Source organism: Polyodon spathula, chromosome 9, assembly GCF_017654505.1.
Source record: "Polyodon spathula isolate WHYD16114869_AA chromosome 9, ASM1765450v1, whole genome shotgun sequence".
Lineage (NCBI taxonomy): Eukaryota > Metazoa > Chordata > Actinopteri > Acipenseriformes > Polyodontidae > Polyodon > Polyodon spathula.
This window is the reverse complement of record NC_054542.1, coordinates 28,672,278-28,735,152: the sequence shown is the minus strand read 5'-3', so window position 1 is coordinate 28,735,152 and position 62,875 is coordinate 28,672,278. Positions and strand designations below refer to the sequence as shown.

Below are 62,875 nucleotides of genomic sequence, written 5' to 3'. Positions count from 1 at the left end.
AAGTAATACAAAGGAGGTATTTCCAATTACAATAAACTACTTAAAAGTACCTCAAGTTTTCAAAATAATTACTGCACTTGACCTCTATAGCACAATAATATACTCACTGTAATTCTCATTCTAGACAACCACAAAAGTATTCCTAGAAAGAACGAAAGAGTGAAACATTTGAATTCTATCACATATCGACTGGCATGTTTTAAAAATGTCTGCAATGTTTTCCATTTCTGGGCCTGGTGCTCTCTGAAAAGCAGCATAACCTAAAGGGCTCCCAGCTGCTAAATGATTGTGGTGTATCATAAAAAAATAAAATAATAACAAACATCTAAATATTTACACAACTTGGCATGGGGTCTTAATTTTTGGTCTTGCAAGTATGATGGCCAAGGTATAGTCTCTAACAGGCAAGCTTGAAGCTGCTCTGTGTATTAGAACATGGGCAATAGATGCTAAAGGCTTTACACAGATTGATGCCATTTTATTCTTGCTTGGTTCTGCACTGACAACAAGATACGTATGGGGTTAATACAAAATCAACTTCCAGAAAATGTGTTGTTTTTGTTTTTTTTCAAGCATAAACTGAAGTTTATGTCGCATCCACATGCCAGATAAGCAAAATTAGACATAAAAACAGAAAATGCATACTGGTATCAAACAAGCCATGGCGAGATGTAAACACATAGTTACACTGGATACAAGTTGAGTTACAAAGTGGTGTACAGCCATACAAATTTAAAGAAAAGGCAAACTACACAAAAACAACCAAAAATACAAGAGATTTTATTTCCTTCTAAAAAATATACCTTATATACAAAGTGTCATTTAAGGCCTCAAATCACAATACGGCGTATTCATAAGGCTTTAGCATCTATGCATTTACTGACATGCTCATGTTTTATGAATAGGCACTATGAAAACACATTCATGCCAACAGACTGCAGAGGAGAACTTGACTATTTCCCCAGTGCTGGTTGAAGTAATGATCAAAAGAAAATCTTCCCAGTTTTCAATTACTGTAAAGCTATGATCAGAGTTTCCCCTGCTGCCTTACACCCTACAGTATATAATGGAACCTTTTCTGCAGAAGCAGCAATTTCACGCAACCAAAAGCAGACCTTGATTTGGGGGATTCGTTTTTAAAAAGCCAGATAAACTGTGTTTTCAGCGAGTCCTCTATAGTCACATTAAAAACCAGCCCTCTGCATACTTGCTTGTTCTTGAAAACCCAAGGTATCCCACACAGCAACAAAGCTTGTTTTTAACACCCTGACTATGCCATCCAATTAACCAGTACTCAACAGGGGTGTTAGACTACGTTTAATTTCATAAATGTTTGAACATGAGCAATAAAAACATTTATGCTTATAGCATAGTAGGAATGTATTTTAACAATGTAGAAGGACTTGCAATAAAGTGATGTTACTTTGTATAAATCACTACCACACTTGTGTAAGACTAGAGATGTACAACATGTAAGCGTATATGGAAGAGAGTTTAAATAAATATTGAATATGAAATCCATTACCAATGTATAAACATGCATATTGTCAACAACTATTAAACATTTAGGCACAATTCTAAATGTTAACACGTGATTACCTTTAATTTTTAGTTTCTAAAACAATAGACACCCCTAATGCTTAACCTGACTTGAAGTCTTTGGCTCTGTGGGCAAAACCCCTGATTTTTATATTTATACAATAAAAATACCCTACAGAAAATGCAACTAAAGCTCCACCGTGATTATAACTTAGAGGACTCGTATCAACTTTGATTTCAGTAAAATCGCAACATTTGTTTACCTAGAAGACTCTTTTATAGGGTGCCAATAAGCTAATAGCAGGGCTTCAGGAAAATTGCACATCTGGCACAGAGTGGGAGATGTATTTATCTTGATTGTCGTATGAAAGAACAGAGGATGATTTGCCTTTTTTCATAATTAACTATTCAAAGACAGCTGGTATAGCTCAATGCCAAACCAGGAAAACCTCACCATCCCCACCAAGGTGCACTTACTCACACCTTCAAACCCTGTATTACCTTACTGGAATGATACAGTGCGTGCGTGCGTGTGTGTGTGTGTCTATATATATATATATATATATATATATATATATATATATATATATATATATATATATATATAGGGTTTAACATTCAAAAGATGCTCTTTATATGTGTATATGTCTCTAGAGCAGCACAGAGCAGTAGTAATACAACAAGAGCAGCACTGCTCATATCTTCAGGTGTTTTAACCAGTCCAGGATTTTGTTCCAACTTGACCCTTAGAAGTAAATATATCTCTTAAAATGTTCCAACACAACACCCAAATAAATACCACTCAGTATCTAAAGCCTTAGATGCTGTAAGTGCTGCCTTTATTAGATCTGTAAAGAATAAAGAATATTAAGGCTTTACAGGAACAAATAACCTGGACTATTGGCCCCCTGAACACTAGACCTGGTTACCTCTAATTCTGCTTTTTTTTCTTTCTTTTTTTTTAACAAATTGAATTATTTATTTTTTGGATGGGGTGCAATTATGGTTTGTAGTACACAACAATACAGCATTTGTACACTATATTAAATCATAAAAGGAGAGGAAACAACACACTCTTAAAAATAATTGTGATACAAAGACAATATAATAACAAGAAAACACCGGGAATAAAATTCCATTTGGATTTAATTCATGAACTTGATACTGTTATGATTTTTTTGGGAAAAGCAAACAGGCCATCAGCACTAGTAAGTTTCAACTCTAGGTAGAGTAGATAGGATTTCCCAGTCCTGGCACGGGGGACCCCTGTGTCTGCTGGTCTTCATTCCAACTGAGTTCTCAATTCCTTAGCTTAATTAGACCTTTTTAATTGTTTTCAGCTTTTAAACAGTTGGAGATTTCAAATTGATTATACAATTTTATAAGTAACTTGAAATCGGCAACTTTTTAAGCTGAGAAAAATTAAAAAGGTCCAATTAAGCACATTATTAGTTCAAATAAGGGTTTGATTAAGTAAGTAAGAAGTCAGTTGGAATGAAAACCAGCAGACACAGGGGTCCCCCAGGGCCAGGATTGGGACACCAGACAGCAGGAGTGTCAAACTCAGTTCCTGTAGGGCCACTGCGTCTGCTGGCTTTAGTTCCACCCAAGCTCTCAATTACTTAAGTGGTCTAATTATGTGATTAATTGGACACATGTTTCATGGGTAGTGTGCCTTGAACCAAGTGCATCTATTAAACTATCAACTGTAAAAGACCTTGAAAAAACATTAAATCTGTCCTTTTGGACAAATAGTTAGAACAATTAAGCTAATTGACAGATTAAGTTGGAATGAAAACCAGAAGACCCTGCGGCCCTCGAGGACTGGAGTTTGACACCCCTGCCCTACAATAAGAGATCCTTGCTATGATCTACAGTGCCCTCTGCTGGACGATGCATGCACTTGCTGCAGTCAAGACCCTCTGTAATGCATTAATCAGTAGCATGAAGAATACAAAAAAAAAAAAAAAAATCCTAGTTTGATGTGACTCAGGTTTCCATAATACGCATCCATAAGATACATCTCTGAAAACAAGTAATTTAAGAAAACACATGTTTTACAGGTACAACTAAAAAATGTAAATAAAACATGTTAAACCTATTATAAGGAAAATATGACAATGCTAAGAGAAAAGCAAGAGAGTGTTTTTTTTATATATCTCCATAAGGCATGATTACATAACTGTTGCTTCAATTTCGGCTGTTACCCAAGTAGCAAGCCTAAAAGCGCACCAGATATTGACAGATACCCAACCAATCAGTATCAAAAGAAATCGTGTCAAATGTTTCCAAAGCCCCCCCCCTCTACCATTTCTGAAAATTAGAGCGTACAAGTATTCTGATAAACATCTGTACCTAACCTTATATATCAGGTGAAACAAAAAGGTCAAAACTTAATAATCCTGATACATGACAGGGGGGAAAAAAAGCAATACCCCAACATTAATATATTATCTTTAAATCAAAAAGAATTTCAGCATTGATACTGCCAGATGGATTAATTTGTGACACCAATTGTTAGTAGTGAATGAAAAAAATACATATTCTGAGAAAGAGCTGCCTTTTACTCTCCATATAGTATAGCTGATGTCACAGCACCAATACTTTTCAACACAAAGCAGTGTAAGGCTTTGCAATAAGAACTGGTGAAAAATTGTCCCTGAAACATAATATCATATCTATATAGAACTATATATGTATATATTATGTACTGTTCCAATTTAAAGTGCAACTTGTGCTTTTACATGAAATATATTTATATAAATAAATGTCTGTTACATAAAATATGTGCAGTTGAGTTTCACAAATCCAAACACACAAAGTTTTTCACAAAAATGTTGCCCATACACTAAAAATCAAAACAGTAATGATTGTGATGTAAAGGCAACAACATCTGACATTAATAAATTAGCACCACAAGTTGTGGTGGTAATCCAGCACGTATCATAACTCACAATTGTAGTAACTTCCCTCTATTTGAAATCAGTGCTTGAACACTACATGCAGCACTTAGTGGCTTTTGATATAATATATATTATATAAATACACATACACACAAACTCAGAGTACTGTACATGTTGCTGATCGTGACTTCTTTTGCAGGGTGCTTTGTGTTTTCTCAGTACTGTCCTGGACTGACTGTGTGGGCTCTGTAGTCTTTTCCCCAGCGTTGTTCTGGTTGAGGTCTTTGTTTTCCAGGTTTCCAGGTGAGACGTTTGGATTGTCTTTGGGCTTGTCTTCCTGAAGAGTGCTTACTGGTTTCACTTCACCCTTTTTTTCTGGCTTCTTGTCTTCTGGGATCGACCTTCTCTTGAACAGAGAAATCTACAATAAAGAGGAATACAAAGACAGCTGCATCAAAGTTTGGCAGACGTTAATTGACATTATTGACTGGTGGTTGATAACATCAGGTAGGTAAGAGCTTGAGTTGTAGGCTAACATTGAGAAAAGGTCAACCACGCAGGTAATGTTTGATAACCAGGGTTTTAGTTGGGACTATCTTGATTGGTAGGTGAAAATTTGAAGATTTCCTATTAGCATTATGCTCCATTACGCCTTTACGACCAATAACGTAATAATCACAGTACTTTTTAAATCGGTTTTGCTTACTCTTCCATTTGTTCCAAACAAGCCTTTCGATTTACTTTCCTCCTTTGCCTCCTCTTCTCTCACTTCTTGAGCTGGACAGGGGTCCTGAGCTTTGGGACTCTCTTGCTCTTCAGAAACAAAGAGTTAAAAATAGCTGTAAGCATTTCTGTAGGAGTTAAAAAAAAACATAAACAAATATAGAGAGCAATATCTTCCATCTTTTTAAATTTCATTTGAGATGGAATTCTGACAGCAGGGCCAGAACTTCACTTTTGGTACCGGGATGTCTTCAATATTAGACTCCTATCAATTTCAAGACCTTTTGATTATCAAACATCTTTGTATTGGTAAAGATGCTTCACTATAAAAGCCTTGCTTGCCTTTAGTCAGATAATTGATGACTTATCAGTGTAACAAAATGTTCTCATGGAATGACCCTGCAGTGCTTCAAGAAAGGTTGGTAAAAAGAGGAATGTAAGAACCAAACCATAAAAGTGTGATTAATACCTCAGTGGCTATCAGAGATAGCATTGGAAGGGTACTCCATCATCCATATACAGGCAATGAAACTGCCCTTTTGACTGAAGTCCTTTGTTGATGGTATCATTTTTGTAAATATCAAGAAATGACACACTAATACTGTCCTCATAACTGGTTTCTATCAGTATTATAATGTAAACTGTGCAATGTACATACATTCTGCTAAAGTTCCTTTACATTTGAAACAGGCATGTAACCCACCCCAGCAATGTGCTAGACTGGTTTACAGTATTAGCATTCTGCAGTCATATTTAGAAAAGCAAGTGGATGAATGCTCTAGTGTGCTCCATTAAAAGGCTTTCATAGGCTTTCTACCAGCACTAGAACTGACACCAGGGTCAGTGTTAAGTCTGGGCTATATTTACATTGCTGTATATATACACATTCTTTATACCAGCTACAGCCTACATAGCACCACAGCAATTAAATGCTTTACATTCCAGCCCCCAATGAAAGGGATATTTTTATTTGAAACTCTGAAGAGGGAAAAAAGATGGTACCATTTAGTGTTAGGGCAGGCAAACCCGGTCTATGTCCAAGATTTTGTTAGAACTATGTCCTATTTTTTGGCATTGTGTAAAACAGTTTTTTTTTTTTTTTTTTATGTAGGGAAGGAACAATCAATATATGCAGTATTATTGGTAATTTTGTGCATCTTGGGTTATTTCTTGTACTGACATGTCTTAGCTATAGTTGTGTTTCTGACAACTGTCTTAAACTAAAAACAATAAGCACCACTGATACCAAGGTTTTGTTCTTCTCTCTTCCTGTTTATCTCCTATTTGTTCTGGGTTTGTCCATAAAAGTGTCTGGGGAGTGTTTAAAAAAATAAATAAATACAAATAATTCCCGCTGAAATGATAAGTAATTTCCTTCCATTCTGTCTTCCCTCTATTTTAGGAGCGAGCAGCAAAAGAGTAGAAGAAAACTGTCATCATAATTTGTTTACATTACTAAATTAAATAAATCATGTCTGACCATTAGGACACAGTGGGAAACAGAGCCCATAGTTACTAGAGCCAAAATATAATAGTAGTGACAATATTTTATAGTAAAACTTTCACACTTTCTCAATCTAAACAGTTGCCAAGAACAGTATTGAAGCAAACAGTAAATCACACTGAACATGCTGTATGAACTGAAACCTGATTGAAAATTGCGCCCGATAGCAGAAGTTGTGACAATGAGGAGGATTCACGTGGCAAATAATAAAAAGGAAGAAAAAACATATATAAAAGGAACATGTGTTGAACATGGAAAGTGAAAATGACAACAACCACCAAAGAACCATGTGGATGGCTAGGCAAGATATAAGGCTCTTTATTCAATCATTGCATTTAGATGAAGTCACAAACCTTCGCTATATTGGTTTATATTGTCATCTTTAGAATGAATTAAAGTGTTGCCTGCAATGCTCTTTTAACAACTTTATTATATATGTTCAGTCATTAATTATCTGTACATGGTTGTTATGAAGACCACCAAATATCAAGGGCTGTCCTGTAAATCTGCTTATAGGTGGATAATTGACAAGGGCAAGGGAGTATTTACAATAACAGCTATTTCTTTCAAACACAGCAGTCTTCATGATGGAATATCAAGAGTAGCATTCAGATGAAAGTCTGTGGCTCAGTCTCCGGCATACTCCTACACTAGTTCTTTTACACTGTAATCAAAGTAAGTGGGAGGTTAACCATAATTTGCAGCAGTAGGCGGTGTCACTTATTACAGCAATTGCTGTTCCATTTCAAATATTTGTTTAATAAGTAATACTAACAATGGCATAAAAAATAATATTTACAGTAAAAGATCATGCATACCTTCCTGTACACCATCTGGTACTGATTCATCTTTAATGATTTCAGGTTCCTGTAAATAAAAGTGTCACAGACTGTTATCAGCTCATCATTATCCATATAATAACCTACACAGGGTAGAAGCCCATAGAAAAATATCCTGTACCCAGATTCTCATGAATGTAACAGAATTTCGGTAGGAACACTGTCCAACCACAGTATATTATAGCTGGGCTCAATATAATAATAAAGGTTGATATTCATTACACTGCTCTAGACAGGTGTTTGGCTGCTAGAACAGCAGCCTAAAACAGTTTAATGAAAGCTGAGATTAAGCTGAAATGAATGGAATACAACAGTAAACTATGTGGTTCTTTTCTGTAAACTAAATCTGGGCAAGTCCGATGCGCGCACAGTATGGTATTGCTATAGTATATTCTGCACGTAGAAAAAAGTGTACCTTTCCATGTTTCTCTCCAGAGATCACATCACTATTCTTTGCCTGTGGCTCTCCTTTTGTCATTTCCTGAACAGTTGTTTCTTCTTCATCCTCTTCTTCTTCTTCTTCCTCATCCTCATCCTCTTCATCATCATCATCATCATTCTCTTCTTCCTCGCTCTCCTCAGATTCATGCTGTAAATTCTGATACGGGGAACATAAACCCACTTATGAGGAAAGGTGTACAAATACGTATGATGAGCACAAGAAAGGCATGAGTTCTGCTCTTACATTATATACAGCACGTGTTGTAACTGAAGGTAAAATTCCTCAAGACCCCTAGTTCAGGATTTACAGCTTTACAGGTTGGCAGGAGGGAGGTGCAATTCAAGAGACAGATTTAATGACATGGAAAAGCCTGCAGGAGCTCGGAACAGAAAAACATGAAACGACACGCAGACCGTGTAAAAGACAGGATGTAGTTGCTGGGAATGCAAAACTAAAAGATCAAATACTGACAGCTAAAACAGTTATTTTAAGGAGGTTACAGGGATATAGGGGTCTATTCAACTGATATAACTGCTGGTGGATCGAAATATTACTGCTGTTTGGCTCATTAAAAGTCAATGTAAATATATTTTAAGTGTTTAAATAAGTAAAATGTCAGTGTTGCTCGTATTTCTCTCCTCCCCCCCACTCCCAACAGTGGCTATATTTAGATCCGCCACCATTTAAATAACTAAAGTGACCGAGTCATGTTATAGGTTGCAGCACATACAGACCTATAGAACTATTTTTCTATACACCAAACTTTGGTACAAAATTGTAAACACATGGGAGGTTCTAACCCTAGTGACAGTGGGTACATTTAAGACAGCAACTTTTCATACGGTACGGCACAGTACTTACCCTCATGACCAGCTTACTGCACAACCAGCAAAAGAAATAACTCAAGTACATGAAAATGCACAAAGGGATTAGACAACGTGAACTCAATACATGAGGAAAAACTGACACTGGGTGCGGGGCTGGATGATCATTTCAGAACAGATTTCTACCTCCACTGTACTTCCGTTGAAGATCATTTTTATTAAATAATTAACCCTTAACCTTACATATTTTTGTTTTGTTTTTCCAACATACTGTGCATTATATTTGTATCCCCTTTGGTCACAATTTTTTCATTTCATTTTGAAATGTTTATGTAAACTCTACAGGGTACGAGAAGATGCTCTAGACTTTGAAAAATGCATGACAAAAAATAGCATTAATAGGAAACACAACATCATCCAATTAAACACACAGTGACCAAATGGGATTCAGTGCACATACTGTACAAATTCCATATTTGGTAATAAAAAAAATTCTGGTCAATACAAAGCATGCTAAGCGCTTACTGTAAGTGACTCATTGCTGTAGAGAAGACTCCTATTGCACAATAGGTTCACCCATTCCAGGTTTTATTGCAAGCTTGATTAGCAACAGTGTATACGTAACAAGCTCACGTGTATCTTATTAAACTCATAGTAAAACCTGAAATGGATCAAACTGCTATGCAATGGGCATTGTATTTTCATCCTTGAGAGGAGTTTAAAAAAAAAAAAAAACACCAATTTTGATAAGATCATTTTTCAGTGATAAGGACCACTGTAAATTAACAACTGTGGAAAAGATTTCATAGTAACAGACAGCAGAGAACTCCTATCAAATGTTAAACATACCCTTTTAGTAGCAATGATCCAAACAAATAGATATCAGGATTATTTCTGTAACGGAAGCTTGTTGAATTAAAGCATGAAAACTAACAAGATTTAGGTATTGAGTGTTTTTTAGGATATTTCTCTATGAATCCCTGTGATAAGTCCTGATAAAAGCAATGTTTGTAGCTGTGGTTTCGAATGTACAGTATAGTTGTAAATCTCGAAAAACTACTCACTTCTAAATCTTTTGTAGTCATCTTTGTATTACTTTAGTATAAATACATGTTAATTTGGATTCATATGTTGTTTTTTTCTGACTTTATGTGAACGAAAAGACACACATTTGCCCATTTTCCCATTGGAAATAGTGATATTTTGAAATATCACTGTCCCGGTCACAAAAGCAAAGTTTGTGGGGAATAATAGCCATGTTCTATACTTTTGAGGCATAAGCAATTAGGAAATAACACTTACTACCCAGGAACAAAAAAAAAAAAAAAGAATTATTACACAGTGTAATGTATGGCAGTTATCTGTACACTAGTGTTTTGAATTACATAGGGCCATTAACTGTGTTGTTAGTAATGCACTTAGTACGACGTACAAACATAAGTAAATAAATACCTACAGGCATCCTTTAAATATCTATAGATTGTGATGTCCTAACTAAGTTTCATCACAGCTAGAATGGCATTTCCCTACTGTGCCCAAACTAGTAAAGTTTATTATAAACATCATTTTTACATGTACAGTAATCCGCTGCGTATCTGCCCTAGCCGTTTATCCACCGTGATCAACCTCTTCAGCAATGTTAGTTTATTATTGAAATCAGAAGATTAGTTCAGATACTGTAGATCCTACCAGTTTTCATATACTGTGTTATATGTGATCCTTGCTCTGCCATTACTGGTAGTGTCACGTGAGTTGTTCAGTGTGTCGATATGTAAATAAATCCTGTTCGCCAGCAGGGCGTATCAACTTCAGCCTCCGTCACTCAGCAGCGAATGCACGCATCCACATGGCAGGCAGCTACCCAAGCATTTATACCGTGTATCTTTCTAAACAAGGGATATAGGGGAGCGCCCTAATAAAAGCTGAATCTCAAAACAATAATTGTGTGAATATAGTAATTCTTACAGCTGTGTATAATGGTATTTAAAACAGGATTCAGTCATCTGACTTTTTACATATCTGCCTTACTCTGGTCCCACTGCAGTCAGATGTGCGACGGATTAATGTAGTGACATACCTGTAGAGTCAGATACAATGTCATTTTCAGGCAAACAAATGCACACTGTACACTATAGAGTGGATCAAGGACTGCCGTATTTGTTTGTCCAAAATAATCCTCTATTGTACAACTGCAGTATGTGAAACACACGCTGAATATATACAGTAGATGGCTCATTGGTTAAATGCATTCAAACACATCTTAAAAAGAAATAAATCAAACAAATATAATAAATTGATTGATTTTCACAGCTTTCTTTCCAAGACTCTCCTGTCAGTCCAAACACAAGGTTAACATAAACGTTGTCCACTCACACTGTAATGACTTGCGCAATGTCGTAATGTTGTGTTACTGGCATGTTATGTTGTATGGCAACTTGCAAAGTAAATTAATACTGTATAATACTTTAATCATTAAGACTAGCAAAATAACTGAATTTAATAGGTTCATAGCATATAAATAGTCCTGAGAGCAATTACATTACCAATATATATTGACTCCAGGACATTTAAATATATTCAGTGGTAATAGAAATTGTAGGGTGACATTAACAAGCATGACATTAAACAGGTTTAACTTGATGTGTTTTCTACAGCATATGCTCTTTCAATACTTACATAACAAATAAAATTTGAAATCAGTATTTAATCAGCTACAACCCCCTTTAAACAATTGGGTTGCCATTGGTTCGCCAATCAAAAAGAACTAAATAATTAAAGAACAGTTTTTTCATTTCTTGGAACCATGACTGTTAGCTGTAAGGCATTAACACTTCAACACCAGACATTAAATGTGGAGAACACCATTGGCAATGTTAACAGTCAACTTTAAAAGGCAGTCACTACTGGCCCACGTCACCAACTTGATTTGCCTTAAAACTTGAAGTGAACATCAGTTGTATAAGAAAGGTTTCATAGCGTCCTGTGAAGTGATTCACTATAAAGCAGCCCCCCCGGACGGTGTTGAGAAAGCTCAAGCTACAGTAGCACCATGCCCAGAACACACACACACACACACACATATATATATATATATGATTATATATATATATAATATATATATATTATATATATATAGTATATATATATACATGTACATGTACAATGTCAATAACTTCAATAACTTATAAAAGTTGCATTACTGGGAATACATAAGCACGTGGCATTTCCATGTTTTCTTTCTTTCTTTCTTTTTTTTTTTTTTTTTTGGCCAATGTTATTATCTAAGTGCACCAATGTACAAAAACATTCAGATTTACATTGATTTGTATTGATTTGGTTTTGGTGTGTATTGATTTTACATCATCGTGTGTCCTGTGGCTGAAAATATAAACAAATGGACTAAGCACAGATGTTGTGAGACATCATTGATGAGAAATGAACATGAAAATATTTTCCCAAAACGTTTTTTTTTTTTTTTTCCCCTTCAGCTAAAACAGTTGGGTCCTTAACACATAAAGTCTTTACTATAATAACTGAAACAAAAGCTTCATTAAAATGGAAAATATTATGCATTTTCAAAGTTCATGATAACGAAGCAATGTGTGAGCAGAACAAAATCATAGAAAAACAAGAATGAAGAGTATATAGGTAAAGCAAGATTTAAAAAAATGAATGAAACTATTTTTAGTATTGTTTTACATTGGAGAAATTCAAATACTTATTTGAAATAAAGAGCAAGTAGCAGGGTTCTGAAAAATACAGCATTACACATGCCCATGTGCTGCTACAACTGTTTAAATAACTGACATGTCATTTTTCTTTTCATTGTTAACATCCTGACAACTTTTTACACTTATAACTTTAAAGCGTGTTTCAAAGTTCTTTTCAAAATGCCTGCTCTAGTGTATTGATAGTGTAAGGATTTATGCCCACATTGTCAAACAGGTAACACAGAAATAATGATACATGAGATGTGCTACGGAACAGAAAAGTCAAAGCACTTATGGTTTTTATTTATTTATTTGTTTGTTTGTTTTCTAAATTGCTCTTCCTGCAGTGATTTAGAGGACAGATCTCAAACACCAATCCACTAGAGCGGACATTTTGAAAAGAGCTTTGAAACAGACTTCAAAGTTGTAAGTGTAAAAAGTTGTCAGGATGTTAACAATGAAAAGAAAAATGACAAGTACGTTATTTAAACAGTTGTAGCAACACATGAGGATGTGTAATGCTGTATTTTTTTAAACCCTGCTACTTAAGTCAATGATATTATTTTATATTATTTTATTTGAAAGCAAATTACTATTTTTTTTATTATAATAGCATGCCCTTTTCATAAAGCTTTAACTCATGAGTTATTTAAAGAATGTTTTTAAAAGTCGTTTTTAATGAAAACATCCATTTTAATGTCCATGAAGCGTTCAGCATGTCAGCAACAGTTTAGAACAGGTTTATGATAACAAATATCTTTAACAAGCTTTATGAACAGGGCCCTCGTAGCGCATCATTTCAACGTCAAATAATGAGGCAGCACATTGTTCCAGAACTGCTGGGATTTATGGATTCCATTCACTACATGACGCTTTCCATGAGGTTTTTGTTCGGTCTTCTTGGTTTCCGGTTTGCTCTTTTTAGTGTCTTTCTTGCTGGCTTTAGTAGTCTCCTTTGCTTTTTGGTTATTTTTGGATTGTGTGGTTTCCGCCACAGACTCCTCCTCTACCTCCTCCTCTTCTGCCTCACCTTCATTTTCTCCCTCCTCTTCCCCTTCACCCTCCTCCTCCTCTTCCTCATCCTCTCCCTCCTCCTCCTCCTCTCCACCCTCTTCCTCCTGTTCCTCCTCATCTTCCACATTCTCCCCCTTTCTTTCCACCTCCTCCTCCTCCTCCTCCTCCTCCTCTTCCCCTCCCCCTCCTCCTCCTCCTCCTCCTCCTCCTCCTCCTCTTCCCCTCCCTCCTCATCTCCTCCCTCCTCCTCTTCTTCTTTCCCCTCTTCCTCTTCCCCCTCTCCATCCTCTTCTTCATCCTCTTCTTCCCCCTCTCCATCCTCATCCTCTCCCTCCTCCTCTACCTCTCCCTCACTATCCTCAGCTCCCTCCTCTATCTCTTCTTCCTCCCCTTCTGGCTCTTCCTCTTCCTGTTGCTCCTCTTCATTTTCACTTTCTTCCTCCTCTCCTTCCACAGCCCCCTCTTCTCCCTCATTATCCTCCTCCTCTCCTTCTTCCTCATCTGCCTCATCATCTCTCTCCTCCTCATTTTGTGACTCCTGTTCACTGCCTTCCTCATCCTCCTCCTCCTCCTCCTCCACCTCACACTCTCCTTCAGCGCTACTATCTCCTGCCTCCTCCTCCTCTCCAGCAGCCTCACTCTCCTCTCCTTCTGTCCCGCTCTCCTCTAGGTGACTTTCCTCCTCTGCCTCCTCCAGGCTTCCTTCAGCATCTCTTTCCTTCTCTCCGTTTTCTTCCTCTGACTCCTCCAGTTGTTGCTGGTATTCATTTCCTTCTTCTCCCACCTCCTGGTCTTCTGCTTCATCGCTTTGGTCTTCTTCTTCTGCCGCTTTTTCATTTTCCAAATCTTCCTCTTCTTGGCTCGCATGCTCCACGTCTGTGCCTTCTGTTCTGCTTTTGTTTACAACTTCCTCATTCTCACTCTCACCTTCAATATTATTCTCCTCCTCCTCTTCTGCTGCTGCTTGACTCTCTTCAACTTCAGAAGCTTCTCCAACAGCAGTGTCCTTTCCTGGTCCCCTATCACAGTCTTGATACACAAAGCCTGTTTGTCTCTCTCTATCACTGTGACTTCTCTGTTCTGAGGTTCTGGCCTTAGAAACTATTTGAATTTTAACAGCTGACTTTTTTTCTGAGGGAGAATCACTTGACTCACTTGTTGAAGAGATGGTGAACGCCATTTGCTTTGTGAACCTCTCTGTTTTGCTCAGTCTTCTACCTTTAGATGTTTCTTCCACCTTATTTTTGTCTTCGCCATTTGACTCCTTGCCTTTGACAAAAGTCACATGTGGTATACTTGCCTTTTCAGATTCTTCAGCTTTGTCTGTCTTTTTTTTTACTTGCACTCTCTTTGTGTCACTTAGTGTTTTTGTGCTAGGTGTTACAGAAGGCGCTTCAGTTTTAAGATCTGTCTGTATAGGCTCATGTTTTTTCAATGGCTTTTTGCCACTTAAGGTTTTTTTGCTTAGCGGTGCAGAAGGCACTTTAGTTTTAAGATCTACCTGTTTTTGTTTTTGTTTTGCCAATGGCTTCTCGTAGCTTAAACTTTTTGAATTTGCCAGTATAGCTAGGGCTTCCATTTTAAGGTAAGGGCGGTCAGTAACATTCCCATTGCTTCCATTCAGCACTTTGCTTTTTACTAACATAGGTTTGCTATATTTAGGACTGGCTTTACTGGTTTCTTGCTTGGGTACATCTTTAATTTTTTCTGCATCAGTTTTCAGTGGACGCTTTATTACAGTCTTTAGATTTTCTTCACCACCCACACTGTTTTTCAGATCACCGTCTTTAGCACTCTTTTTGGCAGTTCTGTCAGCTCCCAGCGATTTGGGGCTGGGACCAGCAACCATAAGTGGTTTTGGGAGCTGGAGCTGCAGTGGAATGTTGGCCGTTTTTCTTTCAGTGGAAACCTGCTCACTAGAAGTATCAAAGACTTTGTGAATTTTCTTACCATGACTTTTCACAACTTTACTTTTCTTCTACAGTACACCGCCATGAGAAGCAGAGAATAGAAAGAAGAGGGACAGAATTAGAAAAGGAATGGAAATGAAAAATCTGGGAAGGCAGCAAGTAGAAGTTACTGGGGAAACAAAAACAATGAATGGTGGAAAATATCTAATATCAAGGTTATACGCATGGGGTTTTGGCAACTGTTATAGTAAGGATGATGTGAAGAGAATGGTGTCTCCTGTAACTTCACAGCAACTAACCGATACAATACAATACAATACAACACAAACCTGCATTTTCTTCAAAAAAAACCCTCATGTAGGCACAGTCAAAAAAGTCTAACTTCAATGAACAAGTGCTTTGAATGTTAATGCAACACCATTGCTGAACATATACTATAGCACTATGAATATCTATGAAATGGAATGAGCATGATTCTTCCTGTGGCAGGCAGGATGTTAGTGTGTGGAGAAAGAGGACCCTGAATATCCTCAGCCTCACTTCCAAGTGATGTGGCTTTCCACGGGCCATGGGAAAGGGATAGATCGAATCCCTATCTTTAGTGTTATAAGGCAGAGCAGCAAACTATTTAGTTTTTCATGAATATAAACCCATTTGAACCATCAAAGTATCAATATTGTCTTTTCTTAGAAGATTTAAATCATAACCATCATTAATCCCCATCCACAGAAATATGGTATAATCACATAGTTAACAGACAGCTTGTGTAGCATTTGTACATTAATGCTGTCTAGTAATCACGTATTGGTATGTAGTACACAGTATGCTATTTTACTGTGTTACTACAACAGACACAAAACAATCTGGATAACCATCTTTTTTTTTTTTTTTAAAGACTCAATCCACAATCACCTAGTTAAAAACAAAGCGTTTCAAAACATACATAACATAATTACCCTGTATATCTAACATTTCCAAGACGGGACTAGATGCCTTTGTTTCCTATGCCCTACAGTATTCTGCAGCACTTAGTTAAAAGCAGAGAAAATGCCACTGCACACGCTTACCTTCTGCTTCTGAACCGGCGATAATGTTAATGACTTGTCACTGGGGTTCAGCTGCATTACGTGGGTCTGGAAAACAGGGTAATACAACTCAGTGAATTAGATCGAACTCCGTCTTCATACAAGATACTTATTCAAGATAAACCCCCAAACCAGGGTTTCACAAAGTGAGTATAATTTCAAGCTGCTGTTCAGTACAGGGTTTGGTTTTTTTTTTTTGGACACAGAAAGTAGGCGTAGCTTTTAGGACAAAAGAAACAGTAGTATACCTTATTAGATACAAAAAACAAGTATTAAATAACATTTTGTAACTAGTCAAAGATAATAACAATAAAAAGGAAATGCACAAGAGCCAACAATCAGTTAAAATATTACAATTATTTTCCTGGGAAAATCACATGACAACACAAAACTACAAATTAAAAAGGCACCAACAGTATACTAGCATGAATAATACTTCCACAGTAGAAAATCAAAAGTGTAATGGTCAATTTAAACTTGGAAATAAATGCAATAGAAAATAAAGGATTGATCTGGCAAATGGTTCTGGCAAAGTAACATCCCGCGAATGTTAGTTAGAAAGCTTATAAATGCACTTGCACTATTTTCGACCTCCACATATGTATGTGCTAATTTACTCTAACAGGGTGATAAATGGATTAGGACCAAATAGCAGTCCATTTTCTCAGTATCAATTTTCCTTCCATTAAACCACATCATTCCTTACAGACCTTGTAAAACTTGTAACTATGATTTATTGTATAGTACAGGAATGTGAATTGGATATAGCAAAACTAAAGGATATCAAATTACATTTAAGGTTTAATTGGTGGGGGAAAAAATCTACAGTGCCTGGGCATTATTAGGAACAACACCCAACATACACAGTACCCAACAAACACTAGACCATCTCAGAACAGATCGACAGAAACACAAAGCAATACAAGATAACTGTAGTCAAACAAAATAAGAGGCAGGAGAAAGGCATATATAAACTGGCCTTGTAATACAGTACTGTATATTGAGCTGGACAGAGAAAGCAAATTCATATTTTTAGCTATCTGCTTAAAAAAAAGGGGCGGGGGGGGGCAGCCTCTAACAAGGGTGTCTACAGCAAAACTGTTTTATTTTTTTTTAAATCTGGCTTGCCTATAGTCTCTCTGTCTGCAAAAAGCAATTTAATAATTTATCTGGGTTTTACAGCTTTATCAATTATCAAAAACAGATGCACTGGAAGAAGACAACTGCTTTGCCCAAGGAAGAATCAATTCCAGTAGTCTTAGGTTTGTCAATGTAATACCGAAAATAGTTTGATTTTGAATACACATGACATACAGACCCAAAATGACTTTACTAGTTATAGTTATTGCATAATTCACATTTGAGAACTTTTCAGCAGTTTATTTTTATATAAAAGGTACTGCAAAAATCTTCTGCAAAGAATGGCATTTTGCTGGTAAAAAATAAAAATGACAAGTTATATTTTTTTCATAGGATGTAAAAACTGTCCAGTAATTTTGACCAACAACATTCTTTCATAAATGTACATAAGGGTGTATATTGAACTTAAACACATAACCCAAATAAGCTGCCACACAATCGTTTTCCCCTTTGTCTACTGTTACTACAGTACCTGACAAACTGAATTGCTTTACGTCAGCCACAACTTTAAAGAACTCAATCAAAATGTAAACTTTTGAATCCAACAAACTTTAATGCACTTGTTTTACAAGAGTAAATCCCAAATAATTCTTGGGAACAAGTCTCCAAATTTGATAGCATCTATTAATTTCCCAAATACCATAACTGCAGTACAGGTAATACAGCCTCTTGACAAACAAGATCAACACCTCATATAAACATTCTAGCTGCTCTTGATAAATCTGTCCCTGACAGAATTACATTTTTTCTGCTAGTCATTTTAATTGTAAAACCCATGAGAAAAGTTTGTTATGGTTTCAGAAACTACATTTCAGTCTATAAGGACTCAGGTCAACTTTCATCTGGGAAAATTATTTTAGGAACATATAGGTTAACGAAATAAACAATGTGAATGTGGAGATTTTATATTTTTATTTTGATGCCTTATTGATGATGTGTTAAATTGGATAAAAAGAAAAATAGTATCTCCACATTATTTATGATTATATTCTGTTAAAATGCTTTTTGCAAAATGCTTTGGCTCCACCAAAGTCTGTCCCTAAAGCCTATATTCAATTTGAAGAACTTTAAAACTGCTTCTTGCATATTTGCTAACAATAACATGTTTGGATATAGAGTTTTCAATTTAATTTTTATACAACTTTATTACCCTATTGTGAAACTCAACCTAGGCAGTAAAAGCACCCAACAGTTCCTGCTGAAGAAAATTATAGCTGAGTATGTATACCAAACATCAAAAGAAACTTATCACTATTATAACACATTTTTGAAAAAAAATAGGTATATAAATCATGGACATTGACAAAATGTTTTTGGTTTCTTTTTAATCACTCAATCATTCATCCTTGACCATGACACGCTTGAGTGACTATGACTGAAGCATGTGCACTTAATCACCTAATTAGTGAGACAGTTGATTGGACACTGGATAAGGAGTCATTTCAGCTGTTGAGTTGCAAGCTTAAATAAAAGCAATAAAGCAAATCACAGAAAAAAAAAAACAATATGCCACGTCTATCAAGAGATCGGCATGTTGGAGGTTGGACTAGGGCAGTGTACTGTGGCTCACTGTCTTGGGTGCTCACAGCCAAAAATTTCAAACCTGGCAAGACGGTATAACCAGACACACTCTGTTGTTGACAAGCAACGAACTGGGAGACCAAGAGTCAAAACATCTGCCCAAGATCGACAGATCATTTTGCAGCATGTTCGTGATGTCAATTGTTCAGCACAACAAAAAGTCACTGCACCTGCTCTAAAACAGAGTTTGTCATTTTTCAATCACATCTAGTGTATTTTATCCAAGTAAAAGTGATAAGTTTCTTTGGATGCTCAACTATAAGTGATAAGTTTATTTTGATGCTCAGTATATATTGTGGCAGGGCAAAGCCCTGTCGGTAAGAAAGTGTTGGTGTTGTGTGTTTTGTTAGTGGTTGGCAGTGGTGGAGTTAATTCCTATCCCTGCCAAATACATGTGAGAATGTGGCTGTTCCCAAATGAAATAATCTGTGTCAATTGGGAACAGCTACAGAATATAAATAGAGCTTGAAACTCCATTGGGGGAGACTACCAGGGAGCTGTAAACAAAGAAAAAAGGTACTGTATGATCTGTAGTTTTATTTAAAGAGTAAAACTGTGAGTGTAAAAGTGTTTTGGCAACCGGTGAATGGCTTAGCAGTCTGGGTTCTAGTTTAGAGATTGTGGGAGTTAGATTTTTGTTTTGGTTTTTATTATTTCTGTAAATAATGAAAGCGCTTGAAACTGCAAGTTCTTGGTCTGTCTGCTAATTAAAAGGGACAAATGAAAGGGACAAATGGAGGGACCAAGACCAGCTCCTTTATAGATTTATATATATATATATATATATATATATATATATATATATATATATATATTATACGTAATAATTATATATACATTAGTATGTGTGTTGTGTGTGGGTGCACACACATATATATATACATACACACGTTGGCTACTACAAATAAAAAATAAAAATGTAGCTCTTAAGTAGCATTATCATGGGTACCTACCAAGGACAAAAATATTCCCCCAAAATGTATTAAATTAGCATAGCTGAGAATTTGTGTCAGTGGTCTCCTGTATATTGCTGCTAGCTACAGATAGCACCAGGCTTGAGCGACCACCTATACAGTTGAAGAAAATTCTAATTCACAAAGCAAGATTTGTTTTAGAAGAAGGGAACATGAAAAAGAAAATGGTTTCAACATTTACTGGATCATTTTTGTATGATTAACCTGAAGTAGTGGATTTTAACTACCATAAGGATCCGAATGGCCGAAGCTACGGTTCTGTAGGAAAACTTCTATATATTATATGTACGTTTTATAATAAATATATATGAAGTCAAATATTTAGCAAATACATGGATATTACACAGAACTTATTTATTTCCTTTGTGTCAGGTTATGTCTGGGTTTTTGTTTTGTTTCCCTTGCTTTTTTATTAGATTTTATTTGGTGGCCAGATGAGGCAGGCACTTTGTGGAAACCCAGTTTAAGAAAGATGCACAATATCAGCAGTCATGCAGGGCCAAATTGGAACTCAGACAGAAATGTTTAAATATATTTGACTATTAATTAGGTCAATTGCATTTGAAAGGAGAATACTACTGGAAACCCAAATTACCCAAAAGGTACTCCCAAAATAGCTTGAGAAAAAGGGGAGACTTCCTTTCATTTTTCCATGGAAACCCTGACTATGCTGGGTTTTTAATTCAAGCACAACTACTGCCACGTTTTGTAAGGAACACACTAAATCAAGATTAATAAAGACTTATAACTCACAAAACAGATTTAGAAAGAACACACACAAAACATTGTTTCTGGATACTATGGAAATATCTGCATCATGTGTAGTACAATTGTGTCATTGTTATGAAATCATTAGATGGGAACTGACCCAGGATTTGTGAATAATTGGAAACAGACTACTACTATATGGGTTTTGGATGTTCATTTAAGATGCTGTGTGTTATATTGTACAGATATATTTTTCTGCAACTTTTCCAACAGAAGAGGAAAACTATGAAACATCTTGAGTTATCCTGGTGCAATACTGGAAACGGTCAAAAATCACAGTTTTCCTATCAAAAGCAGTTTTCCTTTAAACTCATAAGATATTTAAAAATGTAACACAGGTATCAAATTAAATAATTCCTTAAATAGTATTGGTATCTATTTTCTTACCTCTGCTGGTCATTTACAAAACATTTTACAACTTTACAACATTTTTAACTTATTTTTGCTTATTCTGAAAAATTGAGTTTCCAGCTCCCTCCCAATTTCTATATTTAGCAAGTAGTGCACATGAAATACAAACAAAGCTCCTGAGCTAATTTACTAGTCAAGGGAGCGTGTCAGATAGAGTTCATTTTGATGTTCAAAAACTATAGTCCCCTGACAAAACCTTATCCCCTCAGCAGGTGTTGACATACAATGCCAGTCTTACCATATTTAATAAATCAGTGGTGTTTCCGAGTTCTTTTTCATTGTCGCCGTCAGAATCCTCGTCCACAGATGTTCTTTCATTGGATCCATTTCCCTTGCCGCTTTTGTCTACAGAATCAAGGAGAAAGGAATGAAATGTCTTCCCCCTAACTAACCCTTTACATGATCCCCAAACCAATAACACAGCAATGTACTGCATAATATTTGTGTAGAATATTAGTAAATAAAAAGAGCTAAATTATTTGTAGCTTGATTGACATTTGTATACTGTATATGCATCATTCACATGCATTTCCAAATTCCACACAATATGCTTTGTCATTCTCATTGAGCAAAATAGCGTATATAGCTTGTTCCACCTCAATAACGCATAAGCATGCAAAGCATTCTGGTGCAGCTTCAAGTTTATTATCATTTAATTGCGTTTATATAAATCAGACTCCACGGGATTCTCTAATAATTACTACTTAACAAAAGACATAAGGTAGCAAAGAAGGTTTGCTGCACTACACAACTCACATCACAATTTCCCTGCCTGACTCCTCTTTCACTCATCCCAAGACACCTAAGACATTATGGCCTGAAGCCTAAATGAGACTCCAGATGAGAGTTGAAACTTAATCAGGAACGAGTTCACTGGCAAGGACAGAGCCTGCCAATGCCTGCTTCAGTTTCAACTGCAAAAAAATCCTGTCCTCATCACTAACCAGTCTGGGCCCTGCATCACCTTTCTGTTTCTGGTGATAGGTGCAGTGTTGCAAAACTACACACAGAATTTAGAACATGAACTTTAACTCAAAATTCCATTACAGTATTCTAATAAAATATGGACACACAGTTAACAGATTTATTTAAAGCCCCCGGTTTTAAAATATTTACTGTGGCTGCTGTTTCTTGAACGGGACTAGATAAGGAAACACGCAAGTTGCTTAGCATGAGGTCTAACATTACATCAATGGTGGCCTGTATCAGGTTTTGGTTTAGGTTTTTATGGATTCAATTGCTGTAGATTAACAGGGTCTGGAGTTGTCTTTCCATATGATTCCAAGCCCTGAGGCCATTAGGTATTGAGTCAGCGCAACAGAAGGATATCTTAAGCAGTTAGAAGCCGAGTTGGCATGCAGCTGTGGAACTTGTTAAAGCAGGGTACCCTAGGTAGCTCCCAGTCCTCAGCTGCTTTTAACCCTCAGGTTGCACTCAATCAGCTTCTTTTACAATGCTACAGCTAAATAAGACGTTCATAGAAGCAGGTGCACACACCTCTAGACTCCTGCGGACGGTGAATTCCATTAGCTTCCATGGAAGCAGGTATGTCCATGCTGGGTAGTCTGGCTGGAATTGAGCGGCTGGTGACGGGCAAAGAGGAGTTCAGGAAACCAGGTGCCAGAGCAGGCAGTGTGCGCAGCATCCTCCCAAACTGATCTGGAGAGCGCTCCTAAAGGGTAAAGGACAATATGATATTTCTAGCTTTCCCAATTGGGCAAACAACTTGACATTATTATGAGTCCCTTGCTTGATGTCCAAACACACTATTTACTTATTATTGTTTTACAAAGTTGCTTATTCATTTTCATATTTTACCGGTATTCTAAATGCAGAAAGCATTTACTGGAACATTTTATTTCCCAGTACTGTTAAAGTTGTTCTTTCCAATGTACAGCCTGTACTTCTCAGATATGCCCACCCAATGCTTTCGGATTCCCATGATAATGACTTAAACCTCTGTCTTTGTCAAAGTGAAGGAAGTTGTATTTTAATAACTTATTAAAACATCAACATTTAAGACTTGGAACAAACATGTCCAGTTTCCACTGATCTAGGTTGCAAGTTTTTTCTAACCTTGTATAACACACTGCCACCTGGTGGGTGACATCCCTTTATTTTAAAAGGAGTGCTAAAGAAAACTGAGCAGAAAAAAAATGTCCATTTTGATTTAGAGGAGAAGTATCCTGTGTAACACTGATAATGGGTTAAAAAGAATGCAAGACCAAATGGTTGTACTGTTAAAATGCAACAAAACTAAAATTGTTTACCAAAAAAAAAATATGGATGCAGTTTATTCTGGAAACCTTGTTTTAATATAAAATAAAACCCAATAAAGAGCTGGTTCTGATAGAGAGAGTGATATATTTTAGTATATAGTATACATATTTTGTATATAGTACATATTTAGTATATAAACGTACCCTTTCTCTCCGCCTCACTCGTGCAGATAATGTCCTGCTCAATGTGCTGGGTGTTGAAGGACTGCCTAAAACCTCATTGTAGGATTTCTCCAGATAGTTCTGAGTTATATCATCCTGCTGGAGAGTCACTTCCTCATAGCCTTGAGGTCTTGGGGCAGCAAGGACCAGCATGTGACATCCCCCACAGGCAACCTTGAAAAACATGTTACTGTGTAACTGCAGGGAGGTCTTATGTAAAATTGAGTTCTGGAGTAGTTCAGAATTACACCCCAGAAAATAATTATATTATTCAAAATAATTTTTAAATTATACAATTATTAGATTAGGAAAATAGAAAAGGCTGCAAGTTGCTTAGGATGAGGTCTTACATACACCTTCACTGTCTGATGAAGCTTGGCCAGAGAATCAATGACAGCCTGTATTAGTGTTTGGTTTAGGTTGTTGCGTTACTTGCTGTAGATTATCAAGATGTGGTTGTCTTTCCATATGATTCCAAGCCTGGACCCCACTAGGGACTGTCAGCGCAATAGCAGGATACCTTAAGCAGTTTTAAATAAGCATTTTTTAAATTACACAATTATCAGATTAGAAAAATAATGTAGTTATTTCAATACTGCATGGGTTAACACAGCTACTTTGACATTGTGTTAAAAAAAACAACGTAGCTACAGGTCACTGAACAAAAAAACTCATCATCAAGTGGTGAAACCTGTATACAGTGTACATGTTATATTACAGATTACGGTCCTTACAGACTGCACTGTGTACTTGAGAAACCTGGAACACAGCGTCGGCTTGAACTGGTTGGTAAAGTTCTCATCCCCAAGTCCCAGCTTGCCATGTCGTCCATCTCCGAAAGTATACAGAAGGCCATTGTCTAGACTCATAAAAACAAAATGAGACATCAGTGAGAAGGAGAAAGATATTATTAGTGAATTGAACCGTATCAATGTTTCTATTTTCTATTTTTCTATTAAAAGGCATCCATTAGACTGTCTTTATTTAGACCTGTTACTCTATTCACTGTGGATAACCTTTACAGAGCGGAGAGGGGTGCAAACTCTTTGAAGATCCCAGGATATCCTTATGTCATATATTTATTTCCATATAAAAGCATGTTCTTGTAATCATAACTGGCAAAAGAGATTGTTGAAAGTTGCAGGGGAGCTGGGGGAGATGTAGAAAAGGTGTATCGCTTCTAAAAAGTATCGATTTAGCCCTAAAAATTATTCTTCTTACAAAATGAATGTTTAGTGTATGAGTTTACAGATTTTATCATGCTATAATAATAGTTTTGTTCACGTATTCTATCTACTGAGTTCTTATGATGTAAATGAGGGAGGTGGAGGAACAGAGCAAGGGTGGACTGGCTTCCTCTGAAAGGAAAGTGATCATAGATAACATAAGATCGGAAGGCCTTGAGCAGCATTCAACACTGGAATATCAGATTGGCTTTGCCAAAACTCATAAAGGCATGGACAAAAAAAGGGTCTTTCATTACCATAGGCTACCACTATCGCGCAACCCGTTTTACAGAGACGACAGGCAATTCAGAGTTGTGCCGCCATCTACAGGACTATGAAACTTTGGTAACAGCAATATTTGCATTTGCATTCTTTTTTTTCGCTGGAGCCTTTCTAGCTTTTTTTTTTTTTAAATATAAACTCTTTCTTAAAGGATTTTGTCAAGATAATAGCCATTAGAACTGCTTCAGAATCTACCATGTCTAAATATAGCACATGTACAACAAAAATATTTAACAGAATCATAACTTAAATATCTATAGCATATCAAACTGAAATACACTTTTAATAACAATTTAATTTAACTTGTTTTTAAATAACATGCTGTGACAGTAAGAGGAAGAATTTGAGCTGTCAATCTTCCTCCCGACCAGAAAGGATGCTGTGTAAGGTTGGTGGTATGCTTTCCCATAGAGATGCTGAGTAGACATTAGGTGGGAACTGGGAGTCGGCTATTATGAAGGAAGCGCTTAGCTGCAAGTACTCTAAACAACTCCATTGTGATCAGCTGCAGGGCCTGCAGTGATTGGATACCCCGTGGTGCTGGGCTGGTCACAGGGAGGAGTTTGGCAGTACAAAGGCGTCGTAGTCATGTAAGAACGCCCTCTTACGCTGAAATGTGTTTTGAAGCTGGAGCCTGTTTGTTTTTGTATTTCGGTGCTATAGTTGCCGAGGACTAAGGAGCTAGGGAGCTGCTGCCACAGAGCCGGCATCATAACCCCGAGCACTACTCACCCCTGCACAGCCACACACAACCCAACACAGCACCAGCGGGATTGAGGGACACCAAGCACGTTTCCGTGCACATCAGAATTACAAATAGTAGAGTTGTTTTGGGAAAAACCCGCCATATTCCCCCCCGATACCACAGTTGGTAGAGGGGCAGATTTATTATTTTGTTTATAACAAATACAGACATTTCCTTCTTCACCACCCCATACACGCACATAGCTACACATGCATAGAAACTACTCTATCAGTAATACAGTATTATTGTGCAGAACAGGTTTCAAAACAGTATCAAATAAGCTTACCTGTTATTACAGCTGTATGGTTCTCTCCACACGCTATGTGGCTCACTTTCCTTTTTCTGAACTGTTCCACAGCCTTCGGTAGGGCAGCCTCAAAAGTAAAAGTGCCATGGCCCAACTGTCCAAACTGACCAAGGCCAAATGTGTAGACATCATCATCTTAAAACAGAAAAGCAAACTGTTTGTAACTGGCACTCTTGGTTGCAAGCGGTCTAAAATAATAAAGTAGCAGGGTCATTTAATATTCTAATTAAATTAGAAAAGAGCAACTTTAAATTCTGTTTGCATGGGTTTTAACTTCCTGGGCATGCACATGTTAACATATCCTTCCAAGGTTGGGTAGTATCACTTTCACAGCGTGTAAGACAGCAAGCAGCATACACACACACGCACACAATAGATCATGTGACCTACCTGTAAGTGCTACTGTGTGCCCACCACCGCAGGCAACCCGAGTAACTTGTGCAGAAATTCCCTGGACCAGCTGTGGAACTCTGTTGTTATTTAACTGTTCTGGGGGCAGTCCTAGCTTTCCATGGTCTGACTCTCCAAATGTGTACAGCTCTCCATCAGCTACAATGAAATGCAAAAAATTGTTTCAAGATCTTAAAAATAGTCTACTGTATTGCTGTTTTGGGGTTTGGGACACTTAAGAAAAGCATAAGCAAGGATCAGGAATCGTTAAACTTTTTACATATCAATGGTATTACATTTCCTGTTTCTTATGCATTTTGTTTCACCAAAGAGAGGGTGGGAGCCTAAGGAGAAATAAAATTGTTGGTTTCAGAAAAAGAAAAAAGTGTGATGCCACATTACTGTCTAGAAAGCAAGCACTCGTGACACTCAATTAAAATACTAAAAATATTATCAACAACACTATAACAAGATAAAGCTTGAATGTTGAAATTGCACTCTACCGGTTACGAGAGCGGAGTGATAGTATCCACAGGAGACCCAGGTAACTGGCTTCCCAACATCTACTTCATGAGGAACACACACATGGCTCTCATTGCCAAGACCGATCTGACCTTCAGAGTTATCGCCCCACATAAAAAGTCTTCCATCCTCTGCAGAACAGAGGAGGGAAAACATGGTTAGTACATTGCAATACTGACAGACCACTGTTTACTATATACTTCCATAGCTTTCATAACCTCAGTAAACAATATCACTTTTGAAAGAGTCAACATCCAATGTTTAAAAAAAAAATCTGTATTTCAAATATGCTGCTGCAGAATCTTTGTTGATGCCTAGCTTGGTGTATTAGTTTATAGATTTTAAAGTGCTATAATAATAGTTTACTGTTCATGTATTCTATCTACTGAGTTCTTATGATATAAATAAGGGAGGAGGAGGAAGAGGAACAGAGCAAGAGCAGACTGGCTTCCTCTAAAAGGAATGTGATCATAGATAACATAAGATCGGAAGGCCTTGTTCAACACTCAACACTGGAATATCAGAGTGGCTTTGCCAAAACTCATAAAGGCCCTGAATCTTAAAATGGAGAATCCTACCTGCCAGTGCTGCAGAGATGTTCGACCCTGCTGCCAGTTGTTTGATCTTACACTGTCCTGTGAAGAAGTCTACCTGATGGAAAGATGTTCTCTCCTCTGTGTCGCCCAGGCCCAGCTGCCCTTCATTATTGCCTCCCGCAGTGTATACATTGCCTTTAGCTTAAAATAAAAAGACATTTTCATTGTTTTACTGATGATTGTGAATTGTTACATGGCTTTACTTTGTGTTGTTATCTTCCCCTTGAAATGAGATAAACACATTAACCAAACTGAAATAACATGGAATGGTGGTATGTCCAGGACTATGAAGTATTCAAGAGACACTTAAAAATATAATACAAGTAATGCCTTCTGCAAGGGATATGTTAGCTATTATAAATTAGTGCTGAGACAAATATTCGAATATTAGAACAAGTGTTTTTTGACATGTATTTGGATACAAAACACCGATGTTCATATTAGCTAGAAATTGCAAAAATACCTTGCACCAGAAGTTGTGTGACAGTTTCAAAAATGGCTAATGAAAAAGAACCAGATTATGCACTGTCTCTGCCTGCACTCTGAGCAATACAATGGCTTTTATTTCTTTTTGAAAACAAACAAATATCCAAACAAATATTTAAATTATGAATGAATATCTGAACATGAAAATCATGTGTTCGTCCTAGCACTATTATAAACACACTGATGATCTCAAGGCTTGGAATCATATGGAAAGACAACTCCACACCTTGATAACCAAAAACTGATACAAGCTGTCACTGATTCTCTGCCCAAGCTTCAACAGGCAGTGAAGGTGTAATGAAAGACCTGATGCTAAGCAACTTGCAGCCTTTTCTACTTTCCTAATCTGATAATTGTACAATTTAAAAACGCTTATTATTTTGAAAGAATATAATTATTTTCTGGGGTGTAATTCTGAACTGCACCAAGTGTAGTTGTAAGTTAAAGAAAAGCTTGGTAGGACATTGACCACAAAATGAATGAGTACATATCCTAGTAATTCACTTTTTCTTCACCACTAGGGGTGCTTACCTGTGTACACAATTGTGTGGTTTCTTCCACATGCTGTCAGCTTAACCTTTTCAGATTTTAAAGCTGGAAAAACAAAGATGTTTGCATTAAGTTATCTTATCTTATTCCCCAGACCAGATCATTGCTTACTTGCAAAATAATGTTTTCCAAATTTTAGTAAATCATCAGAATTAGAGAGGGATTTCCATTCATTGATTATCCATATTATTGTAGATGTGACAATCCTATCATTTTTTAAAACAGCGTAGTTCTAATGTTCACATGCCATCACATCAATCCACGATTATTGCATTGAATTGCTAGCTTTTGAGGAATGCTTCTTACTTCAGATAGCAATACACTTTCAATCAATTATCCATGGTTTCGGGCTGTGATTTCTATAATCTTTTTTATTTTTTATTTCTATTTAATATTATAAAAATTTGAATACTCTCCACACAATAAAGCCATACTCACAAAACTATTGTTTTTTTTTGTACAAAGAATACATCTTTTTTTTTCTTATGTAAGTGAATGACAAAGGACTAAATAAGGATATAACGATTATTTTTGGAGACAGACTTTCTTTTTTTTTCTTATGTAAGTGAATGACAAAGGACTAAATAAGGATATAACGATTATTTTTGGAGACAGACTTTCATTGCATAGGGGATCTGATGTCACATACAGAAAACTCCCACTATTGTTCAAAATTGTTATATAGCCTTCACCACTGCATAATAACATAGCTGTATGAAAATGTAGATATGTGTAATTCATGCAATTATGAGTTAATAATATTTTATACCCCACAAACTCTCTACTTAAAATTATAGAGGAAAATGCATATTTATGGGCCAAAACATCTAACATGTGTGCTGGCACATCCTGTGAGTTTCTATGGCTATGTCATGTGGGGCCTAATATGTTTTAAAGATAAGCTCACAAGTCAGTCAATATAAACACAAAGGGCATGTTTCCATTAGCCAATCAGGGTCAGGATTGGGGCGAATTCCCGTTTTCAATTCCAATTCCATTTCCAATTCATTTTAATCAATTCTAATACATCACTGATCAATCACAACAATCATTGTCTCTAAAATATCAATTCCAATTTCAATTCCTTTGAATTAACTGGAATTGGAATTGAAAAGCAGGAATTTACCCCAACTCCATTCACTGACATAAGCCTTGCCATTATAAATTAAATTAAAAAACAAAAACCTAACTCACAACTTTGATATAGTAGGAAACACTTTGCATCATTCTTTAAAAAGGCAATTAGAAGACTGTCAGAGGCGGTATGATCCCTCTGCTAACTTGAATTTGTGCATTAACTGTATCTGGAAAAACTGCAATTAGGTTGCCTCCTCCTGTTTCACATACCTTATACTTGGAAAAAAACACCTGTAATAGCTAACATGTCTCACTGGAGCCTCAGCGTTAACTGTCTATTGTGATCTCATTGCATAGCATGCTCAGAAAGAATAGCCAGGGATGAACAGAAATAAAATGAGACTAAACTGAATGGTGTTTTTTCATATGCAAAAGTGTCTTAACTTTGGAGTCAACATAGTTTACCCTGCTACATATACAACTTATCATTTTACATTCCATATGTAGGATATTTTAGTTTATAGATACACTGAGGAGGGTACAATCGGCATTGGTTTACCCCATAATAATTTTGTATTACGTGCATTATTTCAAATGTTTTGCATTGAATATAGGCTAAATTACTTAAATTAGAAAATACTGGTTCCCACAAAATACACAATTGTCTGTATTTATAACTGTTTAATGTCTAGTCACGGTGTTGTGCATTTTATTTTATTTTTTGCATGAGTTAGACTAGAAATGTATCTAATCAAGGATGTCACAGTTCATTAAATAGGACACCTCTTTTTAATCATCTTTAGCTCCAGAATGTACCACATCATAAACAGTTATATATCCCACACAAGCAAAGTCAATAGGCAACAGCTACAGGCCTTTCAAAACAGATTCTACAATGTAAACGATCATACCTAAAACCCAAACACATAAACAGTATCCTATAATCTGCATTGCTTATCGACATGTGTGGATATGTGTATGGGTAACAGGACTACTATTCCAAAGATTTGAGTATCCTGTATTGTACATTAAAAGTAGCCTGCAAGAAAAAGAGAAAACACCATTCTACTGTACACGGAACCACATGGAAATCAGAACGACAGCTTTAAATGACAGCAAAACAATGAGGCCTCTCGATGTACGGATCTGGCGTCTGTTTGTTTTCTTTACACTCTACACAGAGACAATAGGAAGGAGGACTAACCTTTCACACATGTGGGCTTGTTGACTGTGTTCTTTGTTCCCAGACACAGCTGACCCCAATTATTGCTGCCAAACATGTACAGCTTGCCATTGTCTGTGGAAATCACATTATACAATATTATGTGCCGCAATGCGTCAATGACAAGTCAACAAAATGGTTCTTGATTTGTTAGACAGTAGCTCTTCTTTTGCTATGCACAAGATGCCTGTTCCTGGAACCCTTTTACTCTAGGTCACATCTTGTGTGTGCTGACTCAGCAGTGTCTTTAGTATATCTTCAGAAGCCTCCAAAGTTCTATAGAACTCTGTGCCAATGCTCACTTCCACAGCTCGGTATTGTTTCTCGGTTTAGTCTCTACCTAGTGAGAAGTATTGAATAGCAATAACCTGTGTTTTAATGGTAACGTTTTGCCATTTGAAGTCAAGATTTGACACACATTACATTTGAAATGTATTTCATATTTCAATAATTTCTGTGTTTGACCAAATTATTCGGATATTTCTTCCACCTATGAAAATATTGTTAAAAAACATGGTGTGATATAAGCTTTCCATAGATGTACAACTTACATGGTTTTGAGATAATTAGAATTTTTAAAAAGAAACATATTTTTGTCAAAAAGGGGTAAAGATCAGATCTATTTGGTACAAAACTGACACATAATCTGAGGAATATTATTAACCCTCTTAAACACTTCTAGGCAGAACAACAAGGTTTTTGGACCTTTAAGCTCAAAAGGTCCAAAAACATGACTACAGTATGTGACCTTTGACATCACATGATCATACTACCTCACACTCTAACATATTAAATAAAAACACAGATCTTTTGTGTTAATCCAATGTATAAAAATCTGCCCTCTTTGTCTTCCCGCCACACCTCATCGTTTTAATATTAATTTCATGTAAGTAACATGAAAACAGCCTGTATTTTATTATCTCTACCTGGGGTTCAGGTTTTTCAAAATTCAAAGCTCTTTTTTTAAATACAGATGATAAGACTACTGCTGCTTATTTTTCATTTAATAATCTGCAGTTATATACTATTGACAAGGTTCTGATGCTAAATTATTTTATCATTTACATAAAGCAGCATCCATTATATAACATCAAACACACAGCTGAACGTATCATGTTAGCAATGGAATAATTTAAAAGCCTCACCCAGGAGACGTTATTTCTGAAATGCGTGGGTGTGTGGATCAAATGTGTTGTTCAGGAGGTCTGTTTAACCACCAATGAGGAACACAGGTGTTGTGTTTTTTTTTTTTCCTGTAACACTTTATAAAGGATATCCTTAACGAGCTTCAAATGTCACTTTAATTTTAAAAAAAATTACATTCCCCTTACTGATATAATGCTTGGGGCAGGCACAGGTCAAAGGTCACATTGTCACATGATTTCAATATGAAACAAGGAAGGATGTTCAGTCCCAGCACTTAGAAATATCCAAACAAGCTAAAAGCAAGTCCAGAGTCAGGTAAAGGCAGAGAAAAATTACTTATCTAAATATTGGAACATCGGAATTTAGTCTGAAGCTTTAATGAAACAGAACACACTTTCTCACCTGTTACAAGCGCTGTATGCTCATCCCCACAGGAAATGCGGACCGCACTGTCGTTTTTCAACCAGAATTTGCTTGGAACGTTGTCTGCAAACTTGCTTTTTCCAAAGGTGAAGACAGCCCCCGATTCTTAAACAGAGTAAGAGAGTGAGGGTCTGTTTGCAATTTTTTTTTGTTTTTTTAACTCTTGTTTGATCCCAAGTGCTTTACATTAAATATAAGTTCATGAAATCAAGAAATAACTTGTTATAAAACCTAACATGCTGGTAATAAAATTACCATATTTCCACAACAAAAGCGAATACTAATATCGTTTAATACACACTGTTTAGAAGTGAAAGATTGGCTTAAATTGATTTATCCTATATGTATTATCATAGCCTTACACAACTTCAAAAAAAACACTGTACCAAGTGTCCTACACATTATCATAGATTCACAGGCCTTAGTTGTCATAAAGCCATAGTTTTAACCATAGATAAATGGTTTGTAAATAATTGCAATTTATTGTTACTCTGATATTTAACATTATGAAAATAGTTCTAGGGCAACTGTGGCTGTGTATGAATAGTTCCGATATAAAATTGTATATTACTGATAATTCCGTAGATGCATGTCTTCATGCTTCAGGATTTTTTACTTTAAAAAGTCTTAACTATCTGAAAGAACATACCCAAATGTTAAATCAATGTACAAACCTCTCACCCTCTTGTACATTAATAGTTCAATAGTATTTACATAAAATCTGTGATTTTACGAATTACTGGAAAATGTAAGAGAATGGAAAATGAATGGTCAATATTGTGGCTTCATAGATGTGCATTCCTGCAGGGATTAACCCAAGTCCCACCCATATAAAATAAACCACATATTTTCATGTCTTTTAATAATTACTATTCTGTTTTTATAACCTTGTAATTGATTTGTCAATTGTGACAGTATGTGTTAATTGTAGCATATCAATTATATTGTACTGCGAGATTCCCATCACCACCTAATAATGACACAACACAACACAGTTTAAGGCCACAGCTTTATTAGATTAAATAAAATTAAATAAACTTATGGGGGTTATTTGCCCCTCTGCGCAAACGTGGTCAAAGGCATATAGTGTGTGCTGGAACTGGGAAAATAGTTTAGCAAGTGCTGCCAGTGATCACCTACGTTTGCATGAAGCGCATGATTTTCTCCTACAGGGGTTGTGCAAGGGCAAGAGCTCTGTGCTTGGCAGCTTTTGCTCACAGATAATGAATGCAAACTGGGCGGAGTGTACTGTGTGTGTACCCATGAGGTATTTTCCCCTCTGTCTTACTAGCACATTTTTACACGTGGGCTATAAACAGAGATGAAATCTGAAATTGTTAAAGATGGCAGAGTTTGAGTTATACGAGTTAGTGCATCTCGACACAGCAAGAAGGCAAAGACAACAAATCCGGACCTCTCCTCCTGAGAGGGTTTTGTAAGGAGTCTTTCACACCAGAACATGTAGTCGCGTGCAACTTCTTCATGGCCAAGCTGACAAGATAACTCCTCTTTTGACAATATGCCCAGAATCATTAACTTGCTATCCTGTGAAATGAATGCTATGCTCTGCAAAACAGAAAACCTTGCAGGTTACACGTGCTTTATCTTATCCGCTGTAGCCCAAAGCAGAGAAACAGAATAGACATTTCAAAGTAACTTTATGCTATTTTGGCAGGCAGTACTGACCAGAGACATTGCAAAGTAATCACAATATATATTCTCTACAAAAGCTGAAAGACAGCCGTGCCATACCCCCTATAATATTGATTATAAACCCTATATTCTTACAGTTTACAGGCAAAGTATTTGTTTTTTGGCACTGACCGTGACTGTATTAAGAGACTGCGACTCAATATGTAAATAATAGCTGATTTATGCAATACTGCATGTGTATTTAGAACCAGTCACCCATTTGCACTGCCTTGCCTGCTGCTGTAAAGGTAACGGCAGCGCTTATTTTTTATGCAACAGGTACATTTCAGATCCCAGTTTCAGACATTGTAGGCATGAGTCAGTCAACATTTTCACAATGGCAAGTTAACGCTACTTTGTTAAAGGTTGCCAGTGATTACATCATTTTCCCTGAAACACCAGAGCAGAGCAAACAGAGATCTGCACTGAATTTAATCATCAGTACAAGTACGTACCTCATGTAACAAACATCACATTTCTCTCTCTGAGAACCTCTGCTTCCTCGTTCTTGACAAAGCGCTTGTTGTGCCCTCTAATGCCATTTTCCCTTTTGTGCACGGATGCAGTGCTGAGATGACCATTTGTATTTGAAAATGCTTAATTATCATATGACTTACTAAGTTCCAAGAGACAACGTCAGAATGTGCAACTACTGATTGCCCTGAATGGGGAAAAAAGTGGGACCCAGCAGGTTCGCAAACCCATCGCACTTGTGAACCTGATGCACACCAATTTGCCTCTGCCAATAGCTTTGCACTTGCCCAGAGAAAATCAGGCCCTAACCCTAAACTACAGTGCCTATAGTAGGTATTCACCCCCCTTGGATGTTTTCACAGTTTGTTGTGTTACAACCTGAAATCTTGATACATTTAAATGGGATTTTTTTTCCCTTTGATTTACATAACATACTCAACACTTTCAATGTGTGAAAAAATGGGAAGGGGGGTGAAAAAACAAACCAATTAAAAATAAAAACCTGAAAAGTCTTCATTAGATAAGTATTCACCTCCTTTGCTTTGACACTCCTAAATAAACTCAGGTGTAACCAATTGCCTTGGAGAAACTGTCCATGTGTCAACAATAGCTCAGGTACTACACAAATCTGGCCTATATGGAAGAGTGGCAAGAAGGAAGGCATTTCTGAAAAAAGCCCATGCAAAATCCTGCTTGGAATTTGAAAAAAAGCATGTGGGAGACTCCAAAAAGATGTGGGAAAAGATTCTGTGGTCCGATGAAACAAAAATTGTAATATTTGGCCTAAATGCAAAGCGTTATGTCTGACGCAAACCCAATACAACACATCACCCAGGAAACACCATCCCTACTGTGAAGCATGGTGGTGGCAGCATCATGCTATGGGGATGCTTTTCATCGGCAGGGACTGGGAAGCTTGTCAGGGTAGAGGGCAAAATGGATGGAGCTAAATACAGACAAATCCTTGAGGAACACCTCCTTCAGTCTCCCAAAGACCTTAGACAGGGACGGAGATTCACCTTTCAGCAAGACAATGACCACGAGCACACAGCTAAAGCGACACTGGCGTGGCTTAAAAACAAGAAAGTGAATGTCCTAGATTGGCCCAGTCAAAGCCTGTTCAAAGTGCTGAGTAGGTTGTGTAAATCAAAGGGAAAAAAAATCCAATTTAAATGCATCAAGATTTCAGGTTGTAACACAACAAACTGAAAACATCCAAGGGAGGTGAATACCTACTATAGGCACTGTAAATACTGTACATAAATACAATGACATTGTTTTACCATATACCAATGGAGCAGCTTCAGCCTCTTACTAGTGGGTACATTTTTTTTGTACCAAATGTATACTAGGTGAACAGTATAATCAAAATAACTATTTTTTGTGCTGTATATTTTATTTTGAGAAATTATTATTCTATGAATACAACAGGTTTCGTTGTCTTTCACGATCTTTAGCAAGCTTAGAGCTATATTAAACATACAACCACACAAACATACTTAAATATTTTATGACGTGTAATAGACATAAATATATATATATATATATATATATATATATATATATATATATATATATATATATATATATATATATATATATATATATATATATAAATATATGTTTTGCGATTGATGATTACTGGGATATCTTACATTGATTTTCAAAACTGTTACATTAACGATACGCACACACTGTCCTCATATAGGATGAACCCAATCGAGTGCTGTTCGCCCACCCTAATACTAGTGATTAGCAAAACAAAAGCCTAACCAAAATAAAATAAAAACGTCTACAGCACCTGCGAGAGTATTTCTTATAAATACACAATGGTATTTATGACTGTAAGTTAAGAATTAGGAAAAGAAAATAATAAGCCTAAAGAAAAATTCACATTAAAATCAGACTATAATAACGGCATCTGAGTGGTCCCGACCACCTCGCAGCACACAAGACACAGTACCATGATTTTGCTGGAGTGGTCCGGGCCACAGGCCACAGAATGCGACAACTCCAAATTCAGTTGTGGTAGTGACCAGCTTCTCTACAGGAAAAGAGCTTTGGGAGTAATGCACATCTAAATCCCCGCCTGAGTTCTGTTTACTTTAACCAAGTAAAACGGTAACTATTGACATTTTTATTTATTACTGCAAGGCTTGGTCAGAGATCCAATGGGGAATCACAAAAATTGCTTTCCAAGAAAAACTGCGACCATTTGTTTAGTTTTTGCCTGCTTTTTTTTTGTTTTGTTTTTTTCCCTAAAGGGATATTTATTGTAATAATTGTGAGCTTCCTGATAAGATTTAACAATGTACCTCCCCCATGAAAAAAAAAAACAAAAGAAAATCATAAAAATTATTTAAGTCTCACAATGATTTGTTTTCAGGAGGGTCTATTAAACATTTCATTGCCATTTGTTGTTGAAATTTGTCATGGTGATGATCTTTTTCATCATTCTTATTTTATTAATTTACAGTCGTGGCGGGAGATGTATGTTACTGACATTCTTGATTATTTCTGTACTACATATTTATGTATTGGTAAAAGCTAACTTACTGTTTGTGTTTTTACAGTCAATGAACGTCTTGCCCTATGTGATAATATAACCTGAAATAAAATAAATACATTCAACAAATCAAAACAAAACTAAAACTAAAAAAAAGATTACAATACAACTGCTTTCAGGTATTACAAATCTGGAAAACAGGACGTCCCCTAAAAGCACGAAAGTCATGTACCTCTTTCATACTGTTTAATCCAAAAAGTGTACCACTACAAATGTCAAAGTTCTTGGAAATTGTTTTCAGTTGGTTATTGTTATAATCAGGAGCAAGTATACGGGTGTACCTGTTGCTACCCTCCACGCAAGATGCATTTATCTTAATAATATCAGCAATTATTTTCGTAAACGTAAAAATAAAAGGAAAATTTACAGCGCGTGCATATCAATGATTTCTTTAGCCTGCTTGTTGTCGACATACGCAAAATGTACGTTTTTTGTTTTCACACCGTATGAACTCTAAAATGTAATATTATTAGAAAACTGAGTATTTAAAATACAACATTGCGGCTGTGATCTGTTGAACCCATACAAAATACAGCGACAATAACGGAGCAAATGGAAAATAACAAGAACATCGTGTTCTTCTCTGTATTCCACAAGCTTCACAACTGTCGATCCTCAGAGAAATATTTGTATCCACATTCATACTGAGTAACTGTTCTGTGATAAAATAGCGCAATGTAAGTCACTTACCAGGTATCTCGTCATCTGCCTCCCCTGCCATATTTCTATAATTTGCTCAGTCAGACAAGAGCTGTCTGCTGTGTTTCTGTGACTCGGGAGACAACCCCGGAAGTAAACAAAAAATGTGCCTCTAGCAACCACAGGTCAAACACTGACAGAGCAACAGAGTGCAGTGTGCGCTGCAATTTTTCATCACCACCGGTGCAGTTTTATTTATGTATTGCATATTGATAAACGCATTGAAGGATTTAAAGAAAAGTAGCATATTTTGCACTAGTTGTGTAACTTGGTTGTACATAATCATTTGTTTGTGGTAGATAGTAGTGATCCCAGATTTTGACTTGCCTCAGATCAAATCTTTCGGACAGTAATTATAGGACATTTCTTTGTCCTAGTTAATCTGAATTAATGAAACAGTTAAAACAGCCCTTTTAAAACAATATTTTACGGAAATAACCGAGCTGTGAAAGTAGGAAATAATGCCTTTTCGAGGCGACAATTAGTTTACACGGCAGGCCTATAACCAAAATAGTTTCTTTGAAGGTTTTTATAACTAAGAAGTCAATCTATTAATTGTACACGTCTGCTCTCATTGCATTTTATAGCGTGTATCTGACTTGCCTGTACTTTTTTATTTTATTTATTTTTATTTATAATCATAAACTTCACCAGGGTAGTATTAAAAATAACATTTACAATCCAACAGTTTTACAGATGTTCATGTTTGGACATGTATATAAAGCAAAGCTACCGTGTGATATTCCACTTTAGTAAAATATGCAATATTTGGTTTTATTCCTTTTATATTTACATTTTTGGATATGATACTTAGCCTATAATATATTATAATATCTGGGGGAAAAAAATGAAGTGGAAGATCACATCATGAACATGAATTGTTAGTTGAGTGGACAGATAGCTTGACAGATCTTTCCAGAATCAACAGGTTATATCACATTGGTAAAACAAATGTTCAATAGATTCATCAGAACCATTACAAAAACTGCACTGAGGGTAAACATTTAGAAAGAACTGGCTTATCTTTAAGTTGGTTGGGTAGATCCTATGTAGAATACTGAAATGAATTTCCTTGGTCTTATTTAGAGCTGGAAATTTAAAAGGGGATGTCCATGATCTCATAAAATTGATATCCTCCGGTACATCTAAGATGTTCTGCTATTTTGCTATGTTATTTGTTCGTGTTATTATTTTTGAGTTGAAATATTTTTTACAAGATTATTGTTGCAGTGTTGCTCCATCTATTGTAGGTTCAATTTCCTTGATCATGTTGTAGTTATCATTATAACATGTTCCATTTTGCACATGACTAAGTTAATTGGTTGGAATAGCTTTTTTAATCATTTCATATTCTCATTGATGTAATATGGCTTTGGTCCCCCCAAGGTTAAGCCTAAGATGAGGATGAGCAGGAGGATTGTAAAGATGACCAATGGAATAACTAGTGTATTTCCTCCCAATAACGTTAAGACACTAAATTGTTCCCATCTTTCCAAATCTTATTAAAAATTATCATGTAAAAATGTTCTATCAATTTTTTTTTTTTTTTTTTTTTTTTTTTTAGTATTCATCTGTGCAATACCTAATTTAATCTGTAAAAGTTTGTCATATAGCTTATGTAAAGTTACTCCCTATTGTGCAATTTTACATCAGGACAAATACACTTGACTTGTATTTTTTAATTTTATGTTCTTTCAGAAAGGGCGATTAAAGGTGTCAAGAAAAAGTTACAGAAAAAAAATCCTTAATGTTGTAATTGTTAGTTTATGCAAGATAAAACTATTTTCATGTCATACCTTTCTGTACCTTAAATGTTCTTATTAAGTACAGATACAGCTTTTAGAATAATTAGCCCCATCATTATCAATGTAAAGTTACAAAAATGTTGAGGCTGTTCTATCCCACGTGGGACACCTCTGCAGTACCATTGAGAGCTGATTGCTCCAGTAAAAACCCAGCTGTATAAATGGGTACCAGAATTTGTATGTAAAAATAGTTAATTGTACCCCTGTTAGTCACTTTGGATAAAAGCGTCAGCCAAATAAATACATTAGTATTATTATAAGGTAATATAATGTCTTACTTTTTCTAAAAACGCTTTATTGGTAGTTATTGTATATATATATAATATTTTTATAGCTATGGTACTTACACTTAATTACAACTTATTGGTGTTCATACCTATTAAAACAACCCCGTCAATCACGAGGGTAGCGTTGAAATAATCGGATGTATGTATGTACAATAGATATTTATTTATTGTATTTATTAATATGTTAATATGTCAAAAAAAGCAAGTCTCCTAAGCTGTTCGTTAGGTGTCTGACCTTCTATTACCACCCTCCATTCTGTGTTTTTATTTAACGATCAGAAAACACACCCGTTTTGTAAGATAACATGTTCACATAATATTTGTTATTTTTATGTATTAACTGAGCAAGTCAAAGTTTAAACAACAACTAAACACCTCTTCTCTATCTCCGCTCCTATCTGTTGCTTTATAGGGAATGAAGTTCCGTTCCTAGGTAATATGGCCGCCGGTTTGCCTACTGTTGCTTGGAGTTTCAATGGTCGTGTCCGATCTAATCCTATATCTATGTTTGACGCTGTTTAGCCACGCCTCAGATCTGTACAGATGTTTAGCAATCTTTAAAAAAGGGCAATACATTGCGTCAGACAAAAATAGCAAAGCTTTCAAAATTGAAACGCAAATAAGTTAACACAGAGAGTACTGATACTCATTCATAAAGAGCCGGGATTTAGGACCGACAAAAAAGAGCTTCCACGTGCGACAAAATGATTTTTTGTTTTAGTATTAAGAATATTGTGGCTAGCGCCATAAAATCTTGCAATTACCAATACCGCCATGCGAGAACTTTTCGGTAAGTCGACATCATAATTAATTGACAAATCATTTGTAGCCATTATCTTTTTATGTTAAAAAATATATATTAGATTACCTTTTTATCGCTTTAATATTAGGTAAAAAATACACTCCACGTTATTTTCTTCTAAGTTTTTCGTGCTTTATGTCCAAGTAAATTTACCTTAATTTGCGCGAAATAGGTTTTTAAAAAAAAAAAAAGTTTGCATTAGGGCCTCTCAACGTTATGCTTCATTTAGTAGTATACAGTGATTTTTCGAGAAATGCATGAATTTATGGTGACTCGATTTGTAAAAACACAGCCTAGTAAAAGCATTGTAAATGAAGGATCAGCAATTGTGTTGGAGCATTGTAAACTATAGTACTGTGCAAGTCTTGGAGGAAAAACAACAAACATAATAAGTGCAGTTTTATGGTAGACTTCATATGGGTTAGATTATGTTGGTGAGTGTTTGGGATGAGGGAAAACTTGTGAGGGATATATACAGTATGTGTAACGTGAGCATTTACTGTACAGGGATTTTGCAGAGCCCTCCTGGGTAATATGGAAAGTTACTAGTATGTAGTAGGGTGTCATACACGTGAGATATTAACCCATTGTATGTCATTGTCCACATTTGAGTATAAGCTACTTTGTGGGGTTTTTTTGGAGCGTGATCTATTTTAATGTTCTCTCTTAACTATATTGTTATGATGACTTACTCAAATTTTGTTAACTGTAGAAGTTAGGTCTAACTCTAATATATAAAATGACATAAATAAAGCGTGTGTTCTGAATTAAAAAAAAAAAAAAAAAAAAAAAAAAAAAGAATTTATTGGGTTAAACCGTGAGTGCTACTTATTGGGTTAAACCGTGAGACCTCAGGCTTGTCACTGCTGCATGTGAAGTAAGGTTTCCTGATGGGAGCAGGCACTGCAGTGTTAAATCACAGCTAGCACTCATTAAACAATTGAAATTGGTTTTGTGAACTGCAAATTTAATTTACGTTATTTTAAACAGTCATTAAGGTTTAAGAATAGGGCCCAAAGCATTGGAAATAATGGCCGAAACTTGTTAGCATAACATTGTCATAATAACCCTATTGTTTTATTTATTTTTCCTTTTTTTAGTTTTCCAGTTTATATTGGCACATTTAAGACAACCTTTTCCTGTCTTAAGGTGCTAGCATTATTGCGATCCTGCTTCCAGTCCAGATTCCAAAGTTTTAAGTGTAAGCACAGTTGGGGGCTAGTTAAGAAGTAGAAGGATAAGAACATAATAACATTTATACTAATTGGAGGCTTCTGTAGTTGCAAAGGTGCAAGGTTAAAGGAACATTGTGATTGCATAGTTTCTTTGGTTCCGTTTGTTAAAGGAACATTGTGATTGCATAGTTTCTTTGGTTCCGTTTGTTAAAGGAACATTGAGGGTGCATAGTTTCTTTGGTTCCGTTTGTTGTTGTTCTGTATTAACTTATTAAAATATATTTGGGGTTTTTGTTTCATTTCTCATTTTTGCAGAGGAGGACAGTCTACATTCAGTGCTGTCCAGCTGAAAGGTCGTAGCTTTCTGACTCTAAAAGATTTTAATTCAGAGGAAATCAAGCACCTCTTATGGACAGCAGCAGACCTGAAGCACAGATTAAAAAACAAAGGACAGGTAAAGCTGCCTACAGTCATAATACACATTGATACAAGCTATTAACTCTTTTTGAGTGGGGTCTATTGCCTGCAATTTGGTTTAACTTCAAACCTTGCACAAATTATATTGAGAAATTATTTTCTTTGAATTCATGTGAACTGATTTTGGTTTTGGTTTTGTTTTACCAAAGCGACGCATCCCACAATCCTAGCCCCATATCCAATGTGATGGGGATGTAGTGGAGGTGTCACATGAATCTGACTCTCCATCAAGTTCTGCACCACTTGATTGCTGTGTGACACTGACCAGTCCAACAGGGTAGTCACATTTGTATATGTATGCAATAAGGCCTGACAGGCCATCCGTATATGTCAAATATATGGACCCCTCGGGGCATTGTGAGCCTCCAACCCCAAGAACTCCATATAGTCAACATATACGGATGGCCTGAAGGGCCTTATTGCATTTATAATCCAGGTCAAACAGTGGATTTGAAGAAAAAAAAAGCATAAATCATGTTTAGGGCAAAATATTATTGTTTTTCTTTTAATGAAATATCCTTACGGCAATAAAGTAGTCCCATTTATAACTTTGAACTAAACACTAAGGTAAGATGAGTAAATTAATTTTATTGGAACATGCAAAAGAAAGTACAACTGTATTTTTAATATTATGGACATTGCCATTGAAAAGATACACCAGGGGGTTGAGGTGGCACAAAGTTTTTTTTTTTTTTTTCTGTCACTGACTGTGCAGGCACACACTGTTTGAGCAGAACAGACGGGAGGAATAAAAATAAATGCAACGGTGTATCGGGTTTGTAGGTCTGTCTGAGAGGGGTGGATAATATGCAGAAGTGTCTTTTTCTGTAGTGTTTATAAACCACTAAAAATACATTCTTTTAAGTTACAAAGTCGGGATGAGTATAAAGACAGCTATTTTTTATTTTATTTTTTGTTGCTCTCTTCCAGTCCATTTAATTGTTCTTCATCCAAGTCGGCATGTGTACTTACTACTTTGGGATTTTTTGCAGGTAATCGGTCACTCAGTTTCATAGTTACAGCTCTACATCTGTAACTGTAAAAGCAGGATGGCTACCGCCTGATGAATTCTGTGAGATAGCGCAGCGATTTAGACTATGAGACAAGGCTCCAACTGTCCATATCCATATACGGACAGCTGGAACCTTGCTCGACCAATCGCATTGCTCGTTTCACGTCCGATTGCCAGCCTTGGATTCTAAATAAGTATATATGTATTAGGGATCTCGGTTCATCGCAGTTAACGTTTGTGATTAACGCGTTCATTTATTTGGAGATTAATTTGTTATTATTTCTTGACGTTTACTTTTTAAAACATATTTGTATTAGTACACCGAGTTTTATCAGCATGTAGTTTGTCTCTCAGCTGCGCTGATTGCTTCCTGTTCCTGATTTCCCCTATTAACGGAGGGGCTGGGGTTGGGGAAGTCCGTGCACAAAAAAAAAAAAAAAAGTCCAACTTTGCAATAATAAGTGTCTCTTTCTATCACAGCTGGTGTGAGGCAGTGATAGGCGATGTAACAAAATAATCACACCGATCGTAGCATCGTCTGTTTTATACAGAATATTCTTCTCATTAGTGAAATTCGACTATTACAGGTACTTTTTTTTAAAAGTACATACGTATATATTTGCACATCAGTGAATAAAAACGTTTTTGGTATGTTAATGATGTCAGTCTATACATTACCGGGACCTGAACACTTATTAATTCATCTCAACCTGACAAATACTGTGTCAAAATAAATAATATAGTCGTGTAAAATAATAAATAATATAGTCATGTAAAATCAAACACCAAGAATTTATATATGGAATAAGAAACTCAAAAATGTCATTTTAATTTAAATAAGTTATGTTTTTGTGTCTACAGTTTCTTCCGTTGCTTCAGGGCAAGTCCATTGCCATGATTTTTGAGAAGAGGAGCACCAGGACAAGAATATCCACAGAGACAGGTGAGCAGCTTCACAGTGGGATGCAGCGGAGTACCCAGAATGCCATTACAAATAAGTCCACCATCGTTAAGTTGAGCTGATTTTTGTACAAATACACTGTTCGGTTCAAACTTGGATTGTATTCATTTAAGAACATACTTTAAACCTTAGTAGGTCATACTTGTACATGCCATCTTGCGTAAAGGCACAATACACATGCTGTGGTGTCTGTGTAAGGCAGTTCCAGCAGATCCCAGATTACATGTTTTCATTTAGTAAAAGCTCTTGAAATGGAGACAGTCTAGGGATTTGTATCCAAACACTAAGTACTGCTGCAGTGAAGAGCTTCTATACATGAGCTGAAGGTTGTTAGAAGCTCTGGCTTTATATTGAAAGTTACAGTTTTTAAAAAAATTATATTTCATCTATCAACAGCTTTTTTTTATTGAAAGTTAGCAAGGAGTAAGTGATTGCAGGTTCCTTTCGGTGGGACCCGGGAGGGAGGGGGTAGGGGGGTGCTTTTAAAGATCAATTGCAAATGAGCAACATATTGTTTTGCAAGTGCAAATATCTGAAATATATGCTTGTTACAGCTGTCTTCATGTAACAGCTGTGCTGCAGGAACATGGTGTGTTGTGCCATTGAGCCTTCACTTTGCACGCAAACTGACATTGAAAAGCAAGGGCTGTATAATGGAAAGGCAGAAACAGCTGATGAACCAATAAGAGCTTGTGCACTTTAATTGGAACAGAACAAGGTGTACACCGCCCTGACAGGGAGCATGTTTATCGGAAAGAGCCCACATGTTCCATTTGTATAGTGTTACTATTCTTACAAAAATAATTGAAACTCCCAGGTGCAACTTGCAATTAGTTTTTGAGTTAACTAAATAGCAATACCTACTGTATATAATATTCTAATATAGATATATCTAGAATTACTGTGGCTGTCCTTGGTTAATTAATATAGTATTAAAGCATCATAAACTTGAACTAAATTCTACTGACAGTTGTGTCACCCCTGTTATATGTAAAAGTGCTGAATCCGGTATGGTCAGCTACAGCTGGAACAACAGAACTGCAGAGTTGACAGATTCAACACACATACTGTAGACTTATTCATGACCTCCTCTTCAAACCAGATTAACACCTTCGTCTGCATCCCTCACTGAAACTTTCACCGCTTAACTCCTCTCGCCTCTTCCTAATATGGCACAACAGAGGAAGAATGGTGCCATTCAGAGCCCTAGTCCGGGATGAGCTGTCTGCAAGTACAATATATTGAGTTGTGGCCTTCAGTCTTATCAAAGCTGACCAGATGCTTGAGCCTTAAACAACATGGACATTGTTTGAATCTGTATTTAGTTTGTCAATTGTTGTCATTCCTACAAAGAATTCATTTTCCCTCTTAATGTTTCATTTTTTTAAGGCTTTGCGCTGCTGGGAGGGCACCCCTGCTTCCTCACCACACAAGACATTCATCTGGGAACCAACGAGAGTACCGCTGACACAGCAAGGTTAGTGCTTGGGATTTGGCAAATACAATAACTGTGATCTGTTAAGTGAGTCAGTGAGGGTGAATGCTGGAGGTGTGGTGTACGAATGAGAGAGAGTCAAAAAACTGATTAATGTAATGTTAATGTAATAAAGTAATGTTGCCTTGTTTATTAAACGAAATTAAACAGTAGTTGAGGTTTATATCTAAAGCATTTAATAACAAATAAAACCTACCTAAAACAAAAGATTACCTTTGACTATTTAGGTTATTTTAACAGCACTGTACCAGTCGCTCCAGTTGCACCCTGGTAGTCTTCCTCAGGTTGTAGGAACAGGCCCTTTTTAAACTGCATAGTGTGTTCACTCATCTGTTATCCCAAAGCAATTGGTGGAACCATCACAAACCACACACTACTGTTTATTGCCTTGGACCTTACCAAGATGGGACACAAACCTCGCCTTTGAGGCATTAGAAACAGGGTCCATGCGACAACAATTTCAGATCATTCCTAAAGCTCGAGTTCAGTGGGTCGGGACACAAACTCCCTCACAGTTGGAGGATTATTTTTTTAAGCTGTGATACTATTTCCTTTGTTTCATTTCTAACACATTTTCTTCACTTTCAAATATCTCCGAAGATATACAACACTAGAGAGCAACGCACTTGTTTTCAGCAATTCCAAAAGCGTGCTTGTGCTAACTGGGTTTACTGACAGCGCGGGTCAGCTGGCCAACACAGTGGTACAGTTGCCACAGCTTAGAGTGGGCGCGTTTGTGTTGACATGAGTCACGTTAAGACGCTCATTACCAAGTGCAGAAATGTACAGAACATGTAGGCTTCATTACTGCAGATGACTGGTGGATTAGTAAGAGCAATTACTACAATAATAAGCAGTGCATGTTTTATTTAAATTTGTGTGAATGGAACATAACGAGATCCAAACAGCTGAGTTTGCCCGAAATGTACAGTATGCTTAACACGGTATAAACGATGCCTTTGCTATTGAAATTAATGGGAATGGCAAATTTCGGCTGCCCGAAATAACCCTGGACGGTGTAAGTGGTGGATACTGTACATGTTTCTGCTGAATAGGGATTCTGTATGTCCAACACGGAGAGCACTGGGGAAAATATAATACCTACATCAAGGAGAGGGATTCAAGAAATCATAAATTGAAGCAAAAGTGGGGAATGGGTGGCAGTGAACATATTTTCTGAATTTGATTAGGTGTATTTTAAAACCTAAACTGCTTTACAACTCTACTTTTTAAAGTGATAAAGTGACGTTAACAGGAGTGGGGTGCCTGTACCTTTTAATGATGTCAGAATAGTTGCAGAAGAAGGAGGAAAGCACAACAATTACATTTTGACAGAATCACAACACTTATAAATGTATTCAAGTATATAAGCAGCAAGTATAAGACTGAAAGTGGATATTACCCCAGATTCAGTGGGAGCACAGGAGACTGGAAAAGAACGGCTAGCTCTATGTTCTGTCCTCCCAAGTGTGTGGCAGCAATCTTTCAATTATTTCTCCTGATTCACATTCCCAGAAATATTCAGTGTACCCTTCATTATCCCTCCCGTCTCCAAAATAGACCTTGAATATGTTTTGGCTGTCTTGACTTAACAGTAACTCTTTTATTTTATAGAAAGAACAGATGCTACCTCACTTGAAAGTTCTCACATTACATAATAAAAAAGCAAGAAAGAGTTAGGCATTAACATGATTATTCTAAGTATACAGGGTTTTCAATTTGTTTTTAGGTATGTGGGACTTACAAGGGGGCACCGATCTCATCGTGGCGCAGAGGGCCGATGGGGGTGTTTAAGCATGTGCTAGGCTAGTAGTGGTCTGCTTGTAGTGTCTGGCAAAGTAGTAATTAGTGCAACGAAGGAGTTTTATTTCAGCACTGCTCACAGCAAGGCAAGATCAACAAGAATTAAAATTGGCTTTTGAAGCACCAAGGCCCCTGCAGTACAAGACTGGCTGAAAATGTGTGTAGAGTTGGTGACCGCACCTTATAATTGTGTTAGTCAAGTTCTGATGTGACAGCATGTAACACAGACAGCTGTTATGATCACATGTTACTGTTTATTTTTCAGTAAAAACAAGTTTAAATTGCTGTTACTACTAAGTTTGAATAAAACACGGGAGGCAGTAGTCTTCTTCAACAAAATAAGTTTATTTATTTTTTATTTAACAAAGTAGTTTATTTATTTATTTATTTGCCCCTACAACACAGGACTCTGTCGGCCAAGTCCATGCTCAAAAAAATAAGAAATAAAAATTACCGCCCTCTATCGCTGTCACTCCACTCAGTTTGTTTGTTTCTCAGCCTCCTGAGTAGATCTAACTTAATTAGAAAAAATGGCGGCTACTTATACCCCCACGGAACCACGGGGTGCCCCAATTAAACACTCAGCTATTCCCCTGAACAGTAAACCCACACTCATCGAAATGACTGGAGGGGGGCAGCCACCGTGGCGAACCCAGCAACGAACCACCGATAGTAGGATGCTAAACCGAGGAAGGCTCGCAGCTGGCGGAGATTGGTAGGGGGCGGCCAGTCCCTTACGGCCGCAACCTTGGCTTCTTCGGTAGCAATGCCAACTTGACCCGGTGGCCCAGAAAGATCATTGTAATAAAACTTTGTGAAATTTTATTTTGCCTCTGTCATTCTGTTTCCATTCCCGGTCACTTTGCCTCTATACCTTTTAATTTAATTTAGTAGTGCCCCCCCAGGTGGCGGTGTTGGGACCCCTATTGGGTGTCCCTTGGTGACTGCTTATTTTAATATATCCTTGCGACAGAAATACAATGATTCTTGGTTGTAAATCTCCCTCCCGACCTGTGAGGGTGCTAAGCAGCGAGAACAGGGTTCTTTGTACAGGCTGGTCTGATATTTCTTTCCCAGGGTCGGGAATTCAGCCAGTCTGGAACAAGGCGAGACTCCGTTGCAAGGACGCATTGACCCAGAAGGGAAACGACGTGGCAGCCGCAGATTGGAGATGCGGTTGCACTCGTTTACCAAGGGGTCATGTACGTTACTAGACAGCTAACATAGTTCCGGAGCTGTCGCCGAAGGCCAGCACTAAACCGAACAGCACTTCACCATTGTCACAAATATAAACTTGTATCACCCACCACGAGCACTACTGCACGCACCCAGGACTGGTGACTGTGTTTTTATTATTGTTTATTATTTGGGACGGTCTTATGTTATTTACCCTGTGCTGTACATATTGGTGTGTATTGCCGGGGAATTATTGTTTGGTCGCCACACCTGAAAAACCCCAGTAAAAACATTTCCAAACCAGATTATAATTATCTCTATCTGCTTCTTTCATGCACTGCATCACTCCTGCACCTGTTCTCACTCAGCCACTTTGTCACAATCCTACACTACACTGTATATATACTGGAAGATAACCATATAAAACAGTCTGGTTGCTCATTTTATTTATTTTGCAAGACCTAAATGGTGAACATGCACCTGACGTACTAGAACTGAAAGCTGTCCTGCAGATACACTTTACCTACAGACTGTTAATTACAACACTGTTTCACAAGCTTTTGTAAAGTGCTTGAGTAACTTTGATGTTAATTTTGATGTCAGTGCATTTATCTGTGTATTTCCTGTTTAGTTTCTGTTCATCATAAAATATGTTTTGGAACTCAAAGTATATACTTTTGTAATTATATTTTATTTGTACAGAGAAGGGCAATGCTTGGCACAAGTGGTGAGGAATCTGTAACACAATGCTAGGCCAAGTAAATGATGAATTGTGGTGTGATTCCCTATCTCCTGCCACAAGAGGGCGATCTCTTCCAACTAGGAAGGCTGTGAAAAAGACTGGTGTTTCACCATATCAGAGCTGAACAGAAGTTCAATTTTCAGTACAGTTAATCGAATGTTGATTTTGAATCATTCCCTGTCTTACAGAGGTCTTTTCTAAACTTGTGTATTTTTACATTTAAATGTGGATTATTGAAGTTTAATGTGTAAGGGATCAGACCCCTTCAAAGTATTTCAGGAACCCAGTCGGAGATAAAACTCCTGTAACTAGCACAGCAACTTGACATATTGCACTTGCATTGGAATAATTAAATTGATGTGTTGAAATATAACCATTTAACCATGTATTTGATAGCAAGGACTAGTCCCGGCTTTTTTATGCGATTGCAGAGTGTTGTCTGGACTGACTGACCTGATCCTAGCCCGAGTTTACAGCCAGTCCACGATCGACGAGCTGGCCAAAGAGGCTTCTGTCCCGGTAATCAACGGGCTGTCCGACCTGTACCACCCCATCCAGATCCTAGCAGACTTCCTCACCCTTCAGGTATAAAATAGCACCAGCGTTGCTCTTTACTGGTGTTGTGCCACCTACAAATTTCAGAAGCCCCTCAGCAACACTCGTCTTTTTTTTTTTTTTATCTCATTAGCAAGTGTTGTGCCTTCAACATATGAGGGGCCATATGCACATAACAATTACCACCACGCTAAGTTGGCATCTTTTTTATAACAGGAATTTATTTTTGCTAAAGTTAGATTGCAAAAACAATTCGTACAGGTGCAAGTAGGAAGTGGTGTTAACTGTGTCAGTACAGCATTAAGTGCTGTGTGAATGGCCCTTGTGAATGATACTGTACTACTGAGGTATGCAGCCCCCATTATAAAAATGTGGTAGATTCATGTAGTAGTTTTCTACAATGTATCCCAGAGTGATGATTGTGAAATGTTGAAGCAAATGTAATGAATTTCAACCTGTCACTCCACAGATCTGCTCAGTTGTATTATTAACTGTGCTGTAGTAATGCTTACTTGCTATACAGCAATTGCTTTCTTTGTGTGTGTGTGTGTGTGTGTGTGTGTGTGTGTGTGTGTGTGTGTGTGTGTGTGTGTGTGTGTGTGTGTATATATATATATATATATATATTTAATCATTTTAATCATTAATATTTCATCTGTATAAGTTAAGTGAGGTTATATACATGTTGTGACCTTTTTGAATATGTCTTAAGGAGCACTATGGGTATTTAAATGGATTGACATTGTCATGGATTGGTGACGGTAACAACGTGTTACACTCATTTATGATGGCGGCTGCGAAACTTGGCATCCATCTTAGAATTGCTACCCCAAAGGTAAGCCTTTAAAGAATAGAGTGTGTGTGTGTGTGTGTGTGTGTGTCTGTGTGCTGACCAGCATTTTAATGCAATATATAATGTTAACCAGTCTTTATTCCATAACAGAACATATAGTTAATTTAATAACGACATATAAGTAAAAAAATATCCTTTACATGTACAGTACATGTTCAAACCCAGGGGTACATATGAAAAAAAAGAAAAAGGTATTTTGTCTACAATCTCCCCCGCTAAGGGGGTTGCACTTTAGAAGTGGTTTGCACACATCTAGAGAACCATTTGTTCAATTGTAACAAAACATTGTTTTGTACTGTGATTGTATTTTCTTTTCAGGGATATGAGCCTGATGCTAGTGTAACCAGAGAAGCTGAGAAATTGTCAAAAGAGGTAGGACATGTTTTGTTTTGTCTACCTGCGAAATGTGTGTGTTGATTCACGGTAATATGATCATATTAGATGCTTTCAAACTTTTTTATAGCTTTGAATTTCTTTTATTTCTTTTACATTAAAAGTTGCTTCCTGGTACATAATCACTTCTTGTGCAGTCAATTTCTGTTCAGTTTGTGGCCAGGATGACTAATCCTGGTTGCAAGTTTTAAAACATAAAGTGAAAGTATCTGAATTTGATATCTTCTTGTGTGCAAACCTGTAAGGGCTCAAACTACTTTTTCCATCCCTGATCTGGAGTAAAAAACACATCATTCAATTAACATTGGCAGCAACTGCCTTTAACCTAGATTGCCCCCCTTCTTTGCAATTGAAATGCTCATGCGTGATGTTGTTTCTTTAGCTGTTCATGTGCCATTCATATTTTATACTGGAGTAGCCGTGGAAACCATTGGCGCAGTACTGAAAGGATCAAGGAGGTTCAATATAATTAATTTCTAGGCCTAACCGAACTCTTTCAGTAATGACGGGTGTATTGTTGTTGTTGATGTTTTGTATTGCTGTGCTGTTATTATTTTAATCAGTGTGGTACCAAATTGTTCCTTACCAACAATCCCGTGGAAGCTGCTCGTGGGAGCAATGTGTTGGTGACTGATACTTGGATAAGTATGGGCCAAGAGGAGGAGAAGAAACAGAAACTGAAGGATTTCCATGGTTACCAAATTACCATGCAGGTACAAAAATCTTTTTTTTTTTTTTTTTTTTTTTTTTTTATGTAACAGCACTCACCTCTCTCTCTCTCTCTCTCTCTCTCTCTCTCTCTCTCTCTCTCTCTCTCTCTCTCTCTCTCTCTCTCTCTCTCTCTCTCTCACACACACAGCTGACATACTGAACGCACACTGATATTTAATGCCTGTTATAACCAGCGCTCCAGATAAGGTTTGGAAGTAACTTAATTTTAACACAGAGGGTATAATGTATTTTGCAAGACATGAGTAATCTCAATAAGCACTGTACAATCTTGAATTGTAATGGGGTAGGCTTTAAAAAAAAAAAAAAGCCTTGCATTTTAACTGCAATGTTACTTTGAACTACTGTACAACCATGCGTGTGTTCTACAAGGTTCTTTATTGGCTCAGCGCATTTTCTTCGACGCATCATAGTGACTGCAAATTAATTTTAACATTAAATTTTATATTATAGGAACCTTTTTTTAATGGTTGCCTCTGACGATGGTTCCAGTCGGGTTTGTAGCTGGACTGGGGTGTCAACCTTTGTAACTTTGAGTGTTTTTTTATACTTACTGTGATTGACTGCAAAGACAACAGGGCTAGCCAGAGATTGGATAATGTTTGTTGGATTGGTTTTTCTTGTGTTACAGTTTACTAGTAACTAAAGACACTGTATTCTGGGAGAAGTAGTTGTTAGTGGAAGTTTTAGAGGAGGCAGACAAGCTCTGTAGCAAATTTGCTATGCGCAGTTTTATGCATTACATTTTTTTTTTTTAATTTTTATTTGATTTTGTTTTTAATCCGTAAAAATGTCAGGTAAAAGATAACTGTGTGTGTGTGTGTGTGTGTGTGTGTGTGTGGTGGTTGGCGAGGTTTAGGAGAAATTAATTTTGTGAAATTGGTTTCCACTTGGCTCTCAGTTGACAAACCCTGATGAACAGAAATGGAATATGGCCCTTCTTTAAAGTGAGCCTTTAATGCCATTACATAATAAATACGTGCTTGTTTTTGCCATGCCTCAGACTGGAAAGGTGGCTGCCCCAAACTGGACATTCTTGCACTGCCTGCCCCGCAAACAGGAGGAAGTAGATGATGAGGTCTTCTACTCCCAGCGCTCTCTGGTCTTCCCAGAAGCAGAGAACAGGAAGTGGACGATCATGGTAAGGGCAGCCCAGAAGCTCTATGGAACACTCTTGTCGTGTGAAGGCTGCAGTATTTGTCTTCTCTAGTTGAAACCACTACCTCCAGTAGAAACTGGATTTTAACAATTTTATATTCTTTTTTTTTGCTCTTATTCCCCCTACATCTGCCTTTTACTAACTCAATAATAAGTATCTATTTAAAGGAAACATCCGTTCCATTTTCTGATTATAATTTTCAGATGTTCCCTTAATCCCTTAATCTGCACTGATGGCTCGGTCGGCTTTTTTTCTCTTTCAACAAGAGGATGAGAACTTTTGCACATCTTCTCAAATATGAAGAGGTGGTTTACAGAAGTACATTATATTAGCTAATACTTTTTTTCGTTTATGAGGAAAATATTAAAATGTCAGGTAGATGGGTAAAATGATAAATATATAATTAATAAGATTAAAAAGCCAATTGAGAGAGATGGAGAATTATAAGATTTGTCTTTCGGTTCAAAATGATCAATTACCATACCTATTGCGTAACATGATGCTACTCAGAATTGCCACTGTACCTCATACAGGACTCCTTAGAAAAAATACTGCACGCTTTTATTTGCTTGCACCAGGAATGTATGGCACTTTACCTGCTTTGTCATGGTATACTGCAGTAAACCATGTGATGTTGTTCGTTTCTCAATCTTGTGTGCTGGCTCAGCATGCATCCATAATGCTATAACCATTATCTTGGAGAGCTTGTTGGCAGAATATTAGCCTTTGGGAATCTGTCTGGACATCGATCCACAATTGCACTGAAATTACTTTCTTTTTTTTTTTTACTTTCAATGTGTATAAAGGGTAAAACTTTTTGCAATCACAGTCCCTGAACCATGCACTGCAGATGACTTGTTTGTAAAGTGCTTTAAAATGTATTATTACTTACATTACTGCAAATTGACAGCAATATATTTAATTAAAACAGGAAAATAAAAAAATAAAAATCTGAAAACATATTAAAGAGTAAAATCTCTGGCCGTCTGCAGGTGAGCAGTGCTCACGTGATTTGTTCAGCTTGGCAATTGCTGTAAACTACTGTAATCAGGGTTTGTAGGTTATGCTGGCCCACTTTCTCAGTGGATAAATCCCACAGGTCAGTTGATTCCCTGGTTACTCTGTATGTTTTATATGGATGTCGTAGAGAATAAACATTACGCTCCAAAAACAGGATCTCCCAAGTCCAAGACAGTAAGCCTTGCAAGACTTATTTAAATGACCGTCATGGGTGGAGGCTTAGCGGTCAGAGTGATCTCTTTGGGGATTTTCAAAGCAGCCATTAACTCGATTTGATGACCGCTTGTGATGTGTATCACAAATGTGAGGCCTAACACATGTGTCTGTGAAAATATGGGATTTAGAGATAGTTTACAGATGGTACAGTAGGTGAAGGTTACTTTGGTTTTGCCATAACATCTACTTGAATGTGAAAGAACATAATTCTCTCAGCGGTCAACTAAAGTCCCAGTGTGACTGGGACCAGGTAAGGCTGGATTTAACGACTTACCTCCCAGAATGGAACTTTTTTTTTCTAGAATATTGATGACATCATAAAGTCATCTTGCTACAGTTTTGTAGATTTTGGTAATGCCTGTTTGGTACAACTGACATCGTTCCATGCGTCAAATTCAAGGGACAAAGTGAAGAATCACCCTCTTACTGAGATAGAAATACATTTCTTTATCTCCTTTAATTCCGGTGCAAGTATTGTGTTAAGTAATGCTTATAGCTCTACATCAAAACAAATAATGCAAAGAAACTCTTTATCAAAAATATAAAATAAAGAAGCCAGCCAGGGAAAGAGCACAGAGCTATGTCAGTGAATCCTCAACATTGTCAAAAGTACATTCTCTGAATTATCATAAAGGCCGTCTGCTTTTTACTGTACATTCTTCTGACAAGCTGCCTTTAGTGGTGACGTCAGACCAGAAAGGAACACGCAACACTGCGAGGTGAAATGGTGAATGAAACGGGCTGTTGCGCGTATTTAATAAACAAACAGAAAATAAAAGGTTTGAAACACAAAACACAAAAACAAAACGACGCGGTGGCCAAACAAATACAGACAGACAGACAGAGTGGACGAACACTAAACAAGTATCGTGCGAGGCCTTGCACGAGTAGCATTTGTTATTTTAGATTTTATCTTAAATTAACTCCCCTCTTTCTCACCCGTTCTCTACTTCCTGAACACACAACCCCGAGTGAGTGCTTTTTGCATCTGTATATTCAATTATGCTGGGATTCAATTACCAATTAATTATTCACTTGAATCCCAGCACGTGAACCGATCTGTGCACTCCCGTGCTTACATCTCAATACCGTTTTACTTTGCACGTGAAACGATTTGTGCAATCCTCATGCCTAAATACAAATTACACTTTCTAACACTCATGCTCATAACCCACTTTATACCCTGTGCACTTTAAAATACACCAACATTAACACAAACACACAACATGTAACACGAAATACACACCGGGGCGGGGCACATTGCCATAATTCTTTTCTAAATATAAATGTACCTGTTTCTTTTAATTGTTAACACCCTGACACCTTTTTACACGTTATAACTTTTAAAGTCTGGTTCAAAGCTCTTTTCAAAATGTCCTCTAGTGCAATGGGGTTTGAGATCTGTACTCTAAATCACTGCAGGAAGAGAGATTAAAAAAAAAAGCAAAAAAAAAAGCTTTCCTGTTCCGTGCCACATCATGGATCGTTATTGCTGTTCTACCTGTTTGACAATGTGGACAATAATCCTTACACTGTCTGTGCACTAGAATGGACATTTTGAAAAGAGCTTTGAAACATATTTTATTATTTTATTTTACTATCATTATAATGGTTCTAACATCAGTTTAAAAATGTAATTGATTTGATGTTAAGAATTTAATATCTTTTACCAAACATTTTGTTTTTAACTTAAAGCTGTAAAAAAAAAAAAAAAAAAATCATGTTACCAGTGGCTGTACTTTTGTGTTTACAGACATGGCAGGGTTTTTTTCTTTTAACTATTAACAGTAGTTTTAATCTGTCTCTTCCCAGGGCCTGATGGTCTCCCTGCTAACTGAGTACACACCTCAGACACCAAAACCCAAGTTCTGATCCATGGAGAAGAGAGAACAATAGTTCATTACAACAGAATCTTCTGGATGATGTGTTCCAAAACATCATAGCCTTTACCTTGTGATTTAAAGTAATTGTAGCTAACAATATCACAACAGAAATCTTAGCAATTTTGCATTTCCATCAGCTACATAGGTCTCAGATGTGCAGTTTTAAAGGAAACACGTGTTATTTGAATTTTCAAATAGGAGATCTTGTAATACTTGAGGTTAAAGGAAGCTCTATTTGTTCTTCCTGGGTCATTTCACTGACTGAAAGCATGTTAGTCAATAAGGGAAGCAGCTGATTGGTTATTGGAAGGAAAGGAGTGGAGACAATTCCGCTCTCCAGGTCAAATTACCCAGGAAACACAGTCAGAAAGCATGGCTTCCAAACAGGTTTACTTTAACTTAGTGTAACAGTACATTTGAGACCCATACGATGAATCTATGTGCATGGCAGATACGTTTTAGTTTGTTTTTGAAAAAAAAAAAAAACTCCCTCTGAACCCTTTTTATCCCCATTTTAAGATGTGATTTTTTACTACAAAGATCACATTTTGTAATTCAAATTTTGACATTTCTAGTGTGCCCGGTTACTGTAGCAAGAATGTATTAAATTAGTTTTGCATATTTACCTCATGAAACATCTTTCGGTAACTATGCCTCTGCCCATGCATCTTCCACTGCTCAGTTCTCAACTTTTCAGATGGCTTCTTCATATTGTATGTGTTCTGGAAACTCCTGAGGAAAAATATAATGATACCGTTCAGTTTGATTTGTGACAATTGCAGGCTTGGACCAAAAAAAATAAATAAATAAATACTCTCTTGTGTTCGTAATACTCACATTGCTGATACCTCAGATATTTAGGTATGGCTTCTTTGCAGGTTATATTACCATTGCGTGCATTATCTGGGAAAAATCCTTTCCGCTATCAAGTCGGATTATTCTTTGGCAATATCAGTGATACCAAGCACATGCTCTGATATAGTGTATTCACATTTGGTTCTGTATTCTAAGGTTCTCTCAATGTTTTAGTGCTGGTGCTGTCAAGAACAAAATAAAAAATCCTTTCACTGCCATGTTGTTTAACAAGTGTGTTCTATTAGTGGAGAAATAGGTCAAGTGTGAGATAGGTAGCTAAGGCAGCACTGACAAGGCTGAAGTTTTAAAATGATTACTGCCAAGCAGTACTTCAGTGATTTAGGGGTTGGAAATACTATGAAGCCTGTTCTCTAGACTGGCTGTAGTGAAAGCACAGTACCCGTTACAAAATCATCTACTTTCGTCCCTCTGTCTACAGCTGTCAGATCTCCCTTCTTGACTGGAAATCATTTGCAACATACTGGGAGGTGTAGTATACATAAAAATCTTAGTTGATTGTACATTGACCCTTTCAGTGGGATTAGCTTTCCTTGTGTAAATATAAATGACACCAATTAAATGTTTGGATTGTGAAAAATAAATGAAAGGCTGTTTAGAATTCACAGACGGTGATAGAGATGCACACCTGCTGTGGGGTAGTGAGGCAGACTGAATCAGGTTGTTTACACAGGAGTACAAGACCTCTCTAATATCAGCTTATTGCTTCTTGCCAAGTGAAAGACTGCAGTTTATCAGATTAAAGCTGCAGAACTGAGCTACCAGTGCACAAAATCCTGTAACAATTTCTCTAAGCAGGTAACATGTTATATAAGTGTACTGTACTCTTGAAATTATCCCTTAATAGAGACTGCCCTGCATACAAGGGAGATTATGTATACATGCTTATGAGAAAAATAAGTATCAGTCATCAGCTACTATTCATGGTGGTTAGATACTGTCACAGGACTTGCATAGACAAACACTTTAAAACAAGCAGTGACATGACTGAAGCTGCTACCATAAACAGTATGCAGAATAAGTTAACTAGTGACAAGCACATTCAATGAAAAATCTGATTTACATTTTTTTTAACAGATTTCAAATGTAGTGGCCAGTCGTGTTAATGGTTGATGGATGATATGCTTTGAATCTTAAAACTCTTATTGGAACAGGGTTTAATAAAGAAGAACATTACGGTCAACGGTTGATGATCTCAAAACTTTGTCGAGTTGGTTCTTAAAGGATCCTGGTAATTGAGCATCAATAACATGGCTAGGTAATCCATTCCAAAGCTATGTCGTGCTAGGTTTGAAGACATGTCTCCACACCCTACGTACGTCACCACTTAACTGTGTTCTCTGATCCTGGTTTCTGTGCTGTTATTAAAGTATTGGTTAAGGTTAACTTTGTCAATTCCTTTTAAGATTTTAAAGGCTTCAATCAAGCCCTGCCTTTCTTCTTTGTTCTACTAGATTCAATTATTTTTTGGGGAGGTTAATTAAAGGAGCTCATACATCCACCAGAGTTGTTTCTCACTAGTTCTGTAACATTTGCAGTTTGTTTTTCTTTTTACAAAAAACTATGAAAATTTAGCACAGTGGTAAATGCTTTGAATATGCTCTGTACTGTTTTACTAACACTGACATAGAACCACTTCCATTTTGACAAAATAAACACATTTAAACACATTGTTGAATAGAGTATTTATTAGGAACTATACACAAGAATCCAAAAGGAAACCAAATACTGTATAGTATTGTCGATAAAACTCAAGTTACAAAAATGATAATATAACATCTGACCCCACCCTGGTAATGCCCTCTGGGTCAGGTCTTTGTGCTTAAATCATTTTAATGTGGCTGACTTGTAAACAAGAATGACCTGCAAATACTTCCACTACAGATTGGTGCTTGTGTTTCTAACAGGGATGAGTAAAGTAAACCTACAGAATCTCGTTGGCAAATGCAGAGCCCAAGTCAACATGGTCACAGTACCTTGTAAGCCGTTATGTGTTATGTTGTATTCTATTAATAGGTATTCACTGATAAGATTATCAGACACTGACACAATAGAAATGCTGTCAGTGGAACAGGGGAAACAGAAAGAAATAAGGCAGATAAAGAACTGAAATAAAATGGGGGAAGGTGCACTTGCAATAAACAAAGGGAGACAGTTCTGACTGATAACATGGGTGCTGGACAGGATATATGTGGATATGTTGTCAAGACTAGCACATAAAGTTAAAGCAGTTCATTTTGTTATTGTTTTTCGACCTGTATTATAATTTGGCTTGGATTTGTCCCAGAATGTTCTTCTACACCATAGTGTCCAGTAACGCTATTCTTTCTTAGGCTTCCATGCTGGCTTGGGAAGTCTATTGTCATTGTAAAGATTTTTTCATTATTTTTTATTTCTTGAATTATTGTCATCTTCCCAAAATTTTAAACTGCTCCTATTCGCACTTGGCAGGTACCATCCCATGAAGATTACAGTTCAGATGCAAAAAAGATTGTGCTCCTGCGTCAACCAAGATGGTGGCCTGACGCATTTTTTTGAAAAATCTTTTTGGGAACCGGTGAACCGATTGATCTGAAACTTCGCCTATGTCATCAGCAACCAAACTCCCTTTAAGTTTATGACGCAGAAGCTCCTGCGATAAATTTTACTATCAAAATGGCTGCCACCAAATTCGCCAAAATGTGCCCAAACATCAAACTGCTTCTGTTTGCAAACTGTTTAACCAAATAACTCTTAACTTGGTAGGCATCATCCAGGAGACAATAGAATTAAAATATGGCAAAATGGTGTACTTTTGTAAAACAAGATGGCGGCCAGACCTACGTTTCGTTCTTAAACATGGTTTATTTGATTAAAGATGACAAGCATCATCCCTGTGTCAATACAGCTGACTTTTTTAAAAATGGTGTTTGTGTGTAAAGCAATATGGCCACCTGACGCATTTCTTTAAAAACATTTCAAAATTTTCGGTCAAATGTAAAACTAGCTTCTATCTCCTTTCAGTGTGCAGACAGGTTAATGGTTATAAGGAACATATATACGAAACCATATGTGCTCTATCCAAAAATGACCTTGCCTGTGACCTTTGACCTCTTCTTATGTTAAAATGTAAAACTAGCTTATAACTCCTTGCAGTGCACATAGGTTTATGGTTATTATACAACACATTTAGGAACCCATATATGCGCTGTTCAAAAATTACCTTGATCATGACCTTTGACCTCTCCTTAAGGTTAAATGTAAAATGATCTTATAACTCCTTACAGTGTGTAGATAAGGTCATGGTTACTGTGGTGTTTAAAATTATATAATTATAAATTATAGTTCAGAACCGCCAACCTACTTGTCTTTGCTGATCATTCAGACGAACCAATCCCATGGTTTTCCCGCACTTTGGATGTTTTGGATCACTCCACCTGAGTGATTCTGTTTCCATGTTTGGTCTTCTTTTCTGCAACAATCACAGATTTGATTCACTTGTGACTATTTCCAATCTGATTATAAACCAATTTGCAATGACAAATTCAACTATGACCTTGCCTGAAGACAGTTCCGACTAACAAGCAGGGTTTACAGTGCTTACCTGGATTATCAACCAACCAACAAGACAATGTATGTGAAGAAGAAGCTACTGAAGTGCATTTTGCTTAACTTCTTAAAATACTTTCCTTTTTCATCAGCTAATCTTGTTCAGGTTTTACTTCTGTTGCTGGACTCATCTTTTTTATTTTATGTATTGTTAATTGAGGACCATGAACAGAGATTTTCAAGCACAACTGTGGAGGTTAACTAATGCAAAGAACAATATGCCTAAAACCAACACAAACAGTAAATATTATCATTGGAAACAGGTGTGGCTAAAGATAACAAAAAAACAAACAACAAAGCTTTTTCAGAATTGCTTACAGATAGGACATTTATTAAGGTAGATCTGTTCTCAGTGTCCCAGGCTTGGGAGACACTGCACATTTCAACAAAGGTAGCTGATATGAAACTCTGCATGTGGAGAGGTCTGCCACATAAGCAATTAAGGTGTCTACACTACATTCTTCCTCATTTTAACAGTTGGATGATGCCCTGATATATGACCTGTTGGACTTTATGTTAGAAATTCCTCAGGGGAGAGATGGGAAAGAAGTCTATAATGAAAATACCATTGGCTTCCAGCATGCTTCTTGGTGCATGCTTACCAAAGGTTAAGAACTTGTATTAACATCAATATTATAATACTTTTATTTTATTTGATCAGTTGTATCAATATCTTCAATATTACTTATAACAATCGCCCATGGGGCCATCAAAAAGTGATCCAAAAGTGCATGATTGGTACAGGCAAGTGGCCTTTCCATACAGATGGTGACACAGTTTAAATAGATACTGTAATGTACTTTAAAGCATAAATCCACTGTAACAATAAACAAAAAACAAATATACTGCACTACAGTGATGCTCAATGTTAAGCAGAGGTTAATCATGGGTAACTCAAAACACAAACAAACACACAGTATTAGTCATTCTAATAAGCACCCCTGCAATCATCACACAAACAAAAGGTTAAAACATTTTTTTTTTAAATTTAAAGCTACTTCCGTTATACTGAATGTAAAATCAGGCCAGATTCCAATTCCATAATCACCCCTGACCTTGAATTATCCTTCTACGCATAGTAAGATTGCAACCATGTGATTTCAAAATAAAGGGTCCATGAAGATGCACTTAAGAACCTGGCCTATGTATGCTCTGAAGATACAAAACACATTTTAAAGGATAAAAACAATTTAAAGATGAAATGATAAAAAAAAAACAATGCAATTACTTTTTCAAACATTTCACAAAATTTGTGTCAGAATTAATAGCAAAGGAAAGAGTAGATACAAACAAAAAAAGTATTTAAAAGTCAAGTAAGCAGCTCCTGTTTAACAACAACCCCTTTAAAGCCAGAGCTTAATTCCATTTAAAGGACAGTTGGGTTCATTGTTTTGAAGAAAATGGAACCCACTGTGAATTCTGGAAGCATTCATGTGATGGACATCCACTTATTGTGTATTGTCCTTCATGTTATGCTGTAAGTAAGTTAACACAAGTTTTTTCCTCCTGTGGAAGTAACAAAAACAAGACTATTTTACTGTTTTTTTGTTTTGTTTTGTTTTGTTTTATGAATGGGGTGTTTTACTGAGATTACTTTCCAGTGAAGGCCGAAACAGATTTGTTAGTGCACATATCCTACAAGAAAGAACCTTCAATTAAAT

General features: G+C 36.7%; 2 protein-coding genes across 4 annotated transcripts; one reads left to right on the top strand and one right to left on the bottom strand.

The window, feature by feature from the left end:
* Positions 1–2,134: 2,134 nt before the first annotated feature.
* On the bottom strand, positions 2,135–38,290 carry rpgrb (retinitis pigmentosa GTPase regulator b). 3 transcript variants are annotated; one of them, XR_005950866.1, is made up of 18 exons: positions 38,202–38,290; positions 32,759–32,884; positions 31,193–31,285; positions 28,894–28,956; positions 27,859–28,017; positions 27,262–27,411; positions 26,759–26,917; positions 26,348–26,503; positions 24,543–24,667; positions 23,791–23,982; positions 22,865–23,039; positions 21,606–21,712; positions 16,476–16,541; positions 7,924–8,106; positions 7,488–7,536; positions 5,149–5,255; positions 3,082–4,863; positions 2,135–2,805 (listed from the first exon to the last, which is right to left on the bottom strand). XR_005950866.1 is itself a non-coding variant. In XM_041259092.1 (17 exons), exons 1-17 carry the CDS (start codon positions 38,230–38,232, stop codon positions 4,600–4,602), a joined length of 2,205 nt encoding a protein of 734 aa, XP_041115026.1. In that variant the 5' UTR covers positions 38,233–38,290; the 3' UTR covers positions 2,998–4,599. The 3 variants fall into 3 exon arrangements, 2 of the variants coding, with proteins under 2 accessions (XP_041115026.1, XP_041115027.1); XM_041259092.1 differs by lacking the exon at positions 2,135–2,805 and having other exon boundaries at positions 2,998–4,863; XM_041259093.1 differs by lacking the exons at positions 2,135–2,805; positions 3,082–4,863; positions 5,149–5,255 and adding an exon at positions 6,807–7,333.
* A 2,526-nt stretch (positions 38,291–40,816) lies between these two features.
* Positions 40,817–59,294, top strand: otc (ornithine transcarbamylase). The gene is made up of 10 exons (XM_041259091.1): positions 40,817–41,092; positions 42,595–42,733; positions 44,630–44,711; positions 46,119–46,206; positions 50,377–50,530; positions 51,213–51,335; positions 51,672–51,725; positions 52,310–52,459; positions 53,479–53,616; positions 56,683–59,294. The coding sequence occupies exons 1-10, from the start codon at positions 41,007–41,009 to the stop codon at positions 56,740–56,742; spliced, it is 1,074 nt and encodes a 357-aa protein (XP_041115025.1). The 5' UTR covers positions 40,817–41,006; the 3' UTR covers positions 56,743–59,294.
* Positions 59,295–62,875: the final 3,581 nt, after the last annotated feature.

Bases quoted from the DNA above. Each gene is read 5' to 3' on its own strand.
- rpgrb (XM_041259092.1), bottom strand. From the start codon at position 38,232: ATGGCAGGGGAGGCAGATGACGAGATACCTG. The intron at 31,286-32,758 runs GTGAGAAAGTGT...TGATTTCCACAG, and splicing joins GCATACAGCGCTTGTAACAG to ACAATGGCAAGCTGTACATG. The intron at 4,864-5,148 runs GTAAGCAAAACC...TCTTTATTGTAG, and splicing joins TGTTTGGAACAAATGGAAGA to ATTTCTCTGTTCAAGAGAAG.
- otc (XM_041259091.1), top strand. From the start codon at position 41,007: ATGATTTTTTGTTTTAGTATTAAGAATATTGTGGCTAGCGCCATAAAA. The intron at 42,734-44,629 runs GTAAAGCTGCCT...TTGTGTCTACAG, and splicing joins GATTAAAAAACAAAGGACAG to TTTCTTCCGTTGCTTCAGGG. The intron at 53,617-56,682 runs GTAAGGGCAGCC...GTCTCTTCCCAG, and splicing joins ACAGGAAGTGGACGATCATG to GGCCTGATGGTCTCCCTGCT.